This window comes from Vicia villosa, linkage group LG1, assembly GCF_029867415.1.
Source record: "Vicia villosa cultivar HV-30 ecotype Madison, WI linkage group LG1, Vvil1.0, whole genome shotgun sequence".
In the NCBI taxonomy this organism is placed as follows: domain Eukaryota; kingdom Viridiplantae; phylum Streptophyta; class Magnoliopsida; order Fabales; family Fabaceae; genus Vicia; species Vicia villosa.
This window is the reverse complement of record NC_081180.1, coordinates 98,840,174-98,909,816: the sequence shown is the minus strand read 5'-3', so window position 1 is coordinate 98,909,816 and position 69,643 is coordinate 98,840,174. Positions and strand designations below refer to the sequence as shown.

Genomic DNA, 69,643 nt, shown 5'->3' with positions numbered 1-69,643 from the left:
ATATATATATATATATATATATATATGTATATAGACGTGTCAGTGTCCTATGTTTTTTATATTAACGGTGTCTTCGTGTTTGTGTCGTGTCCCGTGTCCGAGTCTGTGTTGCATATATAGATTATGAGCAATGTTAGATGATCATTTGGTTAGAACATGAACCAATATCATTTGGTCCGTGCACTTATGTTAAGATCGAGTATCATTTACCATCAATCAATAATGAAGAGATATTAGGTTTAATATGTTTAACATCAAGACGGATGAAAATTTAAAAGTCACATTAAGCACATATCACCGAAATAAAACAAAGAATCCAGTCGAGATGGATGCTACAATTGCTAGATCTGTCAAAGATATTATCAAGATGTTGAAATATCGTGAATCATTTAGTACTGTTTAAGTTGTATTCATATTATTTTCATGTTAAGTAATGAATTGCTAATTTTTTCTAATGAAATATTAAGATAAGATAAGAAGTTAATAATATACAAATAATTTTAGCAACATAAAAAATTAAACAAACTAATAAAATCTAATCAAGTCCACCATAGAAAATATGTGTTATTTGTTGGGGTGGTAAAACGGGTTCGGTCCGCGGGGAAAGTTTGTTTTGCCCGCACTTTTTCGCGGGGCAGGACAAGGTTTTAGGTCTGCTCTCCCTAATGTGCATGTCCCGCCCTCCCCATTTTTAATGACTTTTGTGGGCATGAGTTTTTTCATATAATTTTACTATTTTTAGGCCTAAAGAGTTCAACGCCCGAGGGCCTTCCCTTCCCCACCCTCACTTTTTTGCAGGAGGAGCAAGGTTTTAGACCCGCACTCACAAATATGTTCGCCCCGCTCCGCTCGTTTTTTCGAGGGCTTTTGCGGGGAGGGCCTACACAGGACGGGCATATGCCCAAATTGGCATAGACACCTCTCAGAAAATATCTAGCCACCGAACTCTCTCATCGCAGACAACCTGAAAATAGGGCAGTGTCATCAAAATCTTGATGCACTATATTCTACGTATGATATCCATATGACACTATCTACGGTCAGCGCATAGATCCTTGATGTAAAGTAAAATCAAATGTAAGTATTGTGTTTTATCGTATCCACAGGGATTGGGACGATATTAAAACGTTCAACAATTTCTATAATTCTAAGCAGAAGTTTCAAGATGTTTGTTTTATAAATTATAAAAAGTAATTGAGGATAATAAATAAAGATACGTTTCAGAGGAATAGGTTTGTTAGGAATTGGTGTTCTTTTACCGATTCAATATGCAAATCACAAATCAATTTTACACAATTTAAGCATGTTTCAATATCATCACGTATCGCTCACAAACAAAGTTTATGTCAGAGGATCAAAAAAAGAGATTAAACTGACAATTTAAATAAAATCAAACCGAAAAAATTGATTGTTTATGATTTGGTTCCAAAACCAAACCGAACTAACAAAAACAGATGTGGTTTGGTTCGGTTGTTGATTTTAGTATTTATGAACCTTCAAACCATAGAACCAAACTAATGACTATAATTACCCTCTTAATCTTTTATTTCATCCATCATTAAACTCAAATTTTGTATCGTTCCAACTGTTCTCCATCTTTGTTTACGCTTCATTCCTTTCAAAAAAACACGTAGAACTAAACTCCAAACATAAAAAGTAGAAATCATAATTAAGTCACAAAAACTTGCTCTCATCGAACTGCTGCTCTCGCTGTCCGCCATCATCATTGGTCTCTATATGTGATATCATCAGGTGTATGCTGCAAATTATACACCACCAATAAAGAATATGAAATTCATTAAAAACTACATAAGCTTATCCTCTTAGTAATGTAGTGTCGAGCACTTTCTCACTTACACCATAGGAAAAAGACACAAGTAAAAACTAATCAAATTATTTTCTGTGGTGGCAGAACTAACAAGTGACTTGTTATTATCCCTATCAACCTTTTTTATGGGATCTTCAATCACAAATGTTGAGTTTCCATCACTTGTTAGTTTCAACTGACTTAAGTTTGATTCTCCTCAACATGTTCACATAAATAAAGGATGTTACCTCGTCATTGAGTAGCTACTTTATACATAAATAAGGAATACACATTTTTCCATCAATAAATATTAACTAAGACGTCTCTAAGTCAATAAATCTCAAAAATTTATTTACTAAGTTTTTAATAATAGACTTGTTCTCCACAATAGATTTATACAAATCTCCTTATATGATTACGAGACATCAAAATCAATGATTATAATATAAATATATTATTTATATATTTACCATTCAGGTTTGCTTGAATGACTTTCAAGTAATAACTTTTCATCAAATATAAAATAAATGAACATACTCGTAAGTTTATTCTCATTGGGAGCATATTTTAGTTAACATCATTATATTTATTTTTAATATAATGATCCATATATTCAAAATAATATTATAAACTTCAAATATCTTATAAAATTAAAAATTATCCTAAAAATATTTTCACAATCTTCATAGAATATGATATGTCACAAATAAGGTAATAAAAATTGGATCGGACATCGAATCGGTATATCTATAAGTTCAAAGTTTTAAGGTTTGACCAGGGTTGAACTCGGGTTGAATTGGTTATATATATATATATATATATATATATATATATATATATATATATATATATATATATATATATATATATATATATATATATATACATACATATATATATATATACATACATATATATATACATACATACATATATATATATATATATATATATATATATATATATATATATATATATATATATATTTGTTATATATAAAAATAATAATGCACAAAAATAGTTATATTTTTTAAATAATAATAAAATTTATTGATAATTTCTATATAATAACTATTTAAGAGTTTTTAAATTTTTTTATAGCTTTTTATATTTTTAATAGGTTAGATAGGTAGGTTCAAAACTTTCATTTTACTATTATAATAATAATAATAATAATAATAATAATAATAATAATAATAATAATAATAATAATTATTATTATTATTATTATTATTATTATTATTAATCATATAATAATTTTATCAATTATTTGTTCACGGCACTGCCTGTTATTTTTTATGCATTGAATTGTATCTTATCGTATTTATCTATTATATATTATTATACAAAATCTAATAATAATAATAATAATAATAATAATAAAAATAAAAATTAATAATCTAATTGTTTCAACAACCCAAAAACAACACAACCGAAGGCGATGACTGTGAATCAGACAGAGGAGACGCAACCAAAGGATCATACGGAATTGAAGGCGAATGATCAAGGAGAAGCTGTGGTGAAATCTGCAGCAGAAACCCTAATTGTGAAAGAGAATGGTAAGGAAGCTAGCACTGAACGAAAACTTTGGGTAGATGTGATTAGTGACAATCGCAATCCTGCGAAGGGGATTTCCATGGAATATGTGGCGCCCAAAGTTGTCGATGGGAAAATTGAGATTGAAATTGAGCGAGATGACATTGTGTCTGAGATCCAATTCTGGGAGAATGCCCTAATCATATATGTGATGGGAGAGAATCTGAGTATGAATGCGATCAAGAATTACATGACGACGATGTGGAATTTTGTGCAGACTCCTGATTTGTACTACAATGAGGAGGGGTTTTTCTTGGCTCGTTTCAAGACGTTTGAAGAACGTGAAGCAGTGATGATGAAAGGACCATATACTATCAAGAATATGCCTATGATTCTGAAGGAATGGCATCAGGATTTTAACCTAAAGAGAGATTTGATGCGGACAATTCCTATTTGGATCAAATTGCCTCAATTACCACTTCATCTATGGGGAGTGAAAAGTTTGAACAAAATTGGAAGTGCTCTTGGGACTCCATTGGTGACTGATGAGTGTACGGCTAGCAAGCTCCGAGTGTCATATGCTCGGATACTAGTTGAAGTGGACATCACACAACCACTGGTGCAGGAGATTTCTATAAAAGATGTTGAAGGGAGAATGCTAACTCAAGAGGTTGCTTATGAATGGAAGCCTATGTTTTGTGAGAAGTGTCAAAAATTGGGTCACCAATGCAAGCCCCGGCAGATCCAAAAGTGGCAGCCAAAGAAGATTCCTCAAGATGATCAGCAGGAACAGATTCCTGCAAAGGCTGATGCAGTACCTGAACAGGTGGTCATTGGAACAACTACTGAACCCTGGACAGTAGTCAAGAGTAACACAAAAGGTAAGAATGTTGTTCAACTTGAGTCTTCAACTGGAATTGAAAGTGTAAACGGCTTTGAGGCACTAGGGATTTTGAATGATCTCTTAGTTGCCACAAGCTCGGGGGGATGATTATAGCCTGGAACATTAGGGGGCTCAATAAAGTAGGCAAAATAAAGGAGATTAGCTCCCGTCTCCTTGGTTTAAAGTCTGCTATTATGATATTACTTGAAACTAGAGTGAAGAGTAAAAAGGCTGATGGGATAAGAAACAAACTACATATAGCTGACAAATATGTTGATAACTATAATGAACATGAGAATGGAAGGATATGGGTGGGTTGGAATGCTAGTGAAGTGAGTGTGCATAAGTTGAGTAGCTCCAGCCAGTTTATACACTGCAGGGTCGATGACTGTAATGGTGTGTTTCAATTTTGGTTAACTGCAGTCTATGCCCATAATAAATTAGAAAGGAGAAAGACTCTTTGGAAGGACATTGAGAGAATACATGGGAACACTGTGGGACCTTGGTGTGTAATAGGCGACTTTAACAATGTGGAAAAAGCTCAGGATCGTATAGGGGGCAACATTGTCACTGAGAGGGAGTTTGTGGATATGCAGGATATGATGCTGAAAACTGGTTTGAGTGAGATGTATAGTTCTGGAGACTACTTCACCTGGTTCAATAAACATACCATTAGACCTATTTACTCTAGAATTGATAGGCTTTTGGGTAATGTTGACTGGTTTCAAAAGTATATGGATGTACAACTCAAGATTATGCCTCCAAGTGTCTCAGATCATGCCATGTTACATGTGGATAGTACTGTGGCTAAGAGGAAACCTGTGAGACAATTTAGATTCACAAACTGCCTAGTGGATATGCCAGGATTTGAAGATGCTGTTAGAATTAGCTGGAATCAGAGAGTTACTGGTAGTCCTATGAAGAGGTTATGGATCAAACTTAAAAGACTCCAAAATGTTCTTAGAAGATTTAGTCATCCTTTACCCCATCTACAGCAGAACCTGAACAAAGCTAGAGAGGACTTGACTAGAACTCAAGGTGAGCTTAGCCTGAACAGAATGGATACAAACACCATTGAGAAAGTTAAAATTTGCACAGAGGAAGTGATTAGACTGAATGAGATTGAGGAGAGCATTTTACAACAAAGATCCAAGATTGATTGGATAAGACTAGGTGATGGGAACAACTCTTTTTTCCATGCATCTATCAAAGCTAAGCATACTACAAAAAACATGGTGGGATTGGAAAAAATGGATGGTTCTTTGATTCATACTCAGGAGGCCTTGGAACAAGAAATACTTGAGTTCTATGGAAACCTCATGGGCAAGGAAGAAACTACTCTCCAACATGTTGATATTGAGGCCATGAGAATGGGCCCTCAATTGACTAGGGAGCAGAGGGAAGCCCTTATCAAGGATGTTACTGAGGAGGAGATTCATAAAGCTTTGATTGGCATTGGTGACTTGAAATCCCCAGGTATAGATGGCTATGGATCTAAATTTTTTAAGGCTTGCTGGCAACTTATCAAGAAGGATGTGATAGATGCTGTTGAGGAGTTTTTCACTACTGGGCAAATCTATAGAGCTTTTAACAGTACTCTTGTAACTTTAGTCCCCAAAGTAGCCATCCCTAAGAATGTAAAGGAATATAGACCTATAGCTGGCTGCACTACATTCTACAAAATCATCTCCAGGATTTTAATTGACAGGTTAGGAAGGGTTCTGACTAGTATAGTGAATAACTGCCAAGCTGCATCTGTACCAGGGCAGAATATTCACAACCACATTTTACTAGCCTATGAATTATTGAAAGGATATAACAGGAAAGGAGGGGTCCCAAGGGTCATGATGCAAATTGATCTCCAAAAAGCATATGACATTGTTAATTGGGGATCAATGGATGTCATCTTGAAGGAGATTGGAATACCTCTGTTAGAATCCCATTTGTGCATATTTTGTATATAAGTTTTGTGGTATTTCTTAAACTCTTGTGCCAAATTTGATTACCTTTTGATATAATAGTATGTAAATAAATAACTTTGTGTTTATTTTCTAAATTAAGTTAGTTTATTAACTCTTGTTATGTTTTTCTTTAGGTTTTAACAACTTTTGGGCAAGATGGAATGAGAAGAATGATCAAAACAAGCTTGCAATGAGGGTGGAATGCAAAAAGAAGGAGTTTTGTGCAAGAAGGTCCGCTCAGCGGAGTCCAAGCGGACCCAGGCAGGGATTGGCAGCGTTTTTTCCACCAGCAAGTCCGCTCAGCGGACCCCCTCCGCTCAGCGGACCTTGAAGACAATTTAGATATTTTTACTGCTCCGCTCAGCGGACCTACTTTTTTCAACTTTTGTTCTTAGCCACATAAAATTGATGATTAAGAGTGGTTAGCATAGTTTTTATCATAAAACACACATGGAAGAAAAGAGAGGGCAAGAGAAGAAGAGAAAACCATTTTTCTTAAGAGAAAATCAAGATTTCCAAACATCTTTCTTTGATCTTCTTGAGTTTGATGTCACTAAATCTTGGTTTGTTGCTTGTTGTTGAAGCTTCCATGGATATGGAGGGCTAAGTTTCATCTTGTGTCAAGATTAGAGGTAGTTAGTTTGTAAATATGTACTTTCTTTGATCTATTATGTATGAACTTGGTTAATGATTAATACATGGTGAATATCTTGTTATTTATGTTTCATTTGTTGTTTTGGATCATTATTGAGAGATATGTTTCAAAGCTAGACCTAAAAGATATTCATCTATCAATAAACAAACTCTAGAAATAGATTTGTGAGTTGATAATCACAAGTATCAAGCTTTTAAGATTATCATGTTGATTGTCGGCATGAGAGATCATCTGACAGTGAATATGATAATAATCACGATATTACTTTAGAGATAAACGGTATCGAGAGGATACGTGATTGTATTAATCATGAATAGGTTCATATATATAATCATTAGAGTACATATGAAGCAAACTAATGAACACTAATCTTGACACAGTTTTACCAAACCGTTTTTAAATCCTAAGTTATTGTCTTTAATTTCTTTTCATGCTATTTATCTTTCATGACACTAAAAACATCCAAAAACCTTAACTCAAAATACACTAAGCTGTAGAACGGCGATAATATCGCATCAATCCCTGAGGAGACGATACTAAAAATACTTATCCTATACGTTCTAACAACCTCAGAGGTTTATTGATTGGATCATGGCTAGTATGACCACAGTCTCTTATAAGTTCAATGTGAATGGGTATTTGACTGATTTTATGCAAGCCAAGAGAGGGATCAGACAGGGGGATCCAATTTCCCCTCTCTTGTTTGTTCTTATTATGGAGTATATGCACAGGATTATGCAAAAAATGCAGAAGAACCCTAAATTCAATCACCACCCAAAGTGTGCTAATTTGAACTTGACTAATCTGATTTTTGCTGATGATGTGTTGCTTTTCTGCAGAGGTGATCAGAGTTCTGTTGAGACAATGCAACAAGCTTTTAATGATTTCACAAAGTCAACGGGTCTAATTGCAAATCCATCTAAAAGTACCATGTTTTGTGGAGGAATAAAGAATAATGTACAGAGAGGGTTGTATGAGATAACAGGATACAAAGTTGGTGTCTTCCCTGTGAGGTATCTTGGAGTCCCTCTCACCTGCAAGAGGTTGACAATACACCATTATCTTCCATTGATTGACAAAATCATGGCAAGAATTCACCACTGGTCAGCAAAACTCTTGTCTTATGCTGGAAGGATACAATTGGTGAAGAGTATAATTTCTGCAATTGCCCAATACTGGATGAGCTGTTTCCCAATTCCAAAAATGGTCCTTGTGAAGATTGATAGAATTTGTAGAAGCTTTATTTGGGCAGGATCTGACAATAGTAAAAAGAGCCCGGTGGCATGGAATACAATCTGCAAGCCTTATGCTCAAGGAGGTCTGCAAATCATAAATCTTCAGGGATGGAATCGTGTCCTTATGCTGAAATGTCTATGGAATTTGTGTAGGCTGGCTGAGAATCTCTGGAGCAAATGGATGCATAGTTACTATTTCAATAAAACGGATGTCATGAACTATGAGGTGAAGAGCCATAATAGTTGGATTGCAAAATGCATTCTGAGCCAACGTGTGATTCTACCAACACTGCAGCAGGCCTGGGATAAAGCACTCCAGAGTCAGAAATTCAAGCTGAGCATTTTTTACAAAGCCTTGATTGATGATGGAAATAGAATAGACTGGATAAACCTTATAAGGAACAATAAAGCCCGTCCCCGTGCAGTATGCTGTCTTTGGTTAGCTTGCCATAAACGTTTGCCAACTAAAATTCGACTAGCTAGATTGAATTTGTTACACACACAAGATATGAAATGCTGTCTTTGCAAGCAGAGAGATGAAGACATTGATCATATTTTCTTTCAGTGCAGTCAGGGGCGGATCCAGACAATATATATTAGTGTGGCTAAACATAAAAAAAATATAAATTATATTATATTCAAAAAAATAATAATATAGTTTAATAAATTATATTTACTAATAACGGATCTTGTTAAAAAATATTAGAGGGAGCAACAAATATTATAATTACATTTATGTCAATTATTCTAAGCTGCATGGGAAATTTTAATTGGTACGGATGTTTACTACTTTGATCTAAAAAAGTGTAGGTGTGTGTTATAGGTATAAATTGTGGACCAAAAGAATTTGTGCACAGTTTTTTTTATTTATCATTCAATAATATTTTTGCAAATTTTCATGAAGGGAAGAAGACTCAGAGGAGAAGAGAGAGAGACGAGATTCAATATAGAAATGTATAAGTATTTTAATTTTATTTTTAAACAAATTTAATCATTGATTAAATCTAACGGTATGACTCAATTAAACTCTCACCTTAGATTTCACCTAATATATATTATAATATATTATGAAGGGAAATATGTTTTTAGTCCTATAAAATTATCTAAAATGACTTTTAGTCCCTTTAAAAAAAAATATTAATTTTAAATCTCTATAAAATTGCTTTTGTAATCAGTTTTAGTCCCCGTAGAGGGACCAAAAAATGAATGCAAAACTAATTTTATAAGGACTAAAAAAGTCAATATATTTTTTATAAGTATTAAAAGCCAAAATTAAAATATTTATAGTATCAAAAACATATTTAACCCAATTATCAATTATATAATATAGTTACTGAATATATTAGTTAGTTTTTAAAAAGGAGGTCAAGAGTTCTAGTCTTTTAGATTGTAGGTTTTTTTATTCTAAATAAAATAATATAAATTATACAACATATATTCAATAATAGTTGTTTCATTAAGTTGTATATTGGTTTGTTTAATTTAATTAACTAAGTGTGTATATATAATAGAAAGAAAAAAAAATTGAAAACTGGTGTGGCTATAGCCACACCCTGCCACGATGTAGGTCCGCCCCTGAGTGCAGTGTGACTAGGAAGATATGGAGAAATATACTTGAGTGGCTGGAGATTCGACATGAGCCTTTAAAGTGGGAAGATGAATTAGTTTGGTGTATTGATCACACCAGGAGGAAAGGATGGAGAATAGCCCTGTTAAAGATTGCTCTTGCGGAGACTATGTACAGTATATGGTCTATGCGAAATAGGTTGTGTTTTGAAAATATAGATACTACAGTTGGTATAGAGGATAGAATTAGAAATTGCATTGTGTATAAGGGGTGGCAACATAGTAAATGTAGAAGCCACCTTGCAAAGTTAATGCTATAGGTTTCTTTGTCTTTTGGTTGGTTGGATCATTTTGATCACCACTATGCTTGTAATTGTTTTTTGAATTAATAATATTTACTTGATTCAAAAAAATAATCTAATTGTTTTATCAATTATTTGTTCACGACATTGCCTGATCATTTCTTATGCGTTGAACTGTATTTTATCGTATTTATCTATTATATATTAGGGTTAATAGTCGTTTACCCCCATGCAATAGTAGCGAGATTCGGTTTATCCCCCTTTTAAAAAAAAATTGTATTACCCCCCTATAATATTAAAATTGTAAGTCTTTTGCCCCCTAAGAGGGAAAATTAGCCCCCTGTAAAATATATATTTTTGATTTTCCCCCCTGGTTTTTACACGTTTAGGGGGGTGCCCAGATATTACAGGGGGGTAATCCAATTTTTTTTTTTCAAAAGGGGGGTAAACCGAATCTCGCTACTATTGTAGGGGGATAAATGACTATTAACCCTATATATTATTATATAAAATCTACTTTCATTCATCAAATGAATAGAGAATAACAAAAGAAATTAAGATATTTTTTACTTTAATTTTTCTACGATAATGTGTACTAGAGTGATTGAAGAAGAGAAAAGAAAATTAAATCATGCGTTATTTTGACATATCAATATATTACCTATTCACAGATAATTTTATCTATAACAAAATAATTTTTAATTATATATTCTTAACTAGAGGTGACAATTAAATCCATTAAAAAAATCCATCTATCAAAATATACATCCAATTTATCCACCACATAAATATTTTAGGGTTATAATTCAATATCCTACTTTTTCTCTTCTGCGATACGATACCCTTCTTCCAATCCTTGTCTATAATAATCCCTATCTTGTTTCTCGATCTACTTTTATTGGTGTTCTTGAGCTTACAACATCTATCTAATTTTTCACCTTTTCACATGTCCACTTAGTTTCTTGTAGAACATAAAATTGATCTTCCTCCTAACCATAACATCCACTTTTTCCATAGTTTTTTTTCTTCGGTAAGTGCGCATATATTACATGTTTAAAAAAGAATCATACTCTTATGAACTAACTTCGTTATCCATACCGTTCACGAAATTGTAGAAATCCTTACTTATTTTTTTTTACTGCATTCATGCGGCAATACAACAACCCTTTCTCTTTAGAAACTCTACTCGACCCATACAACTCGTTGCTTCCTGGCAACAAACTAGAATTCACATTATCACATAGTTGATCCTGTCACTAAGATTTGATAAAATTTTACATTAATGTTGAATGCCTAACACGACTATCTTTTTATCTGAGCTTGAGGTCTATGTGCGGGAATTCCAAAACTCTCAGTCCAAGGGATGGCAACGGGGCGGGTTGAGACGGTTTTTACCACTCCTAAACCCAAACTTAAATTTCCAAATAATCCTCGTTCTCCACTCCAAACTCAAACGGGAATGAAGAATTAAAACTCAAACTCGTCACAAATGGGTTCGGATTGGGTTGGAGTATCCCTGCCCAATCACCATCCGTTTAATAAATGATATTATCTTCGCCAATGCAAAACTGGATATAGATGAACTATATTACATGATTGTTTGGTATTCTTGGTGGTGGTTAGCATCAACATCAAAGCTTAAGTGTAACTTCTATGAGTGGTATAAAAACCCTCTCTTATGTACACATTGTTAGTTCCTTTGTTGTTTAGTCTCTCTTCATTTCTTGTATTTGGGTTGGTGTACCCCTAGCACTCCTAATCATAATATAAGAGTTGCTTATGAAAAAAAAAACCATCCGTTTAATAAAATCAATTTTTTTAATAAAAATATTTATTTTTTCAAAATAAAATAAAATTATAAATAATAAAATAAAATAATCACAAAAAATTGCATAACATATACCTTTCAAATATTTTAAATAATAAAATAAAAAAATAGAAATATCAAAACATTTGTCATATTTTTAATATTCTAAATTATCATAAATAAATTATCATAAATAAATAATAATGTATATAATGAAATAAACGAGACGCATTTGGGGTGGACACTAGTGTGTACCCAACCCGTCCCCATATTTTGTAATCGAGAAAAACTCAACAAACTTTTTCCGCCAATTTCGGAATATATTCGAATGAGTATCCGCGGGTACGGATTTTGTTTTCATACCTAAGTCCATTATAAAAAAAATTGCCTAACAACATTTTTTTTTATAAGCAATATTGATAGATTTAATTAAGAATGAGGTGAGTACTAGGGGTACACACAACCCATTACAAATACAAGACAAACAAAAGCAAATTAATACATTTTAAGAACTTCTAAAGGTGCTTGAAACCAATAGAACAGAGGAATGACTCTACTTGATTTTGCACCAATTGCCAACCAAATCCAAGAAACCACTTTGATATTTGTAATAACTTCATCTAAGATAATGTTAGAGTATTATTGAAGATGAAGTTGTTTCTTGAATTCCAAATCGACCATATCGTTGTTAGCCAAACCGGTCCCCGCTTCTTCTTTTTCATCCTTCCTTTCAATCCAAGAGTAAATTGTTCCAAATGATTAGCTCCAACAATTTCTCCCTCCATATGAACCTCCACCCACAGACCAATCTTCTCCCAAATCTTTTTGGAGAAAGAGCAATTAAAAAATAAATGTTCCATGTCTTCATTATGACTTGAGCATAGCACACATAATTTGTCCTCCACCCTATGAATGATATTCCTCTTCGCAAGTTGTTCTTTAACCGATAGCCTAACAACATTTTTGACATAAAGTTAAATAACATGAATTTATTATTTTTGGTGTCTTCAAAAGATTTGTCCACACAATAATTATCCGTTGATTCTTTTCAAAAAAAAAAAAATTGTTGATTCAAAAATGAACGTCATTGAGAATTTGAGATGTCATCATTCCTTTGCTATGGAGGAGGTAGCGATAAACTTATGCTTGGTATCAGGAAGCTCGGCGTGTCGGTTCCGCAGCTAATGGAGGAGGAAGTCTCAGAGAGTTTTGGTTCGGTTTCAAAGTTAGGTGCGCAGGAGAAAGAGAATATGCAATCATGATCATTGGGTCCTTTAACATTAGAGGGGGATGTAGCTTGATCAAGCGAAGAAGAATTCACCAAATTATCAGTAAAGGGAAGGCGGATGTGTTTCTGTTGCAGGAAACAAAATTGAAATCGTGTTCTGTATCTACTGCGAAGAGTTTCTGGCGGATTGCTGATGTAGACTATTCTGTGTCAGACTCAGAAGGTATGTCTGGTGGTTTGATTACTCTTTGGAATTCTGCAAATATTGAAGTTATTTGTAGTTTTAGGGGCATAGGTTTTCTGGGAATTAAGGTGTTGTGGCAGGATAGGATTATATATATCTGTAATATCTATTCTTCGTGTGATCTTTCTCTGAAGCGCGAGCTTTGGAGGAATCTTCTGGATTTGAAAGAAAAACACAGTGATGGTGAATGGATTTTCGGCGGAGATTTCAACGCCGTGAAAAACAGAGGGGAAAGGAAGGGATTGTCTGTAGGTGGAGGTAATGTGGAATGGGAAGAATTTTCCGGTTTTATTAATGACTTAGGATTGGAGGATGTTCCATGTAAAGGCAAAAAGTTCAGCTGGTTCAGCGGTGACGGCAAGTCGAAGAGCCGGTTAGACCGATTCTTAGTGTCTAGTAGGATCATCAACTGGTGGGGAGTTGTTGGACAGGTAATTGGAGAGAGAGATATATCGGACCATTGTCCTATATGGATAGTGGCGGACAAATCGGATTGGGGCCCAAAACCTTTCAAGTTTAATAACGAGTGGTTTCAACACAAGGATTTTATAGACTATGTTGAGAGGGAGTGGAAGGCTTTGGAAGTTCATGGTCGCGGCGATTTTGTGTTGAAGGAGAAATTGAGTCTTCTTAAAAACAAATTACGGTGGTGGAATATCAACGTCTTCGGGAAGATTGACTTAGAGTTGGAGGAGGGGGTTAAGGAGATAAATGCAATAGATAATCAATGTTTAAATGAGGAGGTAGAGCCGGAGGATAGAAGGAGGGCGAATAGCAAGTTTTGGACAAATCTTAAAATTAGAGAAAACATGTTAATTCAAAAGGCGAAGCTTAGGTGGATAAATGATGGAGATGAGAATAGTAGATACTTTCACGCGATTATGAAGAGGGGGTTGAGACGTAATTTCCTTGGTCATATTTCGACGGATAGAGGAATCCTTAATAAGGTGGAGGAGGTTAAAGGGGAGATTTTTGATCATTTCAAGTCTAAATTCAAGGAAAGTGAGGAGCCTAAACCGGTTTTAGAGGGGGATATTTTTAACAAACTCAGCATTGAAGAGATGAATAGCCTCGAAGCTCCTTTTGAGGAATTTGAAATAAAGGATGCGGTGTGGAGTTGCGAAGGGAGTAAAAGCCCGGGTCCGGACGGGTATTCAATGCTATTCTTCAAGAAGTGTTGGGAGCTTCTAAAGCCGGATCTTATTTCTTGTTTTAAGGAATTTCATTCGGGTTCCAAGTTGTCAAAATCCATAACCTCCTCTTTCTTGGCTTTGATCCCTAAGTCTAATAATCCATTAGGCTTAGACGATTATAGGCCGATTTGTTTGGTGAGTAGTATTCACAAGATTATTTCTAAAGTGTTAGCGGGAAGAATTAAGAAGGTGATCGGTAAGGTGGTTTCTAGTTGCCAATGTGCTTTCGTCCCCGGGAGACACTTGCTAGATGGGGTGATGGTGGCAAATGAACTAGTGGATTATGCAACAAAGGAAAAGAAGGAATTATTGTTATTTAAAGTGGACTTTGAGAAAGCCTATGATAAGGTTAATTGGGAGTTTCTTAGAGCCATGATGATTAGAATGGGGTTCGGTGAGGTGTGGATTAAATGGATGAATGCCATTGTTTTCACGAGTCATATGTCCGTGTTGGTTAACGGGATCCCTACTAAAGATTTTAAGGTGGAGAGGGGTTTGAGGCAAGGAGATCCAATCTCTCCGTTTCTCTTTGTTATAGTAGTGGAGGGTTTGAAGGGTTTAGTGAATAAAGCGGTGGAGAATGGAGATTATGCGGGGTTTTGGATCAAGAGAAGGTGTTTCTTAGACGTTCTACAATTTGCGGACGACACCATCTTGATTGGCGATGGAAGTTGGGCTCACTTGTGGGCTATCAAGTCGGTTTTGCGAGCTTTCGAATTGATATCCGGTTTAGGGATTAACTTCAATAAAAGCAAATTGGTAGGGATTAACATTAGTGATAACCGTATGGAGATAGCCACTAATTTTCTTGGTTGTAGGAGGGAAGGAAAGGAATTTATCTTTCTCGGCATTCCTATAGGAAGCAACCCTAGAAGGATCATCACTTGGAAACCTTTGGTGGAAAAAGTCAAAAAGAGATTAGCAAGTTGGAAGGGAAGGTTTCTTAGCTTGGGCGGTAGAATCACCCTTATTAAAGCGGTGCTTAGTAGTCTTGCAGTTTTCCATCTCTCGTTCTATAAGGCCCCAAAGAAAGTTATTCGGGATCTTAATCGTATTCAAGGCAATTTCTTGTGGGGAGGGTCGGAAAACAAAAAGTGCATTCATTGGGTTAGTTGGGATTCGGTGTGTCTTCCGACCGAGAAGGGAGGGCTGGGAATTAAAAGGTTGGAGGATTTTAATACCGCTCTTTTGCTTAAGTGGAAATGGAGGATTCTAGATAAACCGGAAGCGTTGTGGTTTGGAGTTATAAAAACTCGGTATGGGGATGTTAGTCTGGATGTTGTTCATGATAGCGGAAAAGGAAGGGAGGCAAATATGAAGTCTTATTGGTGGAGAGATATTTTGTCACTTGAGCCGGAAAACTTTTTTAATTCTAACTGTTTGTTTAATGCAGGTAAAGGAGATAAATTCTCTTTCTGGTTTGTTAACTGGACTGGCAGGGGTTCTCTTAAGGACCGGTTTCCTCGTATGTTTTCTCTGTCAGCTTTAAAAGATGTTTCTATAGCACTTATGGGCTGGATGACAGCCGGTGGATGGAGGTGGGGAGATCTCGGGATTAAACGGCCTCCACTCTCTGCCAGCCAGAACTCTGCGCTGTTGCCGGCAGATGATGCTCCGCAGCTGCCTCAGCTCCAAACCAGAGTGGATAGGACCTCTCTTCCTTCTGCGACGCATTCAGATAACAGGATGCAGAACTTGGGTGACATTAGTTCACCACCGGATTCTTTGGAACAGCTGATGCTTGAATTGGATTCTGTTTCATTCACTAGCACAGGGCCGGATAAAGTGAATTGGATACCGGAAAAGGACGGCATGTTCACGGTTAGAAGTTGTTACAAGTTTCTCTCTTATAGGCAAGTCCCGTTTGGTCCGGTAGGAGAATTTGATATCGCATTTTCTATTGTATGGAAGATGGATGTACCTATGAAATCTAAGGCTTTTGGGTGGCGTAGTTTTCTTAATAGAATCCCGACAAAAGGAGCCCTTGTTAGAAAAGGTATTATTCCCATCTCCAATTCCTCTTGCGCCTTTTGTCATGACACCGTGGAGGAACCGATACACTTATTCGTGTCATGTTATTGCGTTGATTTGATTTGGAGGGAAATGGCCGAGTGGATCGGTTTTAGTAACTATAAAGCAGTGGGAATTAAGGAGAGTTTCATGAGGTGGTTCAACTATGGGAGGAGAGCTGGCCTTAGAAAGGGAAAAGAGGGAGTTGTTTGGTTGGCGGTGGTGTGGCATATTTGGTTGGTTAGGAACGGTATCGTGTTTAAAGGCGATACTTGGAACATCTCCGATATAGTTTGGGGAGCTAAAGCTTTGGTGTGGCGTTGGTCTTTTGTAGGGAAAAATATACATCCCAATTGTAACTTTTACGAATTTGGTAGGGATCCCCTATTCTTTTTGTCGTAATGCTCAATTGGAGTATATTTTTTTCTTGAACCGGTACTCATTCCGGGCTTCTTGTATCTCGTTTTGAGAACTTGGGTTCTCTTGATCAATATATATCTTGCTTATTAAAAAAAAAAAAAAAAATATCTCATGCCAAGTTCCAAGACGGACTTGAAAAGGGTTGAAGTCCGCGAGCTTCAATAAATACGTACGCGGTACGCTCATGAGGACTAAGCAATACCAACCTGCATAGCTAGTCTTGTGAGTGTTTCCTTTCAATTCCTTTCTCAAACTTTCAATAATGTAAGTCCATGAACTTGTTCCACCCCTTAGATCTATCTATTATTTACAGTTAGTAGTAATAATATTACTTTGTCATAAGCACCCTTTAATTTCATATTGAGTATTTTATAAGCTAGCTTGCTTTATCTTTAATTTATTAATGTTGAACATTATGCGATCTATTAATTATTTGAAGACTTAATCACTAAGTGTAGAAAATTTCTAATATCAAAACAGTTGGAAATCATTTTGTTGCCCTAGATTCATACACAGTGTTGCACTTTTGGACTCCTACGTAGTAAATCAACGTGAAATTAGGGTTATAATATATATTTCTACTTTGTTTTAGTACAACTACATAACTAAAACCTCCAACTACCCTATCTTGGATTGTAGTCACATATTTTAAAGGAAGTAAGTAGTTGAAATGAGTAGTAGTATATGTTAAGAAATGTGATGTTGTCTTTTTCATCTGAAAATTGATTCCACTCACCTGAGTGTACTATTATTCATTTCTTCTTTTTACTCAAAAGTCTAAAGGTGAAGTCTTTTAGATTCCATTATACTTTTATGTTTTGTCTATATACATAATCTAGTTATTGTCTTGGTCCATCAATCAGTAGAAAGAAAAGAAGATGAGTGGAGAAAAAAAAAACGATGAAGGAGGGTGGGGTTCAACGTTTTTGAAAATAGCGGGTGCAGCCACCGCAGCAGCAGCCGTAGTTGGTGGCTTATACAGTGTCCTAAACCAACCCCAAGCTGAAGTGGCGCCATATGGAATGCGTCAACCTGATCACGATGTTGTGATACTGAAAGTGGACGGTTCGCTTCTGCCCGGAAAAGCAGGCTGTGGTGGATATCTAAGCAGCGCATCACAGAAATGGATATGCGGTTTCTCTCAGAAGTTGGATCCAAGTTTAAGAGAAGATGAAACTGAGAGACACGCAATTCTGAAAGGTTTGAATTGGGTTAGGGAAATGGGAAAGAGGAAAGTTGAGGTGAAATCGGATAATTTTGGGGTTGTGGATTTGGTGAATTCTGGACGTAGATCTAATGATCCTGTTATAGGTGGAATAAGGAAACTTGTTGGTAGTAATGATTGGGAAGCCAAGTTGAGTTGGATCCCTGGTGGTCAAAACTCAGTTGCTGACAGACTTGCTCATAGAGCTCATGGATTAACTTCTTTTGATCTGGATGAGATTGCTTCTCCCCCTCAAAACTGTGTCGACCTGCTCTAGCTACTTTCAGTGTTAGTTATGGTGATGTTTTTAATATGTGTTTGGTTATGGTTATGGTTAATTAGTTATGTTCAACGCAGTTTCTAGCTACTTGTGTTTGTATTGTTCAAATCATACTTTCCCTTTCAACAGGTTGAAAGCTTGTAATAGTCACTATATTATATGTATGTTGTGTGCTTTGTAATGAAATGTTATGTTTTTGTGCTGTGTGATCTCTCTAATCTTTTATATCTTTTTAAATATTTGCAGAATAGCTGATGTGTTGGTTTAGTAAATAACTTAGCTTTAATTTGAAGTTACTAAATTCAATATTTTTAAAAACAGTTGTAGAATAAATATTAAATTTAAGTGATAAAAATTATAGCTTAGTGATAAAATTTTATAATTTAATCACTTTAGATAGATATCCAAACTTACATATAATAATATTTAGTTTATATTAATAAAAGACCCGTCACCCGTGCGTCCGTGAGAATATTTGAAGATTTATTTTTATTTAAAAAAAATTAAAAAATTAATTAAATGATAATTAATGTGTAGAACAATTTCAATTAAAAAATGGGTCATGCTAACGAGTGCTCCAAGGGCACTCTTTAAGCATTCTAAATAAAAAAAATATTCTTTCAATAGTTCACCATTTCAATTTTCGATGCATTAATTACGCATATTTCCAAGAAAAACTTACTTTTTAAAGCTATTAAAGAGTGCCCCTGAGGCACTTGTTAGCATTTCCCTTAAAAAATTTAATCTTTCATACATATTCAACATTATTTAAAATATGAGAGTTGTTATAAAAAATTAAAGTAATCAAACATTATTTAAAATTTAACAAAAATATAATTTAAAAAAATTGTATATAAATGTTATCATAGATAGGGTAGAAATAGGTCAAATCCATGATCCAACTTAAAAACTTAGACTCAACCATTTTAGAAGTCTATTTATTTAAATAGATTAGATTAACACTTATAGAAAAGCTTATTAAATCTATTAGAAAGACACAAGATTAAGGCGGGTTGACACGATTTTTTCAGTCTACTCCATCATGCATATGGTCTCTTTACATGAGAAAGACACAATGGATAAAGAGATTATTCAGAAATTGAAGATCCCAACTGTACCTACTCCAATATCTCTCTCTTGGAAACTGCTTCTTCAGCAAAGATACTTATGCAAGTTAGCTTCCAACGTCTCTTTTGTTCCCTCTATTTAAGGAGTTGAAGATTCAAAGGAAAATAACAACAAGAAACTACAACAAAAAACAATAACTTATGTGATCACCAAGCTTTCGTAAATAATTGTTGTATTGCACATAGAATTAGGTTTCTTAAACACTTGTATATCTTAGAAATATCAAGTAACAAGGTCTTTTCTTGTATCATATTCTTTATACCTCTGATTGTATATCAAGTACATCTTGTTGTAATCCTAAATATTTTGTTAAGAATATGTAAAGTCTCAAATTGAATGATTGAGCAAGGAAGTCTCTGAATGAGTGTTTGAGCAAGGAAGTCCTGGACTTTGAGTTTAGGCAAGGAAGTCTCTTTCAGGTTTAATTGAGAAAGGAAATTCTAAATTGGTGTGTTTAGGAAAGGAAGTCATGAACTATGAGTTTAGGCAAGGAAATCTCTTTTAGGTGTGATTGAACAAAGAAGTCTTAGACTAATGTGTCTAAGCATGTTGTAATCAGGTTTTGATTATAATGAAAAGCTTTTGTGGGACAAGGATACTGAATTACTTTCGTTATAGAGGAACCAAGATAATTTCTATGTGTACCTTTAATTGTTGCTTTTGTACCTTAATTTATCCTGCTGCTTACTCTAGCTTAGAATCTGAACTTGATCAGATTCAAATTAACACCGTTGTTCTAAAAAGCAAAAGTTTATCGGATATATAATTCAACCACCCATTCTTGTGTATTTTTCTCTCCTTTAGCTGACTCCAGTTTACAAAAAGAGATCCTGAGCCCAAGAAAACACTCAGATTACGAAGGAGATTTTAAGCTACTGATCACTTACCAAGAAGTTCGTAACCTGCTCTTATCTTTGGTAACTTTGAAGGATACTTTGAAGAAGAACTATTTGAAGAGGAATGAGTCATGGAAGATAATAACATTATTGACATAGAGAATGATAAAGGAACATAAGAGATTATGTTGTGTTTGGTCCCAACGCCACAAATGCGTGGATTATAAGACCAGAGATCACAGTGACATAATTTAAGTTCAAGCCTGTGATGTTTCAAACGCTGCAAGAAAAAGGCAATACTCAGGAGTTGCCAATGAAGATCCAAATTTTTTCTTGAGGTAATTCTTGGAATTAGCCAACAACTTCAAAATACTTGGAATTACTGATGATGCGTTCAGACTCAGGTTGTTCCCATACTCTCTAAGAGATACGAGTCTATATTCTATTGGAAACATTCTATAATGGATTGGTATCATCCTCAAGAAACATCTTGGATGCATCTTCTGGTGGAGCTTTGCTATCTAAATCCTATGAAGAATGTTACACGTTGATTGAAAGCATTACGACCAACTATTGAAAGTTTTTTGGGTAAATATTTTCTAATATATTGTATCCACAGAGACTGAGTAATACTGCTGTCGTTCTATAGTCGAATTATAATGAGTCATGAAAAGTATTGGTTTGATTATGTGATCTCGAATTGCAATTAATAAAATAAGATTTAAACGAATAAAAGCTTTAAGATTGAATAACAATGGTGAATGAATATGTTGAGTTCTAGGGTTCATCAACCTAATCATATACAATAATCAATTAATCCACATGTGAACATTATCTAAGTTATTATCTTCATTCATCCTCAAAATTGATATTATGTGTAATGATCAATCTAGAACCACCTCTATCGGTATGATATTCGATCTCTCAGAATAACTATAAAGATAAAGGGAATGAATAATGATGATTTATGAAAACTTCTTCAAAACCTCATCTCTGAGTATTAATCAACAAGTCAATGTAAAAACCTAGGGCGAAAGTATAAACCCTATCTCTCGATTGATAGTTCAACAATAATATAAATTAAAAGCAAGGTTTTTCATTGATAATAAACTTAAACAATTGTTCACAGGAATTAATCAAAGTAATTGTATCTTCATAGGTTAACTACTACATTAAACTCAACACAATGGGGTTTAGCTCTCCATAGCCATGAAGAACACGCAAGATTTCATGGAAGGATTCATCTTCATCAAGGGAATGTCTTCAATTGATGTTAAATTCTCCGTCGGATGTTATCTTCTGCTCTGGAATAGGATTGCTCTCTGAATTTCGTTCACCAAAGATCTCCCTCTTATGAGGATTAGGGCTTCTATTTATAACAATTTGTCTTTGTAACGCAGCTGTCGCGGCTCGGCACGTACTGGCGCGGCGCGAACCCAGGTCAGAGGATTTGGCGCGTCTCGCCCATGATTGGCGCGGCTCGGCCTTTGCTTTATCCCACTTCTTTGTGATTTCTCTTCTTCAGAGCCTCTATGCCTGCGTGTTTCTTCGTCTTTGCTTCTTAACTTAAATATCTGCACAAATAACACCCAAAGTGATGCAAGTTGTTCTACAATTAGCATCGAACCACTAAAGTTCAATTCCAACTATAAAATCCTTAAAAAGCACAAGATATGTTCACTTCTAGCTCAAAAGGTAGTTGATTTGACAAATGAAAATACTACTAATTCACTCCTAACACCAACACCAGCCAATTACCAGTTACAAGAGTTATTGTTGTCTCCACGCAAAAGAAGTCAATTGGTGTACATGAAATCACTGAGAGCACATCTTTTGATGCTCAAATGTCTCAGATTCACCACATGATGAAGAACATGATGACGAATCCTTATGTGCCAGCAGCCGAACCTGTCAAATCTGTGACTAATGCATCAAAAGTTGCACGTGTTTATCGTGGGGAGCTCATTTATTTGAAGACATATCAGCTTATCTAGTTTTTGTGAACTATGTGGGAAACAACAAGTACAACAAACCCTACAACAACACTTATAATCCTGGGTGGCGTAATCATCCAAACTTCTCATTGAGTAACACACAAAACCAACCTAAGCCTCAAGCACCTTAAATTCCACCTTGTTTTTCTGCACCCAAACATGTTGTATCCAATCAATGGTATAATCAATTAGAAAATATCATGAAGTCCTTCGTACAATAAACCAAGAACCAGTTTCAAGCTCAAGGAGTAAGCATTACAAATTTTGAGAACCAAGTAGGGAAGATTGCTCTGGTACTCAGTTTTAGAACTTTGAGAGCACTTCCAAGCTTCATTGAAACTCCATCATCTTCTTTTTTAAACAAGAGTATTGAAACATGCAGGGTTATCAAGTTGAGAAGTGGAAATGAATTTGAACGACCAACAAAAACAAGGGAAGATCTACCAGGGGGCACTGCTCTACCGTAGACATCGTGCCAGGACAGATGGTGTAGTTGACGGTATAGGCAAAGGAGCCGTCAGATGAGGTGGTAGACGCAGAGGAGGCGCGAGAGGCAGAGGAGAGGTTGAGGATGTTGTCCGGCACACACAATCGTGTTGATTATTTTGATGTATGTATTTTTATTACATTGATGTACTTTATTTTGATTATGTATATGACATATTCTCCGGTGGATGATGTATATGATGTATTATTTGATGTACTATATACCATTGAGTTTACATTACACTAGTTTTTGTACTTTTTTGCTGTATTATTCTATCGTTGAATAAAAAAATTGGAATTTTGGTGTGAATCATAGTTGGTTTAAAATATAACAGAACGTTCCGCAGGTACATCTACGAAACATTCTATTTTTAAAACTTTCTGGAGATATATCTACAGAAGATTCTCTGAAGTGAATTAATTTGAAGTTGTAAAAATAAGTGTCATATATATAATTCTTGCACTACTCATAGGATTTGTGTGCAAATATTTTTCTATAGTTTATGTATTAAGTATCTTTTTAGATTAACTTTTGTGCATGACAACGCAAGTTGTCAAAGCAATATTGAAGTTTGGAAGACATCTTAGTGGAAATTAATTTTGATAGATAAATTGGTTGAACTTACAATTGTATTATAACTATATCATAATTGTGGCGGGCTGATTAATGATTATACATAGATTATATGCAAATTGAAGGCTTTTGAATTTGGTTTGCATATTATTGTTTTCCTTATAATTTTGTTTTTTGGTTTTGAAGAAATGATATGTGCATGCATGATGAGGCCACTCCTCATTGCATTGACCTGATTGATCAAACCACTTTTGGGCATCAATTCATCAAAATGAGTTTGGTAAGATTCCAAGAGTTGGCTGGAAGATTGCTTCGTACTTGCTTGGAGCTGAGGTATGATATGTTATATTATTGCTTCTTACTACTTGTCAATGTAACATGCTTGAATGCACTAGATTTGATCACTTGAAAATTAGAATACTATTATAATTGGAGTCATTGTACAGTCATATAAAATTTGCATTGTGTCATTATGAATTTTTTAAGTTCTATGTGATTGTGTCGATGATGCTGCTAGGATTTGATTCCCTCTTTTTGCTAGAATCGATTACCAAGATAGAGCCAAGCAATTAAAGGACAAAACTCTAGAGATTGTATGGCAGGGTTCCAAGTCTCTTGGTTCATCTTCACAAGTAAGTTGCCTAATGATATTGTAACCACTAAAAGAAAATATTTTTTCTTTCTTGCACGAAACATTATTGTGGTTAACTTAATTTCAGATATTTCTTGAGATATCTCCCTGGCAGTATGACCCTCTTGGTGATTTCCCAAGCAAGTGAATAACAAATGTTGACCGGTGAGATGAGATGCACTAGCTCTTTCCAATCTAGAGTAAACTTAGGTTCTGAATGATTTGAACAGGCTCCTGTAGAGACAAGTCATGTCATAACTATATTAAGCCCCTTTCTCTAAAATGTCATTTTTTACTAGGTAATGAAACAACTGAAGAAACATATGATTGATTTTTGTTTGGGTATGATTTCAATTTGATGTCTATCATATTGTATAATAGTCTCTATTTTTTCTTTTGTATTATGATAAATTTGTAAAACAAATTCATTATTTAGTGATATATCTGATTAATTATGAGAAGAAATTGAATAGTCTCTATTTTGTTTTGACGTATCAAACTTGCATGATGTATCAATATAAATTGAATAGTGTTAGCATATAACAATTTTGATGTATATAAGTAATAACTAAAGTGATTCTGTCAAAATTAATTTTGATGATGTAGACAGTTGTACTTATACAATTTTTTATTTAGTTTTATCAAAATTTTGATTGACTATCCAGCTTGCTTGGAGAGGTTTGTTTTCATGATGTCCAAAATTGTGAAAACTCTGAACCAAGCCTCTATGTTGTCCTATCAATAGTGCAGGCAGCAGACTCCTCTAGAAAATTTGCCCCTAATATTGCTTTATGCATACATATTCCCTGCAAAACCATTTGCCCCCAATATTGCTTTCAGTCTTGTAGGGATTTAGAATTCATTTTTCTTTGGCTTGGTGTAAATACAATTGCATGTTCAACCTGCTGTTCTTGGTCAGAGATATAGGGGCAAGTTATGTTTTGTAGGTAATCGATCGATAGCAAGGTGAAAGGCTACAATGGGATATTGTTGCAATTCTGATATTGCAATGTACGTGTTTCTGATACATATGGTACATCTGACATGAAACTGTTTTCAAGAGGACATGGCTCATATACTGTAATATCGTTGCATTTAAGTGGAGTTCTGGGTCGTGTTTGAATTAGATAAGGTTCATCTCGGCTTAGGTAGTGGTGAAGTTGATTTTGTGCGAAAATGTGACACTGTCGAGATTTAGGTTGGGCTGCTGCAGGGGTCGATTTTGAAGCCAAACTTTAAGTCGCTAATTCTTGGTTATTTAGTATTAGTTGTGATAGAACTTCTGCACAGCGGACCGGCGTGTTGGAACTAACTAAATCTCAAGTCTTAGGTGTTGATTTTGGTGTTTGGCAAATGATAGGTGGCTTATTTATCTAATGATTAGGAAAGTTTTCATTTATCGCAAAAATGTGGTCTAGGTAATTATTTTAAATAATGTGTTAAGTTTGGTTTTTAGATTATCAATAAACTAATTGTGTGTGTGAGGTTGGTAAATGGTAACTAATAAGGTTAAAACTGTCATCACTTTTAAATTATGAAATATTAACTTTTATATAAAATTAATTAATTAAACATAATATTTTATTTTATTTAAAATTATATTAAATTTTGTTAATTAATTATGTTACACCTACAACTATTTATAGTTAATGAGGATTTTATTTCAACAATTTTTTTAATGAAAATTTTCATGTTAATAATAATATGTCAATAATAAAAAATATATTATATATTATCATAATTGATACATTATAATATCAAAAAATAAATAATTAATAAATTAATCATTATAAATATATTTATTTTTATAAAAATAATATAAATATACTTTAACCACTCCGGATGCAATTACCACTTATATCAATAATGAATTGGATTATTTATTGATGCATATGTTATTGTTGTAAGTGATGAGATTTATAGCTTCTTCGTATATATTTTATTGAAAAATTTAATTAAAATAATTCACCATAATGTTTTGTGAGATGTATTAAGATAAAGACACAAACTTTTAAAATTTTATTTTGTATTAATAATATAAATTTACAATATTTTATTATTTTTAATGACAAATGATTTAAGATAAGAATGACCTTATCCGTGCGGACGCACGGGTCTTCTCTTGAATTAACTCAATAAAAGATGTTAGAGTTATAATAATAATAATAATAATAATAATAATAATAATAATAATAATAATAATAATAATTCTATATATCAGTAACAATCAAGCCGATCTAAGATACTGGATTTTATTACTGAAACTCACTATTTTTACGGGTCACTATCATCATAATACTTTTCTTATGTGAATTTTATCACTGAAACTTACTATTTATACGGATCATTATCACCATAATATCTTTCTTATGTAAATTTTATTACTGAAACTCACTACTTTCACGGGTCGCTATCACCAAATACATTATTGCCTATTGCATTTCCAACTTCTTTTAAAAAAAAAATAGCTACTATATATAGCTTCATTACATCTATATTATGTTTTATGAATCTTAATTTAACATTCGTCATTCGAATTTTTAAACTTCTTTTTATGCGTTTGTAATACATTATTCATCTTAAGATTTGATTTTCCGCACGGGTCTTCTACTAGTATTACGTTATTTTTATACCAAAGAATTTTTTTTCAAGAGGCAAAGATGTCATGCCTCAAAATCAGTTTTTTTTTGTTCAACTATTGAAATGAGTATGTGTTAGAAATTTTTTTGTCTGAAACATTGATTCAGTCACTTGATGTATAAATAATTATGATGCATAATGTATCAAATCTACTCCACCTTGTGTTTTTGGTAGGTATCTCACTTAGAATTGTCATTATGGGCTATTCAGCCTTAAATGGGCCGGTCCTAATAGGTCCTGAGTTTTTTAAGGTTGAACCAACAAGGTCTTGTATGATATAGACTCAAGATTTACTACCCGAGTCCGACCCTAGATGGACTTCGGGCTACCCGGCCCTAAATGAATTTTTTTATTTAAAAAAATTAAAATAAAAACTCCATAATATTTATTATAAATAAAATTAAAAATTATATTATTTTAAACATAATACATTTTTAAGTGCTACATTATCTCTTATAAATGCTATAATGTGTTTCTAAATATAATATATGTCTAAATTGTATAAAATAATACTTGAATATTTATTATAAGAGAAAAACTAATATAATACGATGAAAAATATTGATTATATTAATGTATAATATTTAAAAGAGAAAAATTGAATAAAATAGATAAAATTTAGTGAAGTGAAAAAAATCAATATGCTATTTTGGAGTAAGATAATATAAATAATAATATTTTTTTAAAAAATTTATAATTATGCGGGTCTAATGGGCTATCCACGGCCCATATGGGCTAGCCCTAATGGGTAGCAGGATTTTCAAGACTGAGCTAAAAAGGCCTTAAAAAATATGAACTCTAATTTTAAGGCACAAACCCTATGATTTTTCGGGCTTGATGGACCAACCTATATAGACTAGCCCATTTTGACAGCTCTCATCCCCCTAAACTAAAGTATACTATTATTCATTTCTATAACACTATAATTTATTTTCTTTTTACTCAAAAGTCTAAATGTGAAGCCTTTTAGTTTCCATTATACAAATAGAAATGCTTTTGTGTGTGTCTATATATATATATATATATATATATATATATATATATATATATATATATATATATATATATATATATATATATATATATATATATATATATATATATATATATATATATATATATATATATATAATCGTTGTGCCCATAAATCAGTAGAAATAAAAGAAGATGAGTGGAGGGAGGAGAAACGATGAGAAGGATGACAAGGAAGATCAAGGAGGAGGGTGGGGTTCAACGTTTTTTAAAATAGCGGGTGCAGCTGCCGCAACGGCAGCCGTAGTGGGTGGGTTATACAGTGTCCTAAACCAACCCCAAAGCTGAAGGGGCATCATTTAGAATGAATTACGAGGAGGAGGTGATACTGAAGGTGGACGGTTCGCTTAGGCTATGTTTGGGAGTTTGGAGGGGAAAGGAGGGGAGGGCTTTGAAAAATAGGAAGAATTGGGTGAAAAGGATAAAAGGATTTTGGGTTGGAGGGTTTTGGAGGATTTGAGTTTATTCATAACACCAAAAACCTCATAAAATGGGGGAACTCAAAAATTGTATTGAAGGAGGGTTTTGGAGGGTTTTGAAGGGCTTACATAAATTTTCCATATATATTTTAGGTTGTTATAGTATTTTGAAAATTAAAAATTTAGTAATGATAATTACTCTTTTATCATTCTAAACAAAATCATTTTTTCAAAAATGTCAAATATTTTCCTATATTTTATTTAAAATTTTATTTTTGGAAGCCTTCCCTTCCCCTCCCCTCCAAACTCCCAAACATAGCCTTAAGGATGGAAAAGCAGGCTGTGGTGGATACCTAAGCAGCGCGTCAGAGAAATGGATTTGCGGTTTCGCTTATAAGTTGGATCCAGCTCCAACAGCAAGCGACACGGATCTTCCAAAATCAAGCAATACTGAGAGACAGGCAATTCTAAGAGGTTTGATTTGGATTAAGGGAAAGGGAAAGAGGAAAGTTTTGGTGTTATCAGATAATGAAGGGGTTGTGGATTCTGTCTGCGGAGCTAAGGATGATGAAGTTCGACGTCAAATAAGAGAACTTCTTGGTAGAACTGATTGGGAAGTCAGGTTGAGACAGATCCCTCGTGCTGAAAACAGAGTTGCTGACAAACTTGCCGATATAGGTCGTGAATTACCTTTTTCCGGTCTGCGTGAGATTGGTTCTCCCCCTCAAAACTGTGTCGACCTGCTCTAGTTACTTTCAGTGTTAGTTATTCTGATGAAGTTATTACTATGTGATTGGTTATATTCAAAGCAGTTTCTACTTGTGTAATTGTTCGACAGACTACCTACTTTCCTTTTCAACACCTTGGAGTTGGAAGCATGTAATCAGTATCTTGTATTCTTGTGTTATGTTATGTCTATGTTGGATGTTTTTCTTTTTAAATGAAATGAAATATAAATGTTATGTTATTGATCTTCTCTTTAATCTTTTATTTGGTTTGGTACTACACTATTTTTTTAATCTTTCACATCTTTTTATTTCGGGATTTGCTTAATTTTTGTTATATTTGCACAACAGTTTGATGTGATTTTTTTTTGTTGACACAAAACAGTTTGATGTGATAGAAACTCTTTAAATTAATAATGTCAGGACTGGATAAATTTATTAATTTAGAGAGTTATTAATTTATCGATAAATTGATAATTATTAATTTAAAGAATTTTTAAGTAATTATACTATACATACCAAACAAAAAAGACAAATTAGTCTATGCCTCTTAGAATTACGTTGCAGCGAACCTTGGGACTCAACGTAAATTAGTAACTACTGTGTTCATATGCTATTGGATGCAATAAGAAAAGTTAGAGATGAGCTCCAAATAGACTTGAACTTTAAAGTAAAACAGACAACTATTGAATTATATTTCAATAGAGTGTAATATATTTTTTTCAGTTTCTATGAATTATTAATTTATGATTTTCTTGGGACCAAAAATTATAAAGGATCTCCCGAAAAATTATTATCTTATTATTTTATCGAGTTTTTCAATTTTTTACATTGGCCCAAGTCGGAACCGGACAAATTTATTATTTTAGAGAGTTTATTAATTTACCGAGTATTAATTTAAAGAGTTTCTACTGTACTTTCTTTTATGATAAGGATACTCTTCATTTTCTTAAAAAAGTTGAAAACTCTATCACAATAATTTTATGTAAAAAGTCAAATAAAAGTTAACTATATATCACATATTTTAAATATGCATATTTTTACATATAAAATAATAATAATAATAATAATAATAATAATAATAATAATAATAATAATAATAATAATAATAAAGAAAATAGAAAGAAAAAAAAATCTTAATCCGTCTTTTAAAACCTTTGTATGTTGGCTATTAATATTAATATATAAATTTAATAAGAATTTAATTTATATACATTGACAGTGTAAAATTATTTTACACTGTCATCTAATAGAAAATTAATAAAGTACATTATCATTAAAAAGAACTTTTAAATTAAAGTGTGATTTATTTTAATATAAAATTGTGATTGGTTGATAATATAAAATTAATGTACGGACCTTTTTCTCATTTAATAAATAAAAGTCACATTAAAACAGTGAATAGAAAAAAGACAAGACAAAAACGATGCCACTTACAACTTTTTTTATTTTATATACTCTAAATACCAAACCCTCAATGTAGTCTAGTCTCCCCAACTTGGTCTTTACAAAAAATTTATAAAATTGGCAAGAGTGTGTATAAAAATAACAAAATTAATTTCATGATAAAAGGCTTATTTTGCCAATCAAAACTAAAATGACAAATTTCTTATATTTTTTTATTTTTTTTTATAATGGATTCCAAAGTCGGCCCAATCATTTTGAAGTTTAAGGCAAAATTTAATTTATAATAATTTTTAAAATATTATTTAACTAAAAATAAAATGAACTTTTTAATATATATATATATATATATATATATATATATATATATATATTAAAATAAAATAAACTTTTAATATATATTATTTAAATTTTAACCAAAATTTTCATTATTTTGATTTTACAAATAATATTTGACTAAAAATTAAATCAATTTTTTTAATTATTATTAATTTTAATCATGTAAAAATTATAGAATTTCAACGTTTTATAAAATCAATCAAGTGTCTAAAAATTTTACATAATTAGTTTACCTGAACCCAATTATTCTCGTTGACAAAACCAAATGATTGTGTGCGTACTCGTATACATAGGTGGAGCTAAGATAGGGAAAAATGTGATGTTAAGTGTCATGGAAAGAGAAACAAATACGCACTATATTTAAAAGCAATAGGGTAACCCATATCAGGAATCTTCGTCCATTTTTCACTACTCTGCACACCCAAGTGTTCTATGTGTAACATATTTCTAACTGTAGAGACATTGTCATAGAACAACTTGGAAAACAAATCAGAGTGTTGATGTACTTGAGTATCTAATTGCGTTTGCATTAAAGACCATGACTCTCCGCCCCATCCAAGTAAAACTGCAATAGAACGGAAACCATAATTTCCATCATCACCAACATCGATAATGTCATCGATGTATGGATGTAAGAAAGTAGGAAACTGTGAAAGGTAAATATGGTTGGAAGACTTGGTGGACGGTTGGCTACCAATGGTCTGTTGACTTGATGTTTGTTTTGTGCATGATCTCTTCGTAGTCCGACTCCCCTGCGAAGCCTCAGCATGTTCCCACTAGCTTGGATCACGATGCACATCACTCTCTTGACCCTTTCTACTCTTCTTAACTCCCCTCTTTGGCTTATATTTTACCGGAGGTGAGCACATTAAAGTTGTGGATGGATATGTTAGATCACAAACATTTTTCTTTAACACCCTCTGACCTACAAATATCTAAAGTAATGAAATATCTCTTCAACTCTTCACACTAATAAGTTCCAAATTGTAGTTATTTGTGTATATAGTTTTGCGGCACTTATTGTCTCTTTTTCCCCAGCTTGTGCGTGAATATGTATGTTTTCGCTATATTTGTACATATTACATATTATTCGAGTTTTCAATTCATTTATATACCGTTTGATAGTTTTTCTTTCGTTTTATAGGTATTAATGCATATTGGAGCCTCAAGGAATAAAGTGTCGAAGGCACGACTCCAGATAAGTAATTTTGAAGAAATAAGAAGAAAAGTTCTGCAGAATCCGCTTAGCGCGGTCATAGCACGCTCCAAGATGAAAAACAAGAGTTCTTGCAGAAGTAAGCCCACTTAGCACGATTTTGAGCCCGCTAAGCGCGCAAAGGCGGTTTAGGAAATAAAAGAAAGCCCGCTTAGTGCGGTCTGCGATTTTTGTGTTTATATATTTTCATGTTGACAGATTTTTTTTGTTATGGTTTTGGAAGTTTTTTGTCCCAACTCCATCACTCTCATTTTTAGGATAAATTAGCTTAGAAAACAACACTAGATTGTGCATTTCGATGATCGGAGGTGGATTGCTCATCAACCGGAGCTGACAACCCATGAGATTTGTGGTTATCTCTTTTCCTCTTTGTGTATTTCTTTTGTGTTGACTTTGTATGTATATTTACTTTGAACTCATGTATATTTGTTACTCTATTTGTATAAAGTTTGCTTTACAAGTCTTTATCGGTGTTTCCTTAATCTTTTTGCTTAAATGCTTCTGATTTGTGTTGTTGTAGAAATAGGCATCACGAATCTTGATTAAGGGGATATTTGTTAGCTTTGATTCTAGAGATAAGGTTGGGGTTAACATCCACATAATATCAGAGTTTAAGGCCTATGCGTTGTTCGATCGGTTGAGACATCGTCGAAAGAGCAATACGGTTGAACTTTCATCGGTGTTGCAGACATGGACATTGATGTGAGGGATATGTGGTGATTCTGACGAGTATTGTAAGTTGAGTGCAACAGAGTAATAGGTTTAAGTTTGTGAATAATGGAGTATTTTTGCACGCCTGATAAGTTAATTTTTTCCAAGGAATGTATTTATTTTCTGTTCATATGTTTTATTTTCCATTTTTATTTAAAACCCATTTAAACCCGAGCTCGAAAACTTAGAAACCGTTGAATGGCATTCTACCCCATTCTTCGTGGACACGATAAATTCTCGGATAAATATTTCCAAATCTTTTGTTGCTTGCCGCTATTCCGCTTCAACACACACTCTTCTTCCAAATCCCATTTTGTACTACTCTCATCATGATCGGGCTCGTGATATGCAATGTGCAATTTCATCCAGAATACATGAATTGATTCTAAAGGAACAGGGTTGCCTAGAAGTTGGAAACCTGCAAGCTGACACGCACACAGTAACCCATATGTTATTCTAATGAAGCAACCATCTCTCTTTGCTAGAACCAACAAATTTTAAACTTTCTAGTTCCTTTCCAATGAGTTGTATACATTGTCTTGAGAAAACCCGTGAAACCTAGCATAGAATGGAGTGTTATACCGATGCTCAATGTTGATAATACTTTTTTGAAACAACACTATTATGGAACCAAGTTGCAACTTCAACATGGTATTCACAACATCCCAACTTCGGCATAAATCACCTCGACTTCTAGTCAGCATGTTTTTTAATCTCCAATGAGAAGACTCCACCCTAAGATCCATAAATAGAAAAACATGATTAATCACCCTGTTTTCGAAACATAAACATAAATGATAATAACATCAAACTGTCATGATCTGTGTTCCTGTTTGTTGTTGTGTTCCTCAAATGGGTGACTCTGTTAGTCCATGCAACAACAAATCTCTCTTTATAAGGTTTTAACCACGTTTCATTCACACACTTAACAAATAAAGAATTATCATCACAAACACTTTCAAAGTGCTTGAAGTGTACATTAAACTCATTTTCTGTATTTGAATACATGATGTTGTTCCATAAACCCATAACATGCTTGTGTCTTTCTAATTTCACGTACTCTTTACATTTCATGCTCACATTTTTTGAAATATGAAACGAACACAATATATGAGTTGCATTTAGAAACACATATTCTATGACATTCATCACGGAAAGTTCTTAGTCCGTCACCAAAATCTTCGGTAGCAATTTCTCTAAAGTGAACAACTCTTTGAGCTTCTCCAGTGCCCATATTAAATTCTCCTCCCTTTCATGTGAAAACAAAGTTCTTACCTATTTGTCTTGTTCGTACAATCAAATATTAAAACCAGATGAAACATATACAACAACTTCACATAATTAGGATATGTCTAGAAGATATCAACTACAATATCGGAGTTGTCCCTATTTTTAGTCCAACACATGTATTTCTCTTTGTGAATAGGGTTGAATAACATTTGCATTTCTGTCAATGTACCTCTCTTGCCTACTTTGTATGTTGATCTAGCTTTATACACTTAGGTAATACTCGTGAGGTTTTTCTGGATCTTAGTATTTCAAAGCAGCAATTTTGCACCTAGGAGCTATATTGTACTTCATCATGTCATTCACAAACTTTCTTTCATGATTTTTTAGACGATCCAATATATTGTGGCCTTCCAAATCATTTTCTACTCTATGATTGTGCATCTCGCATCTAGCCATCACCTTCCAACCGGAACCACTTGGAATAGATCTCAGCCTAAATGGACATTTAACCTTCATACTATAAATGCCATCAGAGGAATTAATGGTTTCTAATGCATTTTTTTATTTTATAATTTCCTCCTCTTTCAAAACCCATAATTAATTTATCCTTCGTCCCTCATATTCCATTGCAGAATCAGAATAAACAATAACAACAACGATACCATGTTATTTACCAATAGATTGTGCCCATGCTAAAACTTTTGATTGGGAGTTAAAAATCTATAAATTTAACGTATAATTAGTAAACGTTATCAAGCAATGTCAACAATGACCGAAAACAATTAAAACAACATTATTTCAATTCGAAACATATTGTATCTGTGGTGAAGAACTCCGTCTAATTTGTGCATGAGTCCGTAGAAGATGTTGCAGCGCTGGACCACACAAATACAAAATTTCATATATAGACATACCGAAAATTTCAACTAAGTGGGAAAATTTCAACTAAGTGGGAAATTTCCGGTAGTATGAATCTTCCCAAAAATTTTAAAATTTCCGATAAATCGCAACCGAAAATTTTCCAAGTTCAAATAATTTCCGATGTAAGTGCAGTGCTTAGTATTAAAAAATTTGTTTTGTTTAACAAAAATTTTGATTTTCATCCAACACGAATAGTAAATTTTTTTTATATCAAAAATAATTTCAAAATAAATAAAATTGGGGGTGCCAAACCTAATTGAGGTGGCAGGTTAAATCCTCCCAATAATGTTTCAGTTGAGAGAAAAAGAATAGAGCCCATGTTAAAGCGGTAACGTGAGAAACCAGTAATTCTCTTTCTATTATTCCATATCTATAGTAACATCGGTGATTACGATTTCTCCACACAAAAAATGAGTGTAGTTTTCGAATCTAATGCGTTCAATAATCAATTAGATTAGACCAAATAATATCACCATTATTCATTCAAACTAAATAGTAAAAAACATTTTCTAGTCATCCCAAAATTTGAAAGCAACGCAAATTTCGCAGAAAGCACCACACAGCAACAACAACATCAGTGGCCCAGTAGCTTTTTCCGAACCCACACAACACTCACTACTTTGCATCGTAAAAGCTCGTATCGAATCTTGTCCCACATACTTTCTCTGTTCCTCTCTGCTCTCTTCAGTAACGAGGTTTGTGTCTCTAACCCCTTTTTTTGTATTGACCATTTTCATTCCCTTTTTTATGCCTGCTTCAGTTTTTAGATTAGATCTCATCATCGCTCATGCCTTTGAATTCTTGATTTCTGCTTTTTAAATTTTAGATCCTTGATTGATTTCAAATCTTATGGTGGGTTTTAACAGACTCGTGTCTGACACCAACACCGACAATTGTGATTATTGATTGTGTGTGTGGATGTGTCGTGTCAGTGTCGTGTTTCTGGTGAAACGCTTCAAAGTGTGTTAATGGTTTTGTTTCTAAATTTGGGTGGCTATTGATGTGTGGTGGTAACATTTTGGTTGAAAATATTTGGTGTCAGGGCTTTTGTGAATGAATACTAAGTGGGGCTACAGCTATAATTGACAATGTAAAGAAATGCCTCGTGAGGTTACAAAAAATATCATAAGAATTAGTAATAAAGTTTGATTGATATAATTGACTGCTTTATTTTGCTAACCTTTTTAGTTTTGAAGTAATTGAGAAATCAAATAAGTTTTGCATGCTTTGCACAAGAAAATCAATCTTTTGGTTTACTGTGTTTGTTATTGAATTATAATTTGTTTGTGTTGGGTTATTTTGAAGTATCATAAGCCTAATGCCTGTCCATCATTCACTGTCTAATTTGGGCTTATCAACCACCAAACATTTGGGTGTATCCAAACCGATTTCAACTTTTAAGAAAAACTGTTATTTTGACCACTCATAACCATTACAAGATTGTTTCAATTTTTCTTTTCCTATAAAATATATCTATTGTTCATGCCCTGGAATACATTATTGATCACTTGGCCCAGTGATGCATCTCCTTTTCTTGTATGCTCCTTGATCCTTTTCCAATGTCAAGAGGGTGGGGCGGTACCTGCAATGACACTTCGATACCAAATTCAGGCGGAATAGAGAGCAGGGTTTAGTGAAGTGTAGAATGAGTGAGTATACTTGAGGGTGCTCCCCCTATTTATAGTAGTTAGAGTTTTATCCCAAGTTGTGTTATGCTCCTCACTTTTTGATAGGCCAGTCCTAAGGTTCTTATGCCGACTTTAGAGCCGTTATGGCTTGACTAGGACAGAGACTGTAGATTTGCCCCTTGATATTAGTAAATGCAGTTATATGTCCAGTTTAGGCTCTTATCTGGCAATAGATATTCTTCCTATCAACTTGCATATTGGTAACTACTTGAATGATGAGCTCTTATCTCAGCATGTGACCTCATATGCTTGATCTCATCTACTAGGTTGGCCATTTGGGCCTGGTCTTGCATCTACTGATATTGGGTCTATGCTACCAATATCTCATATGCCTCTGCATTGGGCTTCTTATGTCAGTATCGTATAGGGTTTGAAACATGTGACTGGCTTGAAATGAATAATAGACAGGCAAGGGTTATTTATAAGGTTTCAATTTTCTTGTAATGGAGCATTTGCGATTATCGTGCCAGTATGCTTATAAAGTTACAAAGTTTCAGGTTATATGCTAAAACTAAAATAATATTGTCTAGATTAGATGTTTAATATCCAATTTACACTATGGTCATAAGAACCAGATGACTTGTGGATAAGAAAGCTTTACATTTATTGCACCCTTTTAATTTCGTATATTTAATTTAGCTTAGCGAAATGACCTGTATAAGCAAGATGGTTAAATGTTTTGTTGATATTTATTATCCTTCTCATTCCCATACTTTTTATGCTACATCCCACAGTTTTGGTGCCAGATTCGACACCAAATGATGGGAAAATCAAGGCTAATTTTTTTAAAAAAATTGATCAAAACGTTTCTTACAAAAATTGCAGGAGAAGACTGAGAGCCGCAATGAGTCTAGCATGTCTTGTGTGCCATAGTGTGGAAAATCCATCACCATCTCACTCTTTCAGGAGGTCGGTTTCGAATTCAGAAAATGAAGGAAGATGTTATGCTATTGCAAACTGCTTAACAAGGAAATTACATGTTCATCCCCCTACAATAAATTCTTTTCATGCACCATCATCTTCCAAAGTCACTCCTCAACCTTCTATCTCAAGTAACGGGGAGATGACTGGTCCTCCACGGCTTGTAAGAAGTCGTGCTGTGAGAAGGGACATAGTACAAGATTGGAATTTTGATGAACTTGTATCTGCTTAGTCAACAACATGCTGGAGAAAGGCCAATTATTTCTCTTCCGCAATAGTTTTCTCTCTTTCTTGTGACATAGTTTAGACTTTAGACTTTAGAGCACGACATAACATTTACTATCTTGCTGCCTTAAATTTTGTTATGAGTTCAACTGAACTCTCTAGTTTTCTTGTATACAAACAAATTTAATGCATGACAGTGTTTCTGGTTTCTTTGGTATTTTTCTTTTGGTTCACAGCCTCCAATTTTAAAATCTTTTTGTCCAGAAGGTAATATATAGTTATCTACCAAAGGTTAATCATGTATAGAAGAATTGATTCTGACACATTATTGGTGGTATTATTTCCATTTGTACTCCATAGTACTCTTCCATGTTATCATCATGTTAGAGATGTTATATTATTGTACTTCATAGTACTCTTCCATGTTAACAGCACAAGGGAAAGTAGAAACCGACACAATTTCAGTTATACTATAATACTATGATAACCAGCCATGTTGTCTTGGTTTTATTTTATTTCATTTTGAGCTTTAACTTATTATGTAAGCAATTATACCATGTTTGTGTTTTGATTCTTCCATTTTATTTTGAACATCACTTGCACATACATAAATGTGTAATTGTGCAAGTTTTAGACTTTAATGGTCCAATCTTTGATGAGTTTCCAAGTAGCATCACACCATTAAAAATATATGTGTGCAAACTCATTGATTGCGCGGCTTCTTTAAATATCGAACGTTGGATATACTTCCTCCGTTCTTTTATAAGTGTTACTTTTATAAAAAAATGTCACTTTTAAAATTCAAAGTAATAATGAATATTTTAAAATTCAAAGTAATAATGATTATGACTGTCAAAAATTATCCCTAATTTACTATAGAGAGAAGAAGTAAATTGGGATAATAAAGAGGTGAGGATATTATTGGTAAAAAAAAATTATTTAAAAAATAACAATAATTATTAAAAATAACAATTAAAAAATGGAGGGAGTACTTATTAAACTTTATTCCTCTTTTCTTTGAGCCGTAAACAATTTTCCTAACCTATAAGTATATGTTTTAATGGCAAAATAATATATAGATAAGAAAAGTGAGAATCAATAAAATAGAGACAATTTCAAAGTGTGAGAAATGTCTCGAGAACTATTACTTATAAATAGAAAATCAACCAGAAATAAAGACAATAACAAACTAAACAAAATAGAGAAGTAAAAGTGTCTGAGCAGGTCAAGACCAACCTCTTACAATTCAGGTTAAAACTCATATTTTCAGAACCAGAATTAATAGATCAAAATATAACAAGAAAAACAAAATCACATACAAGAACCTACCTCAAAATTAAGACAGACACTCGGTCCATTATTTGTTAAGGTAGACGATAGGATTATGAAGCCAATCGATTTTTATAACAACATTATAAATGACATCATTTCAAGCTCTCTAAATGGTCTAAACTACATCGTTTCAGATCATAACAAAACCAAATCACCCATATACTTGACCCTACCACCTAAAGAAAGGAAAGACTAAAACATACGCATATGGTCACTAGGAAGAACCATCTGTCAACCCAACCATTAGAAGATCTTATACCACAAAGACAAAACTAACTGATAAGTGACAAAAAGATGGGAAACCGACGCAACCTAATCCCCAGAAAAAGGACAAGAGATCCCACTAGGATCAGTAATCATCCACTTTTTAAACAAGTTTTCTCAAAAAATGAACCTATATGTCAAAGTTGCCAAAAGAATACTAACATTTTAAAAGGAACCTAATTATTCGAGATAAGGGATGATCAAATTCTAAGCCATAAGAGACAATAATGAATCAACAAACTGAACAGGATAAGCAAAGAAAATAGAGAAAAAACCCTCTCTTGTATGCCTCTAATCCACTTATCTCTCTACTCAGAGAGAATAACATCTAAGAACATAGTGAACATTTGCAAACACAAGTAACTCTCTTTGAAATAAGAGTTTCCTCCATCTGAGATTCCAAATCAGGTCCATGCTATCCACTAGACCAATCTCTTGCACCAGTCCATCTGATTGAATGGTATTATGGAATTAGAAAACAGACAAAGGAACTTGAATTTTAGGTGAATGGGTCCCAACCAAAGGTCCTTTCAAAAGGAAGTCTAAAGACCTGACTCTACTTTCCTAAGGATATCATCAGCAAACCAATCAGAAGCATTTCCCTCTTTGGACCCTAGAAGAGACACACATTTCCACCAAGATGAAGTAAACTGAAACTCACATGCCCCCCCCCTCGGAAAAAAAAGGAACGAGTGAAACACCATACTTAACTACAAGAATATTAGCCCACGTGCTTGAAGCACCCGTAAAAAACTTTCATTTTCTCTTAGTCAAAAAGGCTAGATTAACTAGCCGAAGGTTCCTACCTAGTAACCTCTCTTTACTATTAGGATTACAAACATTATCCCATTTAATCTAAAAAAATTTAGATTTTCCCTTTACCATTCCCCATCGAAAACTTCTGTGTAGCCTAATAAGATTCTTCCATACCTTTATAGGAATCTTCAAAAAGGACAAAAGGAAGATGAAAATAGTATTAAGCACAAAATTAAGAAAAACCACACTACCTCTAAAACTAACATATCTCTGCTTTCATGAATGAAGCTTCCTAGTCACAAAATTGACTAAAGGGTCTCAAATAAATTCCAACCTAGGAACTCTTTGTTATGGAAATCACCTGCAGAGATTAGAAAGATAGGGTTCACATTAACCTAAAGCTCCGAAGCCAGTTCAAACCTCTAAAATGAGTGTTGTTTAAAGTTTTTGCACGCAGATTAAGAAATATAATTATAATATAATAAACATTACACTTTTAGTATATTAACCTTATAAATGTATTGAAAATAGTGTACATAATAATAATTAAATGACAGAATTGAAAAATTGCAACAATTACTACATTAAAAAAATGAGAATGACATTAACCAATCGTTAGTTGGTTCAGTGGTGATTGACGCTGAACTTGGTAGGGAGGACCGCAACTGCGATCGAGAGAGGACTGAAACTACTTGATACCAAAACTGACCCTGAACCGGTTCGATCCCCCACTGCGATCGAAAAAGGGCTGAAACTACTTGATATCTGAAATGACCCTCGAACCGAACTATATTGATAATAATTTAAAATAAATTTTATTTACTAAAATGACACTCATTTGAAAAGGATGGAGTAATATAATTAGGTAAAAAATTTATTTAAAAAAAAAAAAGTTAAAGGATGTTTAGAAGAAAATAACATGTATGCTTACATGATCTATTTAATTCTGAAACTGCTCATCCATCCATTGTTTCAGAATTTGAAATACTGAAACACAAATCACAACATAGCAATGCCTCCAATTCACAAGAACAACAACAACGCCCATTTCTCCATTTCCACACTCTTCCTTTTCTTCGCCGTCATCTCCATTTTCTCTCTCGCATTCTTCTTCTCTTCCTCCTCCACCACCCCAACAGTCTCACACCGTTCCCTCACTCTTCAACCCCTCACCTCTTCCGGCATCAATGTCTACGTCGCCGATCTCCCCAAATCCCTCAACTACGGCCTCCTCAACCGCTACTGGTCCCTCGATTCCGATTCCCGCCTCGGCAGTGACGCAGACCGTGAAATTCGATCCACCAATTCGGGTAAAACCCTAGAAATTCCACCGTATCCGGAGAACCCAATTATCAAACAGTATAGTGCAGAGTACTGGATCATGGGGGATCTTATGACTCCTCCTCAATTACGATCTGGGTCATTCGCAAAACGGGTTCTTGACGCACGTGACGCTGATGTGGTCTTTGTTCCCTTTTTCGCTACTCTCAGCGCTGAATTGCAGTTGGGTACGGCTAAAGGAGTGTTCAGGAAGAAAGTTGGGAACGAGGATTATCAGAGGCAGAGGGAGGTTATTGATTTTGTGAAGAAAACTCCAGCTTGGAACCGTTCTGGCGGTCGAGATCATGTGTTTGTTCTCACTGGTATGTTTTCTGTGCTAGCAATTTGCAACCTTGTTTGTTGTTATTAAGAGTGTTCAAGGTGTTGAGTTTATGCATTACTGGAATAAGCGTTTTTAGGTTAATGCTTTGTATTCTTATTGATTGATTTGTGTTGGAAACAGTAAGAGATTAGGGGAATGTATGTATAGAAATAAATCTAAAAGGAGAAAATTATGTGGAGTGCTGTTAGATGCTTATGAGTTAGTCTTTGGAATTGTCAGGTTATGTTAAAACTGAAGCATTGTTTGGCAGACCCAGTTGCAATGTGGCATGTGAAAGATGAGATTGCTCCGGCTGTTCTCCTTGTTGTGGATTTTGGTGGGTGGTACAGACTTGACTCAAAATCATCCAACTGTACCTCATCTGAAATGATTCAACACACTCAAGTTTCTGTAATTAAAGACGTGATTGTTCCGTACACACATCTGCTGCCAAGTTTGCACTTGTCGGAAAACCAGAAGCGCCACAACCTTCTTTACTTTAAAGGAGCCAAACATAGGCACCGGGTTAGTAATGCCTCTTTTTGGAGTTGGACTAGCCTTGCATGCTTTTTATTTTGGATCTTTACTCTGGCATCTTTCATGATTTATATTGGAACTCTTTAACTACTCTTTGGTTTTAAGTGATCAAATTTGTTGGGTGTTGTTCTTTCTGTTTCTTGATACTTATTTTATGTGGATTTTTCATGCCATGCACTTCGTTGTCAGATAATCTTAGCTGTGAGCTGTAGTTGTAGCAATAGCAATAGCAATTTATTAATTATATGCTCTTTTATATATTATGACTTAAATTTGTACCGAAATTGCCCCTAGTGTTGACATCCTGAAAACAAAAGCCTTATTATTCAATTATTCTTATGCCTCTTGCTTGACAATTTGATAGTACCTGTGAAATTACTCTTTACCTGTCTCCTCAAAAGAAGTTAGATATACCTCTAGATAAACACCATCACTTACTAGTTTTTCAGTGTAGTGTTTCCTTTTTAAAACTTGATAGCAATATGAGCATTATGGTTTCACTTTTTTTCATAGCATTTCACACACGCCGGGAAGTTAAATCATATCTGCCATCTGGGAAAATATGCTTCTTAACTTAACTATTTAATGGCATTTTGGAAAATCTGTTTTGGAAAGTATACAATGGTTATCACTGTTATAAGTGTGTGGTTTCCCTTTGAGCACCACTAACATGAGGCTTAGTATTTCCTGCCACATGCATAATACCTTATATTTTAGCATTATATAGTTACTTACTTATGCATACATAAATTACTTAAAAGCCTATATGAACTCATCCCTAATGTTTGCTACTGCTTTAAGAACTTAGTAATATTGAGGATTGGTTTGACCTTGAAATTTACTTAATGGAAATGTGTCAAATTTTGTAATCAAGTTTTATTTATTGCTTTTTCATATTAAAGACTGTGAATCTATGTTTCCTTAGTATGAAAAGCCAAGAGCATAATGTTGATGGTAAATAGTAGACATCTCCTTCTGGGTGAATTCTCTGCTTTTTATCTTTTTTCCCCTTTGGTCAAATATGAGTGCTCAGCTGAATTGTTTCTGCTCAACAAAATACTGGAAAGTCAAATCCACAATATTTAATTATAAAATAGGGGCTATTAGTTTATGTAGATATTTATCGAACAGATGTTTGATTATGCAAGTCTTTCTAGTCCTGAGAAGCCTATGCTTTATCTGTTTCGTGCTCATCTCATTGAAAAATTGTTCAAATCACAGGGAGGCCTGGTTAGAGAGAAGTTGTGGGATCTATTGAACAATGAGCCTGGTGTTATTATGGAGGAAGGATTCCCTAATGCGACTGGGCGAGAGCAATCAATACAAGGGATGAGAACATCGGAGTTTTGCCTGCATCCAGCTGGGGACACACCCACTTCATGCCGACTTTTTGATGCCATTCAAAGTCTTTGTATTCCTGTTATTGTCAGCGACAACATTGAGCTCCCATTTGAAGGTATGGTGGACTATACAGAATTTTCAGTTTTTGTAGCAGTCGGTGATGCACTTAAACCAAGCTGGCTAGTCAAACATCTTCAAAGCTTTTCAAAACAACAGAAAGACATGTTCCGCCAAAACATGGCTCGGGCACAGCCCATGTTTGTCTATGATAATGGTCATCCAGGTGGTATTGGCCCTGTACCTTTGGATGGTGCAGTGAATAATATATGGAAGAAAGTTCATCAAAAACTGCCAATGATAAAAGAAGCCATAATTCGAGAAAAAAGAAAGCCACCTGGTGTGTTGGTTCCACGACGATGCCAATGTACTTAGGTAGTTCTTTATGTTTCCTTTCTATCGATTCGGATATATGTGTTAATATCTAGTTCGAGTTTGCATTAAAATGTTTTTTTTTTGTTCGACGTGGTATAGGAAAAATTAGTTGTCATTGACAGTGAGTAGTGTTACTTTGTATTTCATTTTCATTACATTCTCGTTGCACCTGAATTGATCTATTTTTATCATTCTCTCTGTATTGTAACTGATAAATTTATCAAAATGAAAAGATATTTTACAAGTTTGTTATTGTTTACTATTGTCTTATCAACCTATCCCCACAGAGACTTTTTCCCAATTGGTAACAATGTTGTTTAGTCTGTATGATTAGATTATAATACAAGTTGTCACAAATCTCTGAGCAGAGGTGAAATTCAGGTTTCTGATTCTGCATGGTCAGTGCAGAAACAAAAATATGCTTCAATGTCTGGAGTACATAGGATCTGATTGCAGCAAAAATGGATAACCAATCCCTCTCCTCTTTGAAGGAAACACTACAAAAAGGATGCTAACTACAAAACCAACCACAAGGGGAAGAGTGTTGGTCACCTTCCTAGGCATTCCCGGATAATAACATTTCACAACATCATAGTGCAAACCTGCAAAGGCAAGAAAAGAGAGCAAAGACAGTGATGCATGGAAAAAATCAGACCAAGTAAGCCTGTAATCTGATGGCACGCAAGGTTTCTTCCTGCCGCCGCAAAAAGTCCATATCCCTCTAAATGTTGCCACTCCATAGTACAACCTGCCAGTGGCCGTTTTGAAGCTGTCGGTGAAGGTGAAGAAAACACAAGACACTGCCAACATAAATAGAAAGATGCCCGTCAACCAGCGATTCAGAATGCTGCATTCGCCATCATTGGTTAGGATAGGTGCAAAAATGCTGAAGGCTAGAGTGGTCACTGTTGGTAAGAGAATATTGAGCCTAGCTGTCCCACTCAAAATTGCATTTATAACATAGAAGTAGTGAGATTCATCCATGTCATAGTCTTCAAGATCATAATAATCATCCTCACTATGCTCAAAGGAAACCGCCATATCTTGGTTGGTTGAGCTGTTCATTTCCACAAAACAGCTATGAGCTATCAGAATTCCAAAAAAATTAAAGAGACTTCAGGGTGTTTGTGATGGCCCTTAGGTAGTGTAGAAGCTGTTTCTAGACCTTGTTTTTTCTTGATGTTTCTATCTTTTGAATGAAAATTCTTGTGTTAAGTTGTAGGAATATACTTTTCCTTCTACAGAAACAACTTCTCACCATACTTTGCTTTCAACTTGGGCAATTTTAAAGCTTTCAGGTGTTTACAAAGGAATTTTCAACGTGAATAATTAAGCATCAATAAATGCTTTTTGTGCAAGACAGTGGTTTTATGTACAATTTTGCGCCATTTTTTATAGTATGCAAAAAAAGTCTCTTCAATATTAATCGCATTGATTTTAGACTATATATAAAAATAAAAATAAATGATATATGAACATAAAAAATTGACACCTTAACTAAACCCCGTATAAGTATACATTTAAATAAATCTAGCTTTATCTGATAAAAAAAACTTTCAATTTACTCCTTTAATTGATTTGTTTTGTGCCGAAGTGGACATGAAGACATACTAAGTTTAATTTATGATGATGTATATTATTAATTACTCGTGTCTTATATTAGGTGTTTTTTTTCAGGTGTTTTTTTTTTTTAGTTTTTCATATTTTTTAAAATAATGATTAATTATGTTGATTTTAATAATAAAACCAGTGTAATTTATTAAAATATTCTTATTAATAATAGGTAGTAGAGTAAGTAATAAGTTAAAATACAAATAAAAGTAAGTTAATGGAAAGAAATAATAAATATTACATTGATATTATAAATGGATAAATAATATTTGACAAATAAAAATGGAAAAAGAAAACTCCTATTGTGAGACCGAAAGAGTAAATAATTAACTTCATTAATATTTTTTAACTAATTTCCTTAAAAAAGAAAAAAGAAAATAAAATAGAAATAGGGTAAAATAAAAATGAAAATTATAGATTGCATGTCGTAGAAGACAAAATGGGTTAATAAATCAAAGACATGATGTGTTGAATGTGAGGTTGAAGGTTGAAGACGATATGGGTGGATTGTTGTTGAGGTTTTGTCACAATATAATGATACTGAATCTTCACCTTTCACAACAACACATCTTAAAATTGCTCTTTTGGCAACACTAAAATTTGATGTGTTTTGATGTTTTTGTCGCATTTTAAATATTTGTCTATTTGTCGTTTTATCGTAGTAGATCTACCTCTAAACTATTTCTAATTCACTCGTAACTTGAAACCTTTAACAATATTTTTTTAAGCAACTGATCAAAGTCAACAATGTATGACTTAAGTAACAAGTTAGAATACTTGAAACAATATTTTTGTGAACTTGATTTGAATCATGGTTATGGATAGAGGCTGTGGCGGAGCCATAAATTTTAGGCAGCATGGACAAAAACTTTACACCATTAATTATTCATCTATTTTAATTTTCACACTCTATTTTTAATAATTGTGCCCTTAATTTTGTCCCTGGTTTTGTCTAAAAATCGGCTATTAAATTGGAGGACATACAAAGAAAATAAGGGTTAAGCCCGAGCGCGTGCCCGGGCAAGCTGGGCCTTGCAACTGCCCCTGGATAGAGGTGGCAAAATACGTTTGGTTTGTCGGACATATGTCTATTTTGCCAACACTTTTTCACGGACGAACCAAGAAATTAGGCATGCACTCTAATATGCTTGTCCCTCTCCACCCTATTTTTTGTGGGCAAGAACATTAACATAATTTTTTTTTTAAGTTTTAGAATATAATTCAAATCATATTGCTTGTTTTTCACCTATTTTGTGCCCAGTCTCCAACACATTTAATATCACTCACACACTCTCTCTCTAATGTAATATTCAGAATTTTAATAATTCTTGAAAAACAAAGAGTATTCGCTCAATTCACAAGCTTTCTCTCTCAATTCAAATTGGAAGAAAAACTTCCTTGAATCTTGATTTTGTGAAATCCGATTAAATGTTGTGTGAGATTCATCTGTAAGACTGTCATCTCCAATCTTAGCCAAGAAAACCCATTAATGTAGTTACTCAACTCTAGTGTGATTGTGAGTGATAGTTTTAAGATACATTACGAACTCTAATTTTTTTGTGAAGATTGTATTGTTCTTTCATATCGAAGAATCAAATTGTGTTCAATTAATTTTGGAGACTGACTTCTAGTGAAGAAAAAAAGTAATTCCTTCTCCCAAGAAATTTTGGTAGGGTCAAGTGAAGACCGTTACAGACTAAGTTTCAGAATTTCTAAGATCCTTTTGTAGAACAAAGACTTAGACAAGGGAATTCTTGAAGGTTGAGTGAAGACTGTTGCAGATTGAATCTTGGAGAAAACCTTGGTTTTGGAAAGGTGATTGGCTCAAGATCGAATAAAGATCTTGAAGATTCGACAATTTTTAGTGCTACTTACAACAAAAGAGAAATATATATTTAGTCTTGTGTTTGTTTAGCATTTTGGCTAGAAGTATCCAATCACAAATTTTGAATGGTTTATGATTGGAGACTAGACTAAGTCCCACCAAGGACGAATATAGTGAACTAGTATAAATTTGATACACAATCTCTTTTCCTTATCTCTTTTAATTTTTTGTATAATTTTTCTTGCTTAATTAAGTTTCATCGTTTTTCTTTAGTCAAATGTGGCTATGTTGTTTTCAATGGCTTATAGTGATTTATGTGTAAGCGTAGGTCTGTGATAGTTTCAATCGTCTATTTCTTCCTTCTGGTGATTATAACTGTATAGTGATTAACAAGACTCAATTTAAACATATTTTATAAATTGAGTATGGTTAGTTGATTGCTTGTTTAACATCTTCATGTCTCATATTCATTGTATTTTTTTTATATTTTAAGTAAATCGTAAAATCAATCCAAACACAATTTTTGTAAAAATTTTGTTGTCCCATTTTTTGTAAAAGGAATGATCAGGAATCAGAAACTGCATTGTCATCTCATAAACCCTGCAATTCCACCATGATTTCTCACAATTGAAGATAGTGCATCTAAAATAGAAAATCCAACGTAGATAGTGTGACAACGGGAAGATTCGCTATTGTTTATGTGGTTTCTCACCGCACTATTTGATTTCGTTCTTCCCCGTGTCGTTAGATGCGTACAAGCACATGAAGTTTGGACAACCATAGATCAATTCTAGAAAACACAGATTAATGCTATGACTCATAAATTGCGCTGGGAATTAAAGGGTATAAACAAAGCCGACAAGACAATTGCTCAATATCTATGTCGAATTCAACAAATTGTTGATATTCTTCTTACTCCCTATGTTGCATATCAACCTCAAGCTTACTTCACTGGTACGGAACAACACAACTCAGTCATCAAGCTCTTAATGATATCCTAACTAAGGTTTGTCTATCATCTCTGTTGGAAATACATATTTTCACTAACCACACACAACACTAGCTTTTCACAACCTATTGTTAGTTCTCAAAATTACCAAAAATCTTATCTACGTTAATCAGTATGCTAATGATAATCAAGTGTATTTTGAATTCCACCCAGATTTGTTCCTTGTTAAAACTCATACTACATCTGAGGTACTACTGCAAAGATCATTGGGAAAAGATAGCCTATATACCTTTGATAATCTACATCCTAAAACAACTAGATCTACTTTACTTAACTCACCTTATGTTCACACATTCACTAGAACCTCATCTCATGTTCACATTATCACCGAAAATTCACCTATATATGTGAATTATGTTGAAAATAAAACTTCTCCTAGTTTAGGAGTTTCTTTGTATTCAATGTGGCATAATAGATTGGGCCACCCTAACCATGAATCACAACTAAAAAAAAGTTATACAACAACGTTCTCGTTACCATGGTCATGTGAAAGACCGTGGTGACATCTTTAGACTTAGGCGCCAACATCTCTTTTTATTTTTTATTAAAAATTGTTAACATATTACCATGGTTGGTTAGACCAACTATTGTGATATTCTTAATCTTTCATAGGTTCGAATATCAGCGCCAAAAAATTTGTTACTTCTTTAATATTTTAGTTGCGCCTTTCGTTTTGATTTATTTTATATAAAAGATAAATGTGATATCACTATGATTGTTTAACTTAATCGTTGTGATATATTTTTCTCCAATATTTTAGTTGCGCCTTTCGTTTTGATTAATTTTTAAGTAAAAAATAATATGATATCACTACGAATGTTTAATACAACCGTTGGGATATATTTTCATTTTATTTTAAAAATTTTAAATGTTTAAAAATTGGCGTTTTTTTTATTATAAAATTTCATTAAGTAAAGCATATATCACCACAGTTGTTTTACGTGACCGTGGTGGAATGCATTATTCATTTACAAGAATGTCTCATCAATTTCCATTTTTTTTTTCATTTCAATTAGGGAAACCACTTTCAACCCTAACATTCAACGCTGAGAAATAAAACAACGCCAATTTCAATCAACTGCATCTTCATCATTCATTAACGAAACAAACCCTTTTCAAACAACGTCATCTTCATCTTCGTCGTTCAACCAACTTCATTGTTCTTGGTTTACCTACCGTTGAGGAGAAAGACGACACCAAATTCACCGTTCTTATCTTAATAACCGTCTAGGAGGAGGACGAAGAATCTCACAATATTTATTTAGCTCTTTTACTTATTCGTCATGTTTTCGGTACTTAAACTCTTTGGTTTACACGTTCATAAAAAAATATGTACATATGTCGATAAACGAAATATTTATATAGTTTCACACCTTAGCATCTACTATCTCCTATGAATTAAGTTCTTGGTTGACCAATTGTATGAAAAGAGTTTCACACCTTAGCATCTACTATCTCCGTCCCAAATTATAAGACATTTTGGTCACATCACACGAATTTAAAAAATACAATTATTACTTTATGGAAAAGTGAAATGATGTATAACTTTAGAAAAATTCCCTTCAATAATTACACTGAAAAGCGAAATTAGAAGAGTATGAAAAAGAAAGAGTAATAAATGATATAGGGTATATTGGGAAAAATTGTATTATTATTGCATTGGAATTGTAAAGTGACTTATAATTTGGGACGAATTTTTTTCTCCAAAGCGTCTTATAATTTGGGACAAAAGGAGTATATGTGAACAAATTTGATGGTTTGATGTTCCAAAATCTATATAGACTTGTTTACTTACTTAGGATCCCTAATGCTTAATGCTGTTGTTGTTATTTGTTGAATGGGTATTAGACATATTTGTATTCATGGGTATATGTGGATAAAAAAAAATGTCCACATGTCGATAAACGAAATATTTATATAGTTTGATAAAATATTAGATACTTATCAAAATCTCTTATGAATTAAGTTCTAGATTGACTGATTGTATAAAAAGAGTTTGTTGTTTATGTTTTTGGTTTTAGGTTTTAGTTGTTCTTGAATGTTATGTTTTTATTTAAGTTGTTGTTGTTGAATGTGTATGGTCACATTTGTTTGGTTAAGAGATTGAATTAATATTTTATTGTTGTTTTTGAAAATAGATGACCTCTTATTCATATAGTAGCGACTGAAATTTCTGATATAGGCATAACACAGGTGTTGCACCCCAAAATTTTCCCATCTAATTTTACTTCTAACTGGCTTAAGCTTTGCATTCTATACATACCTTCATTAGGTCATCTTACATGTCATGCATTCATTCGTTAAGAGTGTTATTGGTTCGTTAAATCAGTAGTGATGAGTTAAAGGCATCAGTGGGATCAGGATTAGTTCCATATTTATTTAGTAATCAAGAGAATCTTTCTTGCGGAGTTTAGACACAACTGTTTGATGCAATGCTTGGATTATAAGATATGTCGTGGGACTTGGTGAATATGTAGCAAAGTGATATGGATTAGATCATTGAGATCGAGCTGCTCTAAACAAAGACTTTAAAAGACTCACACCATGGTCATGGAATTCTATGCAAGATATTAATCTAGAAGTAAAGAGATTCAATTGGGAAAAGAGGATTAATTTAAATATTTGGAACTTGTCATTTGGATCCAAGCAATGATTTGAAAACAATTCACTCAGTGTTCAAAAGTCGACATCGGAAAGGTCAATTGCTTAAATTCTACTACAAAAAAATCCATTAGATTATGCTCCAAAGGTTCATTACACAGTAAACTATACATAAATAAATAATAGCCTATTGTTTCCAATCTCATGCTTCATCCTAAGTGACAAATGTTGATCTTCAAGCTTCCATTTCTCCATAATGTTTCATGTGAAAATCTCCATGCTGAAATTATCTTCATGTCCATGCTAAACTCAGTTTTTCTTTCATAACCCATCAGTCTCCAAGAGCACCATTGCTTGACCTCCAAACTATGAAATCCTGCAGCATACACAAAAACACAGGTCATATAGTAAACCTGCATATAAAAGAAACCAGCAACATCAATTTTGTTCATCCCCACAAACAGGTCCATACCAAAACTCACTTTCAAATCACTTCCAATCAACCATAAAATTCAGCATACAGAAATCCAATTCTAACATATAATTCCTAACATTTACAGCCACACATACAACCCCTGCACATGTTCATTTCAAGCATAACAAATAACAATCAGCTCTAAACCATTCAGCAAACTAATCCCTTACACAAATAAACCACAACAATCCTGGAACCATAGTTTCTCCATGTTCAGCCCCAGCTTATAACCATATAACTCTCCTAACTAACTTTTGAACAAACTTAACAATCTATCTAACAGAAATAACCGAATCAGCCAGCTCAGCAAACAACCATAACAGAATCACTAATTCCCTAACTTCTACTAACAGAATCATAACTGACTTTTACTAATTGTAACCAACCTAACAGCATCCTAACAAAACCAACAGAAAAATCAGAGAGAACTCACCTCTATATATCATCAGCATCATTCACATTTGAGGCTCCACCATTTTTTGATCTCTCAACCATTCTTCACTTCACCTTCATCTCCGCCACTTCTGAGTTCTTCATAATCTTCATCCAATCTTTGTCCTTCATCCATCATCTCTGTAAATTCTCTCACATTCAACCTTCAGTTATCCATTCTCACTCTCATTCTTCATCACTGTTCTTCATCTTCGTCTGCAAATTCATCTTCAACAACAAACAATCAACGTCATCATCATCTTCACGGACTTCTCTCAAACCACACCTTCTTCAATCATCGCCACACCTTCAATCTGCAACCACTTCATCATCTTCACAATTCATCACCTTTCACTCTGATCCCCATCCATAATCACATTCATTCGTCATCAACAACAAAAAGGAAAAGAATCAGAAGAGAAGAATGGGGGAGTTATCCGAACAGAAAACAAAAAGGGAATTTAAAAGTATCGGAACTCACCAAGAATTGAAAACGAACTTCAATTATCGTCATCACTCCAATCGCGGTGCTTCGCTATAATCATCTTCAATCATCCGATCTCCAAAAGAAATCACTTTCGTCATCAAGAGAAGATTTCTGCAATCGCGTTCTATCACTATTGTAATCAACAACTTCGACGTCGCATCGACCTCCACACAACCTGTAACCGTTCCACAGTGAGTCACGAGCGCCGGACGAATTCGAAAGCGTGAGAAGGAGACGGAGAAAGTGAAAGCAGAGGTCGACTGAGTGAGGCGGAACGAGCGATCGGGGAGGACGAGTTCGCCGGAGAAAGTTTGAGACACCACCGCCGATCGTTGAAGGAAGAGGGGAAGTTCTTCAGAATCCCAATCGTCACCAGTAACGTTACCCTAATCCCAAATCTCAATTATTCCATTTTTTTGTTTATTTATTATTATTCATTTAATTGTTTTTATTAGTATTATTTTAAATCTGAAAATGGATATACTCAATAAACATTGGGCTGAAACTGCTACTGCACCCCCAAGGCCCGTTCTTCCCTTCTTTTTTTTGCAAAAACGAATTCTGAACAAAAACAAGCGCTATGGGCCTTAAGCCCTTGCTAACCGCACCCCTTGCTTCGGCCTGCACCCCCTGAAGCCCCACAAGGAATCTATCTGCTGGGCCAACAGTTATGGGCCCAGCGCCCGGTTACTCTTCACACCCATATTTTCAATTTACACCCCCGGATTCCATTTTATTGAAAGTTAGTTTTTTTACTTAGCCTTTTTCCATTAGTTTTTAGGCAATAAAAATGTTAATCTTTTTATATCCATTTTAGACCTTTAATACAATTTTTTGTCATATAAAAATAATCATAAAAAAATATTAGTTTTAGGCTATTTTGTTTTAGTCTTTTACTTGATTTGTAATCCGATTTCTCTCATAAAAATCAATATAAAAAATAGTAGTATTTTTGGTTCATTTTGTACTACATTTTTGACTTGTTACTATGAGCTTGTATACCAATTTTTGCACCATTGTGTTACTTACCTATTGACTTCTAATTGTGACTTTAATCTTCATGTTTCTTTTATTCCTAACCTTTAGGTAGAAACCATGATAACATTAGGTAGAAATCCCATTTCATATTAGGCTAGTTTTCACTTAGGCTAGTTTCTTTTCCTTTCAACTTTAAAACACTTAACAAATGCTTGACTGATTCCCCTAAAATATACCAACAATTCATCTAAAACATCTAACAATGATCAAAACTCCATAAAAAGGGACATTCCCATTAAAAGACACAAACCATATTCTTCTTTTTTCTTTTGCCTCCGAGGCGCTTAAGAGCACGTTATTTCCGCTCCATTCCCAGCTTAAGACTCCAGAGGTCGAGCAGCGGAGTGTGAATGCAACTGTTCAATTAAAAAACACAAAAACAAACAAAAACTAAAGAGCCGAACTACGGCGCTCTGATTCCTGAAAAGGATACGTAGGCATTGGGTCGCGGGGCCTAAGCGAGCACAATTATTTATAAACCTTTTTTTCCCCGTGTTTCTTTTCTTTCATTTGCATGCATTTCCTTAGTAATTAAGCTCTAGATTTATGCACCCTTTAGATAGCAACAAACATAGGTGGATACCGTCGAGTACGATGGGCGTGAGGGGTGCTAGTACCTTCCCCTTGCGTAACCGACTCCCGTACCCTATCTCTGGTCGAAAGACCTCGTTCTCATTCATCTTAGGTTTTCTGATATTCCTTTCCCTCTTTGGGATAAATATATTGGTGGCGACTCTGTTCATTTTTCGCGAGCGTGCGACAACAGGTAACACAGTTGTTTTACACGATGTCAAGAAAGATGTTACGACATCTGGAAACAGACTAGATTCATCAGACTGAATTTGATACTTAAATAAGATTGCAGAATGATAAATAGCAAATAAGGTTGTTAATCTAGTTTAGTGAAACAACACCTAATTTAGGGGCTACCAAGCCAGGAAGGAAGTTCACTATCAACAGTATTAGTTCAAAGATAAACAGTCTCAGTTTACAACTTCTCGCCTAATCACTACCCAGCGCTACTTCTGCCTAGAAGTGACATCTAGACCTGGGAAGTTGATTTCCCACTTCCTAAATCACCGTAGTGATATCAAAAAGCCCCAATCACAGTGACTGTATAAAAAACAAACGAATTTAGAAGATTACACTTCAAATACAAAATACTTAGTTTTGCTTAAAAGCTTCAACCAAGAACAATTATACTCATCTCAATGCTTAAAATCTTAAGAGTGAGAACACAACTTAACTCATTACCTAAAGGCTTTTGAGTGAGAACAAATAGCTTGACAAACAGTCAAGCAATATACAGTCTGCCACACAATATCAAAAGATACGTGAGACACTTGAAACACAAGAGACTCACAGAACCTAAGCTTTCTATCCTTCCCCTAATTTTACAATTGTGAAAGACTTGATTACATTAGGTCTATGGATCTCTTTAAATAGTCTTCAATAATCCATGGGCTTCGAAACATTTTACTTGATCCACAAGTTGAGAGTTACAACAAATATGCAGAGAAATCTTTTTGAATCTTGAAAATAAATATGTTTCAATCTTCTAAATTTGGAAACTTTAATTCTGGTGGAGATATGATTCCTTTGTTCCATATTAAATATTCTTGACCTGCGTAAATAACTGAGATATATCCAAAGGAAATATCATAGAATAAGTTTAAAAAACAAATCAAATATGTCAAGATTCCAAACAACTTGTGTTGATCTTCTGGTTCAGAATGTCACGACATTAGTCAGGACATATGGTTATTCCTGTAAGCTCACACTCAGTTGTAACAAGAAATTAAGATGTTATGACATCTTGTTTAACATCTTTCAAGCACCATGTTTTAGCAAAATTCTGCTAACCCAAAAACAAGGACTAACAGTGACAAAACTTATACAAATGATTCTCAAACTATAGACGAAAAATAGAAGAAAAAAACAAAGAGGTGTCACAATTATGGCTAAATTAACATAAGTACTCAATTCGGGTAACAAATTTTTGATCGAGTTTAATGTCGTATATTGATAAATTATTTGGAAAAAAACACCAAAGAATGTGAAAGAGAGTATATGGAAAGACGTTATGGTATTAATTTTAATTTTCATCAATTCAATATTACTTTCTATAATATCTAATACATACTTATTGATCCAATTGTAATTACTCATTTTAATTTTCATTGATTCGATATTACTTTCAGTAATTATTAATACATACTTATCTATGGATTCTTGGATCTATTTAGTATTCGGTTTACAAATAATACTCCGAAAACAATTGAAACATATATATCATCTTATATAAGTGAGGGAAAAGACTGTTACTTAGCACTCTTTATCCATGAGTAAGTAATTTTAAAATTGTGGTCTCTCTATTATAGTTAGTTTTCATGTCTTACCAAATACTAATTATATATGCTCGTGTTCATTCATAAACCATTTTCAATTGATCATCATATCTCTTTATATAAATATGGTAACTACATTATGTTCCTTACACCATTCACTTGAACCTAAGATGAAACAAATTATTTCTAGTTAAGTTTATGTTTATAATACTTTTGGTAATATTTTATTTGATTTTGTAATAATTTTATCGTGTATAATTTTTAAATCATTTTCAATATACGGGATTGTGGAGTGACACTATATTATGAACAATTCTAGAAAATAACTCGCATTTTGTACGCCTTCAGTAAGTGAATGACTTGTGACATTCAATTATATATATAGTTACATGTATGTGTAGTTATATATTGAAGAAATGTTTAAATTTGTAGACGAAGAAATAAAAAAAGAGATACGAGTGTGGATATTATGTCATGAAACACATGTTAAACATTGTCTATGCCGACATTGTTGATTCTTGTAATCAAGTATATATTATGTCATGAAATATTTACAGTAACATATTAATGTTTAAGTCTGCTATTATATTTAAAATCATGTGATATTCAATTTTCCTCACTTTTTTTGTAGACGTTTAATGATACTACACCATTCTCCCTCGATGACTTAAAAGACACTCGTATATGTTGGCCATTTTACTTCAATGCGCTATTTGACAAGGTTGTTCAAACATGATTTTGTGTAATAATATATTTTTTGCATCCACTGGTTTTGGGTTGTTTTTATAGTTTTACAAAACTTATGATATGGTGATGAGAGGATGAATGGAAATTGTTTTGTAAATATATGTTTGCTATATTTTTTTTAGATTGGTGTAAATAATATTTTTGGATTTGATGTAAAAAATATTTAAGTTTGTAATATATGCATAAAATACTGATAAAAAAATAAGGGGTATATATGGAAAAAAATAAAATATTGCACCATAGTTGTTTAAGAAGATCATGGTGATAGGTAGCGCCCCAAATATTATATACCATACAATTGCTGAGAATCGAACTCGTGACCTTTATATATTGCACAACAGTTGTTTACTACAACCCTTGTGATAGGTAACACACTACCTAATTTTTAACAACGGTCACACGTCCGTGGTGGAAAACAATGTACTTACAATTATACTCTATCTCATAATGGTTGGTAAACCTTGATGATACCCTTTTCTATATGTTGTGAGAAGGGTTTTTCACAATAGTGAAGCACTCAAAGTTGTCTGACATGAGTGACATCAATGTAATATTCTTGTTCCCATGCAATCTAAACTTGTTGTCTACACTGCTTGTTGTTTAGGCAAGACTTATAGATTGCATTCATCTCCATCTACTGCACCTTATATTGCTCTCTTTGATTTATTTTTATTTTATTTTTTAAAATTTGGTATCCAGCCTTGCGACCGACTAATCCAAGTGAATCAATTCTACCGTCCACTAGCGAGAATATGCATTTACATGTGTTGGTGCTTTTATAAAATATACATGGACTTTTCGTCTTAAGCTGAAATATAAAGTTTATGTCACTCTCACTTACTTTCCTACACTTGTTTGGAACTCAGTTTAGTACCAAGATTAAAGTTGCTCTAACTGATGGAGGTGGGCATTTTCAATCCCTAGCATCCTTCTTCACTCACAATGGTATAGTCCATAGACTAAACTTCCCACACATATAATCATAATGGGTCGGTTGAAAGAAAGCAAAGGCATGTTGCAGAAATTGGTCGTACACTACTTGCTCGAGCTTATTTACCATTAGAATTTTAGGATCATGATTTTATCAGCGCTACCTACTTGATCAATAGAATGCCCACTACTACTCTATTCATGAATTCACCCTAATTTGTCCTATACAAAACTCCACTTAATTATAAGTTTCTCCAAATCTTTGTATATGCTTGCTACCCACATTTGAGACCTTATAATCCTCACAAATTTTCCTTTCACTCCAAGGAATGCCTTTTTATTGGTTATCCTTCAAATCATAAATGGTGTAGCTAATGATGGAAAAATTTACATCTCTAAAAATGTAAATTATGAAGTATTTCAGATGCACTCTTTACCATGGTCTGCTCTTAAATCTTGCACCATTGACCAAACCCCTAGTTATCACTACCTTCTCTAATGCTGACTGGGGTGTTAATCCTAATGACAAAAAGTCAACTTTAGGGTCTTGCATTTATCTTGGTCCTAATCTAGTCTCTTGGTGGTCCAAGAGACAAACTCTTATGGCAAGATTCAGTACTGAAGTTGAGTATAAGAGCTTGTCCAACACAACTGCAGAAGTGGTTTGGCTACAATTTTTACTCCAATAACTCAAAGTTCCATCCAGTGCTCCCATCCTATTGTGACAAAGAAGGGGTCTGTCCCGTTGTTTGTGCATTACATCACTAGTTGTGATATGGGAGGATCTATTTTCAGTTGTACTGGCATTATTAAAAATGGCGTTAAAACTCACTTGTCATGTGCATCCAATAAAATTTTCAAATTCATTTATGTGACTTAAACAGAGTATATTCAAGAATCAAGAGAACATTTTTAGGTCAATGCTTAATAAATCCTTTAACAAGTTTAGATTAATATTATAAAGATTGAAATAAACCTCTTTTCTCATCTAGTTTTGCACCCAAATTTAAGATTCCAATCACAAAAAGATTCACTACACCACAGCAACAACAACAATTAAGCTTTAACCCACTAAATAAAATCAACTACATGGATCAACTTAAGCCATAATCTTCTATCCAGAAACATACTTCTATCCAAATCATTAATCTCAAGATCTTTCTTGATAATTTCTCTTATGGTCTTTCTAAATATTTCTCTCCTTCTAATTATTTGATTTCTTTCCATCTAATCTACTCCCCTTATCCCATAATCTACACGTTTTCTTTCTACACAATCAAACCATCTAAATCTATTTTTCACCATCTTCTTTACTATAGGTACTACGCCAACACTCTCTCTAACTATACAAGATACACTCATAGAAATTTTTTTCTTAATAAAACATTTTCAGTTACATCTCAATCACTACATGTTGCTATAAATTAGGAAGATCAAAATATGAAAGCGTGTGACTCAACAAGTGAAACAAGTCACTCTAAAAAATAATCCTCTGATTTGATACATCCTCAATTGGTTAGTCTCTCCTTCCTTTTACTTGATCCAATCAATCAGTTTTTCATAAAAATTCCAACTCTTGAACCTTTTTTTTTTCTTTTAAAATCTTTTAGACTTTAAGCAGTAAAAATGGCAGAAGTCATTCCATTCGGCAGGAGATATATGACACCATCCTTTGAAGGAATAGCAATAACAAGGAGACAAGAGTAGGAGGAACCAACTTAAAGCATCTACTTTAACCTCATCAAATATACTCTAACTCTATCAAATGAACTTTAACTCTATCAAATATATTCTAACTCTATCAAATGTACTTTGACTCTATCAAATGTACATTCCCTTTACATTCTTCCTTTGGATTTACAAACAAAAAAATAAAATAACTCATCTCATGTTGTACAGGATGAACCAGTAAATGACAACATCCCTGGAAATTCTATAAAAATTGCAGAATACCAAGGGCTAGGTTTTAAAACAATATCGGCCGTCTATATGCAGTGCTAAAATAGTTGCTTATTTGCAAAAATTCCCAATTTGTATAATTCATTTGATAAAAAAATTAAAAAGATTTAGGAAGAGAAACCATTTGGGAAGGGTTATCTTTTCCTGAGCAACAAAGTTTGCAAGGAATAGGGGACTTTTGAGAGCACCAGTGATCTGGTACACTAAAAAAATATGTAGACATAAACTTTCTAAACCGCTTCTTGTATTCTTTTGGAGAGATAACAGTTGGCATGTGGTTCTTGGGCACTACAAGTGAAGACTTCATCCATGTCTCAAGATGCTTGTCCCAGGTATACTGCCTGAGATAATCAATGATTCCGCAAACAAGCTCGCGCTTCTGAGAATCAACTCCCACAAGTAAGGAGTAATCCATCACATTGATTGACTGCATATTCGAGAAAATAATGAAAATGAAACTATTAGGAGACATGAAAATATATTTGATGAAAAACAAATTAAATAGCAGATTTCAATGACAAAAGTTAGGCTCAAAATACTTTAACATAGACTTACATTGAGAAAAGATGTGTCATTCCAAATAGCACGCTGAAGAACTCGCTTTGCTTTATGACTGACATATAATGGGGAAGAGTTCATGTCTTCCACAAAGTTCTGATCCAAAAGAACATCCTCAGCACCAGCAGCATCAAAAGTATACCGCTCAAAAAGAGCACCTTTAAGATCATATTGGCGTACAATATTTCGATTGTAGGTAAGATTTTCCATCACCATGAGGTCATGTTTAACCTCTTTTCCACTTTTAATGTGTCTTCTAGTAACCTACATAGATATTGGAGTATTCAAAAAGGAGAAAAAATTTGGCAAATGAGAGAAAAAGAAATGTATAAAACAAAGCACCAACCTGATATATCCCCAAGATTTTTGCTAGACATGTTTGGCTCCCAGACTCAAATGACTCTCTCATGTGTTTGAAATATAGAGAAGAGAATCCCAAAAATGCTTCAAGTTCCGTCTTCTTGATTTCCTTTATGATGAACCTCTCATCAAGTGTTTTTGCGAAAAAAGACTTGCTTTTTCCACCTTTGGCATCCCAATTCATACAGCGGCTTAAAGAAACAATATAATCAATCTCAGATGGGCAACAACAATTTCTAAGTGCACGGAACTGCTTATAATAATGACAAACCACAGAATATTTTTCCCTCCCTAGTGATTTTGCATAACCCAGATGAACTTCTTTGCTATGGTTTGCTGTAGCACGAAATGATCGTGACTCTTCTGAAGACATGCTTCCAGTAGAAAGCACAGAATCTGAATCTGGAGAGTCGGGCAAAGAATCTGTAGATTTTGAAGTTATCCCACTTTCTTTAACCTCACCATCAATTTCTGTCACCTCAGATGAGTCTTTCAACAAGGACAGTGCACAAGCAATTATGCTTGAGGGTTCACCCTCAAAGTCTGACACGACATGATTATCTGTCTTGAGAGGAATGTGCAACCTTGGTCCTTCCTCAGTGGTGAATTGATTGGCTGTGGGCACGTGTTCTGAAATAGAGCTGCAAAGATATTCAAATTTTGGAAAGAAACTTTTCTGAAACTCCCTTATGCCTATCTGCCGAATATCAGAAAATGGCTTCCAGAACCAATCATCCGAATCTTGCAATATGGAAACAGGTGAATGCAGAGAAGCAGTCTGGTTTAATACCTTTGAGTCAGCGATTGGACGACTAGGCTGAATATTTATAGCAACTGGAAAGTTTTGATGTACTTGAAGATGGCCATTTGCTGAAGGAAACTGAGTGAAAAAATTTGAACTCGATTCCAACTTTGGGTCAGAATATCTCTTGGATCCCGAACCATCAACAGTTTGTATTTTCACATTCTGTGGGATATCAAAAGTTTTAGATGGGTCACCCTGTTCATTGCACTCTAGAGGAGATCCACTGATAGGGATTTCCTTTATTGAGATTTCATTTACTTTCACAGATGTTTCAGACATAAATTTTACATGGGTATCCCCATTCACATTGCCGTCTTCCCTAAAATTACCTATAGATGCAACTTCTCTACCAGCAATACCTTCCACCTTTGAATAGCTATGCTGTTGCACAACTTTCTCAGGAGAGCGTAATGATTTCAAGCGTTGACCCCACACAACGGATTCCATAAGAAGATCCCACATCAATCGGTTAAGACTGAGAAGATTGAAGGCAGCCCGATCTGGATCAACTTTCTTAGCAACCACATTCTTGATGTAAACCTGGTGATATAAAACAGTTAAGAGGAAGGCGCCATAGTATTCATATTAGTTGCAAGTTTATATTGGGAGGACAAACCAGAAACCAATAGAAATGAAAATTATCGAATGTATCTCTTGCATGTTGCAACAAATTAAATCTTTTCATTATATATACACTATAAATTAAATTTTGATTGGAAATGAAGCTTCTATCAAATTTTAAACATATACAGTACCACCTCTATCACAGATTTTATGTAACTTTCATTCAATGCATAGTACTGTTAATTTAGGGATTGCAAATTTGAGGAGAATCAAGTTTGGGGTGAAAGTTGATTCACAAAAAATATCAAAATCGAGTACTAACAGAAACCTAACCTCAAATTCTTCTAGTTCGCTCTTTAACATCTTCTCAACCTCGGAGAACTCTCTTTTTGATCCTTGGTTAGGATTTGATCCATCAAATTTTACTGTCTTCAAACAGTTTGCAATTTCTGTGAACAGTGTTGTGCCTTTCTTGTGCACCTTCAAACATAGAAAAGAAAATGTGATTTTTATGTAGGGACTGCATGAGTTAGGAAAATAATTATGTGTATATATCAGCCTGTACAGATCTAGAAATATCTACATGAAAATGTCCGAATAGAAAACATACTTTATCGGTCTCTTCCATAAGCCACTCTTGTTTTATAGCACCACCAAATTCTAGCTTTTGAGGAGGCATAGACACGGTATAAGTAGCAACTGAAGAATATCTGAACATTGCAACCATGCCACCTAGTCTGAATGATAAGAAAAGATACAATAAGACATACTATTATCAGTTGAAACATAAACATACATTGTTAGCATACTGCCAAACCCTCCTTAATTAAGCCAACAATGCAAAATGAGAACACGTACATCCCGCAAACATAAAAGCAAATATTGTGAAATGCAGTAAAACCTGAATCTGAAAGTTGGAATAATTACAGTTTAGAAGTCATGGTAGGCATACTAACAAACAATTTGTTTGTTATTAAAATTTAATAGTTAGGCCGGCCCAGGTTACCGGATCGGAACCAAGCTCTTATACCAACTTGAAAAAGGAGAAGAATTGCTTGAGACATTATTTCTCAGCCTTTTCTATTTATATCAATATCAAATATTAATTTTCAATCCAAAATATATGCAGAAGATAAAGGAAAGTTAATCAAGGAAATATTTCAACAGAAATTAAAATGTAAAACCATTTCTCTTAATGTCAAATATTAAGACGAACATGTCAAACGGCGTACGCATGAAATAACTATATAGCAGATTTTACTAAAAAAAGTCAGATGTAGATGATAATACCCAAAGAAGTGGAGAAAATCCCTATCAAGAGAATGGCCACAGCTCAATTTGCTGCTAGATGAATAATGCGAAAGGCTAAGGTCCAAAAATTTTCCAAATGATAAATTGCAGGCAGTGGTGGATATCAACACTCTCTTTGTAGAGCAAGACTTGCATTTTCCACAGCGGCTCCACATCCAAATTTTCCTCTCTTCCTCCCCAGGTAAAATATCTCCTGTTGCCAATTGTTTCACTTGTATAGTGAGCTGTTTATTGTGATGTGCATAATAATAAAGGTGCGCATCTGGCAATTCTTGACAGGTGTTACACAGTCTTGTCTGCATATTAACGAAAACAATCAGTTAGAACATTAACGAAGTTCAATATCCTTCTGAAGAAAAAATATACATAAATTCACACAAAAAGATACTTTTTATCAAATTATATTGCACTTGAAACAATACTGTCATGCTTGCCAACTCAAATAGTACATATATATACACGAGTCTCATAATCAATCCCAGGAATTAGGGAAAGAATCAACTATAAAAAGAAATCCAAATAAATATAATCAAGACATAATCACTCAATATCCTGACGGATACTAATCCTGTTTACAATATCTCAACAATTACCATATTAGTCATCTAGATGAAAGCAAAACAGTGAGGGGGGAAAGAAGGCAGTGAAAACCTGATTGAGTAGGTTATCCTGCAAAAACTTTCCAAGTGGGATGTCAAAATTCTTGTAGAACATAATATGGGAAAAATGACTTTGCTGGCATACAGTTCCTTTTGAGGCATTACGGCTAGACATCAAGACCAAAATACTCTGAGAATCCAACACTGCATTGATATCATCTTTATTTTGGAGTTCTTTTCTATCACTATCAAATTTACTTATATCACCATTGGAATCTAATTGCAGAGGTGAGGACGGGGATTCTCCATCGTTAAGTAAATTTACTTCGTTGGAATCATTACTTTCTTCAATCCTGGTATTTTCATCTGCCTCAGGAAACTCTTCAATAGAAATAGAAGTGTTAACCTGGCCATCGGGTTTCCTTCCATTGAAGCGAAGGTATGCTGATAAAGACTGGTAAGAAGCAGCAGATGCAAAGGGAAAACTATCCCCCATTACCTTCTTCAGAGAAGATGAAATCGCTGAGAATCCAGTAAAGACAGCTGGATTATATGGTTCATAAGAAAATGGGGATAATTCTTCAGATTCTACAGTTAAACCATCGGTGCTTTTTTCATGAAATCCATTGTATATGGGAATATCAGTACTAACTACTCCATTTTCATCTGAATGCTCAAGAGTCACCGGAACACTTGAATTAATAGACGATGAATCGCTGGATTCTTGATTGATTGGCAAAATATCTGCCACAGTGACCGGAGGAAAGGTGGAGAACATTGCTTTCTGATCAACAAGAAAGGAGGTTTCGAGGATTAAGTTATATGCCATGATAACTGCACACCGCATAACACATTTGACTCTCTTTAGCTCATCACTGTGTGTTCCTTTCAACAAAATCTGCAATTCCAGGAAATGAAGTGTTAATAGCATCCAAAACTGACGATAAATAATCATTCTCTATAAAACGGCCAACTATAATTTCATATTCATATGACGAAAGATAATGGTGACAAAAATCAATTGACATCACTGACAGAAGCACAGGATAGAGAAAAAATGTCTTGAAGTTAAAATTGTTGAAAATTTCCATGTACCAAAATCAGTGCCAATACTCAGTTTAAAGCATTTATTCATTGAAAAACGAGATCATCTCAACTCAAACATGCTACATAGCATATAAAAACCATATGCAATCAGTCTATTTGCTTACAAAGTAAAACTTCCATCAATATATATATGTATAACAATGAAAGTTCATAATTTACTATCATATAGATGTGTAAGTGTCATAATATAACGTGTTCATATCGACATTGGTGCTTAAATGCATTCTAATTTCAACAATGATAAAGCCTTTGGACTACTAAGCCAAAAAGACAGTTTTTTTCAAGTATACATAAATGTATATTTTCAAATTACGCCAATGAAAACAATACAAATTTGCAGTGTCACAGAAGATTAAGAAGTCATCTCATTAGTTTGGTTGATTGAGTTAGGATAAAATAAGAAAATGGAGGTTCCAAGAAACAAGTAAAGACGTACCGTACAGCCCAAACGTGTAGGACATCCTTCAATGAACATCAAGGTCTTGGTGGGCCTCTTTCCTCCTTCACCGTTAGCATCATGTTCCTCCACAAATCTCTCAAAATAAATAGAATCACACTTTCTTAGTTTTTGGCTGTCCAATTCATCACATGAAAGAATTGGTGAACCAGTGCAGCGTGCAACTCTTTCCAGTCGATGAAGCTTCATATCAAGTACTAGTGTCATCCCCTTATCCAGAATTGCCTCTTGTATATCACGAGAAACAGTTTTCTCCACTAATATAACATTGGGATGGCATTTTTTTATAAGATCCATTTTAGATTTCAGATAGCCTTTCTCCTGTTAGAAAGCATATAGTCAGCAAGAGAATAATATGTTAACAATGCAGTATCCAATCTAATTAAATTACCTGAGCCATGGAGCTAAATGAGGACAGCTCATTCATAGCATGGCCAAGCATGCCCCTAATCAGTAGCAACCTTGGATTTGTGTACTTAGTTGGCATATGCTTGTGAGCAGCATGTTTCTTGAAGACCGAACCTTTGAATAGTTGACTGATACAAAATATTTTCTTTCAGATTTGCCTTCGAGACATAAATTGCATTCCAAATATTTATACTCAGTTTCCAATGAAATGTTTATACGGTGTTATTAATAGCGGGACACCAAAAGTCTGCCTTGTAAAATAGCAAATAGCATTGCAGACAAATAGATGAAGCCGCGTAGAGTTTGAATTACGCCAATTATATGTACAAAAGGCATGCTACAAATAAATAAAAGGGAATGGAGGCCAAGCATCGGTTACATATTGAAATGTTCGCGTATTACGGTATATACAAGAGTAATACTATCTGACTTCAGTTTTTCTATTTTAAAAATAGGTCATGTTTTGCAAAGCCCTAAAATTCTCTTTATTCTGCTAATACCACTTCATCTGCTATCAAAAACTAGAACAGTGGCTGCTATTGCCCTAATAGTGAAACTAGGATGGCATCAGGATTTTTATAGAAGATTCATCAAAATCAACTATGCTATGGGGCTACAGCACCCTGAGTTCACAGAGAAGTATGTTAAGAATACCAAGTAAAACCAGGGAAGCCTGTTGTTAAAACATGAAAGATAAACCTAGATTTTGGAAGGAAAGTTTTCTTAGATAGCTAGGAGAAGAAAACACGGTGATAATCACATAATAAATATGATGATTTTGGAAAACCAGTAACAAATTACTATAAAAAAACAATGTAATTAAATGAAAACTATTGTGTGTCCTCTGGTTAGTATAAGCTCATACAAAAAAAGTTAAGCACCGGAGAGTAGACTCTTATTGAAGGAACTATTTTACCTTTGGCTGCGAGAACCAGCTGCAATGCATTTCACTTTAACAACCCCATCAGGATCCATTGCATTACCTCCGATACCATCAGGCTTCAAAAACGCAGCGGCTTCCCAAGACAAATGTGTCACTATGTCTACCCAACTCTTACCACCTTCATCGGAAGAGGAAACTCCAACAGATTTAAGAAGCTGGCCTACAAGGGCCTTAAATTTCCCATTCATTACTTTTACCAATTCTCTTTGTCTTTCCTCTCTAAACCTATAGCCCCCGCATAATTCATCCTTAGAACTACTCATAGAATTTGCAATCTCGATGCTCTGTTCTTCATCGTCGTCATTACAAGCCACACTATTGTCCATTTCATCTTGCGGGTTTTCTGGCTCAGGCGGTTCCCAAGTTTGGTTATCCATATTATCGGGAAAAGAATATTCATTTTCTTCGGTTTTAGCGTCTTGAAAGCTATCTCCTTCTGTTATCTCCACGTCTTTCATAGTATAGTCATCGATCTCCTTCTGTATCCCAAGTCTTGGAGTATCGCTTTGCATCATATTCAGTGATTTCAGGTTGAACTTAAGATCAAGATTTTCCATAACACCTTCGACTATAATATCTTCTCGGCTATTCCTAATCAAATAAAACAAAAAATAAGCATTTGAGCATGGCTAACTTAAGCATTATATTCACAATCACACCTCGATTGGACAAAAATACCTGTCAAATGAGTTCACGTCAACTGAAAATTCGCCTGAAAGATCACATAGTAGAGAGGGAGAGAGAGTGGGTTACATAAAGGCAAACTTATAATATAAGACTAACGTCGTCAGCATAATAAAATTGAAAGACGGAGGGATTGTAGTAGCTTACTGGAAGTGGACACACAGCTGTCAGTACTTGACAGCGATGCAGTTGGACTGATATACGGTGTCGCAAATGGATTCGTACTATGCCATTTCACACTTTCTCGCTCTAGCTTCCCTCCACAAGATTTACAATGTTTTAAGGGAACTTTCCCATTCAACTTTAAACTAATTTGATTTCCATGTGTCTTATTGTCAGCATTTGATTCCGTCAAGTTTGCACCGCAATAAAGGCACATACTACACATCCGATCCAACGCTGATCCAGAAACCTTTTAGAAAAAAGCCTGATTTTGCAGTTATTCTGCCACAAGAAAAAGTATATTAGTATTGAATGAGTTTTGAAATTCTCTTTCTTTTATAGAAGTAATCTTTAATAACTTTCTTTGCCAATATGACGATATTCCAATTGCCACATACGACTAACTACACGCGCGAGGCACGCGTAGTGATACAGAGAAAGAGAAAGGCGAGTTATCGCTGTTTAATTTCCTTTCTTTTCTGACTAAAGTAATATTCAAATTAAAATATTTGCATAAATAAAAAAAACCGTTGAGCATGAAATACGGAGAAGGAAACACAAATCACAATAGCACGCAATGTCGAACATAAACTCATCTATAAATATAATAAGATAATGAATCAATTGCTTTAAGACCGTAACAGTTTGATGGAGTACAAAAGTATTGTAGAATTCTATTTTTATAGACAAATGTTAGTATGTTATGTTAGTAATAGCTAGCATTTGAACTCTAGACCTCCTACTCCAACTCCTTCGGTTGTCACGACTCAATCACTTGAGTTACGCCTTAAAGACAGATTATCGAAATCATTATATATGCTAAATACTTAACATATACATAACATTAACGCATATAGATGCGCATCTTTTGGTATAATAAGAAGGTCTTCTTTTATCACCCTATCCGAAAAAATAAATATGATTAAGAACTGCAGCTAAAACAGAAAAACGGCTTTCCTTTTTTCTCGGTGTCTTTCTCAGTATAGTAAGAAGGTCTTGCATTTCTCGCCCTATCCGAAAAAGATAAACATAATAACGAACTGCATCAAAAACAGAAAAACGGCTTTCCTTTTTTCTCGGTACCGAAGCAATAAACATGTGAAAGACACAAAACAAGTTAATACTAAATCGATTTAAACAAAAATCAAGGAAAAAATAAATCGGTTTCCATCAAAAGATTAAAAAAGATAGAATAAAGTTACAAACTAGGGTGATTCGTTGGCCATATTAACAATCAAATAAAATTCACCAACAGATACACAAGATCAAATCAAAACAGTCAGCCCAAAAGTACAAACAACTAATCAAACCTAGATTCATAAACCACTAAGAAATTAAAACACAAGACAATATATAACTCAAATTCAGCAAAAATTTCAGATATAAAATCAGTTCAAATTTTTTTTTAAAACAAAACCAAGTGAAAAGAACTGATTTTAGATGCACATTTTCTCAAAGCAACAAAACAACAACAAATTCAATAAATAAAACCAAAAACTGATAACACAGTATTGAGAACCCAACCCAACCTTCATCAACAACAAAAAAACTTCAACAAAAAAATATCCATAATCCAATATTTAGAATTGGAACCTATAAAATGAAAAACTCTCATAACATAACAGATAGACAAAACTTCAAAACAGTGAATCAATGGATCAAAAATGAAAGCATAAAACATAATCAACAACTGATCCATAAAAATCAGATAAACAATTCACCAAATCATCAGTTTCCAACACAAACCATCAATATCTTCCATGCCACACCAATATTCATCACAAACTGCCATTATCAACTTCATCGCAAAATCAAAACAAGTGCCAAAAATTCGAAATAAAAAATAATAATTCAAAAAAAATATATACACACCTTAACGTGAAAGCAAATTCAAGAATGACCTAGAAATGAATCTGAATTCCGAAGCATATAGAGTTTTTTAATTCCTGAAACAAAAAAAAAAAACAAAAACAAAACAAAAAACTGGTAATATATTGAGAAATAAGCAAAGAATTTGGTGGAAGCAATAGTGATGAGAACTCGAAAAACGGAAGGTAGAGAGAGGTTAAGATGGAAGGTTTTGGAGGAAAGAAGAGAGGGAAAGCAAGAGAAAGGAGAGAAATGAAGAATGGAAGAATTGTTTGAAAGAATGAAAATGAGTAGAAAGAAGAACTGTTACAGAAGAATAGAAATTTTATATATGTGAAGTAGAGACATTTTACCTGCGTGGACCCCGCACTCTCTTTGCCTCCGAAAATGTGCTAAGGATTTATTTAAGGGAAATTTAAATTATTACCACTTCTCGGTAAATAATATCTGTATTAAAAAATATGTATAAATTAAAGAAAAAATATGTATTTTAGAGGTTTATCTGGTGAAGATATTTTCTTCAGAGGTGAAAAATTAATACTTCTTTTTTATTTTTATATATAAAGTATTTTTTTTATTTATCTATCATTTTAAAGTTA

At 33.9% G+C, this 69,643-nt stretch overlaps 6 protein-coding genes and 1 long non-coding RNA gene across 7 annotated transcripts; 4 read left to right on the top strand and 3 right to left on the bottom strand.

Annotated features, from left to right (window-relative positions):
- Positions 1-17,584: 17,584 nt before the first annotated feature.
- On the top strand, positions 17,585-18,542 carry LOC131613313 (uncharacterized). Its single transcript, XM_058884996.1, has one exon. The coding sequence runs from the start codon at positions 17,726-17,728 to the stop codon at positions 18,326-18,328; it is 603 nt and encodes a 200-aa protein (XP_058740979.1). The 5' UTR covers positions 17,585-17,725; the 3' UTR covers positions 18,329-18,542.
- Positions 18,543-27,787: 9,245 nt separating this feature from the next.
- Positions 27,788-28,820, top strand: LOC131650076 (uncharacterized). Its single transcript, XM_058919818.1, has 2 exons — positions 27,788-27,902; positions 28,411-28,820. The coding sequence occupies exons 1-2, from the start codon at positions 27,788-27,790 to the stop codon at positions 28,818-28,820; spliced, it is 525 nt and encodes a 174-aa protein (XP_058775801.1).
- Positions 28,821-35,025: 6,205 nt separating this feature from the next.
- Positions 35,026-37,684, top strand: LOC131613305 (uncharacterized). The gene is made up of 2 exons (XM_058884990.1): positions 35,026-35,312; positions 37,131-37,684. Exon 2 carries the CDS (start codon positions 37,150-37,152, stop codon positions 37,456-37,458), a length of 309 nt encoding a protein of 102 aa, XP_058740973.1. The 5' UTR covers positions 35,026-35,312; positions 37,131-37,149; the 3' UTR covers positions 37,459-37,684.
- A 3,068-nt stretch (positions 37,685-40,752) lies between these two features.
- On the top strand, positions 40,753-43,999 carry LOC131643678 (probable arabinosyltransferase ARAD2). The gene is made up of 3 exons (XM_058913971.1): positions 40,753-41,446; positions 41,717-41,970; positions 43,204-43,999. Exons 1-3 carry the CDS (start codon positions 40,816-40,818, stop codon positions 43,753-43,755), a joined length of 1,437 nt encoding a protein of 478 aa, XP_058769954.1. The 5' UTR covers positions 40,753-40,815; the 3' UTR covers positions 43,756-43,999.
- A 110-nt stretch (positions 44,000-44,109) lies between these two features.
- Positions 44,110-45,022, bottom strand: LOC131643679 (protein DMP2-like). The gene has a single exon (XM_058913972.1). The coding sequence runs from the start codon at positions 44,818-44,820 to the stop codon at positions 44,179-44,181; it is 642 nt and encodes a 213-aa protein (XP_058769955.1). The 5' UTR covers positions 44,821-45,022; the 3' UTR covers positions 44,110-44,178.
- A 5,450-nt stretch (positions 45,023-50,472) lies between these two features.
- LOC131613297 (uncharacterized) lies at positions 50,473-52,606 on the bottom strand. Its single transcript, XR_009287597.1, has 3 exons — positions 52,190-52,606; positions 51,710-52,064; positions 50,473-51,177 (listed from the first exon to the last, which is right to left on the bottom strand). It is a non-coding gene; the product is annotated as an uncharacterized LOC131613297 (long non-coding RNA).
- A 5,908-nt stretch (positions 52,607-58,514) lies between these two features.
- LOC131643677 (putative 1-phosphatidylinositol-3-phosphate 5-kinase FAB1D) lies at positions 58,515-69,335 on the bottom strand. Its single transcript, XM_058913970.1, has 13 exons — positions 69,048-69,335; positions 67,161-67,457; positions 67,008-67,041; positions 66,303-66,920; positions 65,370-65,514; positions 64,958-65,299; positions 63,467-64,312; positions 62,795-63,111; positions 62,115-62,241; positions 61,838-61,984; positions 60,122-61,480; positions 59,773-60,039; positions 58,515-59,644 (listed from the first exon to the last, which is right to left on the bottom strand). Exons 2-13 carry the CDS (start codon positions 67,399-67,401, stop codon positions 59,315-59,317), a joined length of 4,773 nt encoding a protein of 1,590 aa, XP_058769953.1. The 5' UTR covers positions 67,402-67,457; positions 69,048-69,335; the 3' UTR covers positions 58,515-59,314.
- Positions 69,336-69,643: the final 308 nt, after the last annotated feature.

Excerpts from the sequence above, each read along its gene's own strand:
- LOC131643679 (XM_058913972.1), bottom strand. The coding sequence starts at position 44,820 with ATGAACAGCTCAACCAACCAAGATATGGCGGTTTCCTTTGAGCATAGT.
- LOC131613305 (XM_058884990.1), top strand. The coding sequence starts at position 37,150 with ATGAGTCTAGCATGTCTTGTGTGCCATAGTGTGGAAAATCCATCACCA.
- LOC131650076 (XM_058919818.1), top strand. The coding sequence starts at position 27,788 with ATGAGTGGAGGGAGGAGAAACGATGAGAAGGATGACAAGGAAGATCAA. Across the intron at positions 27,903-28,410 it reads CGCAACGGCAGCCGTAGTGG|GCTGTGGTGGATACCTAAGC; the intron begins GTGGGTTATACA and ends ATGGAAAAGCAG.
- LOC131643678 (XM_058913971.1), top strand. The coding sequence starts at position 40,816 with ATGCCTCCAATTCACAAGAACAACAACAACGCCCATTTCTCCATTTCC. Across the intron at positions 41,447-41,716 it reads TCATGTGTTTGTTCTCACTG|ACCCAGTTGCAATGTGGCAT; the intron begins GTATGTTTTCTG and ends ATTGTTTGGCAG. Across the intron at positions 41,971-43,203 it reads GAGCCAAACATAGGCACCGG|GGAGGCCTGGTTAGAGAGAA; the intron begins GTTAGTAATGCC and ends TTCAAATCACAG.
- LOC131643677 (XM_058913970.1), bottom strand. The coding sequence starts at position 67,401 with ATGTGTAGTATGTGCCTTTATTGCGGTGCAAACTTGACGGAATCAAAT. Across the intron at positions 65,300-65,369 it reads CATTTAGCTCCATGGCTCAG|GAGAAAGGCTATCTGAAATC; the intron begins GTAATTTAATTA and ends GCTTTCTAACAG. Across the intron at positions 62,242-62,794 it reads GATTTTCTCCACTTCTTTGG|ACTAGGTGGCATGGTTGCAA; the intron begins GTATTATCATCT and ends CTTATCATTCAG.
- LOC131613313 (XM_058884996.1), top strand. The coding sequence starts at position 17,726 with ATGAGTGGAGAAAAAAAAAACGATGAAGGAGGGTGGGGTTCAACGTTT.